Source organism: Aythya ferina (genome assembly GCF_964211825.1).
Source record: "Aythya ferina genome assembly, chromosome: 4".
Taxonomy (NCBI): domain Eukaryota; kingdom Metazoa; phylum Chordata; class Aves; order Anseriformes; family Anatidae; genus Aythya; species Aythya ferina.
Genome location: NC_140300.1, coordinates 19,538,959 through 19,591,520, shown reverse-complemented (window position 1 = coordinate 19,591,520; position 52,562 = coordinate 19,538,959). Strand labels below are relative to the sequence as shown.

Here is a 52,562-nt window from a genome sequence, read left to right as displayed (position 1 = left end):
GCTTGAAAGTTAGTACATACACCGTTGTGTGTGACTTCTTTTAAAGCCATGCTACTGAATATGGCCTCAGACAGTTTTTTTCCAACTTTGAGTGAACACGTAGGCTAACAACCAGCTTGAGAAGATTTGCAGTGTTTATCATGCCTGTAACTTCACTGCTTCTCTCTCTCTCTCCTCCTAATGGAAAACCTGACAGAAACGCAGAACATCCTTTCTCCACACAGTTTCTCCAAGTTTACATCCAGAAATGTGACACAGGATTATCAAGAAAACACCCTGGGCAGCAGCCCCTGCTGTTTCAGGATGACAGCACTGACAGGAAGGTCTTTGATGGATTTGACTTTCTAACATTTCAAACCTCTTGATCTTTATTAACCTAGATTGCTATAAAGCCCAAACATCTACTACTTTCATCTTCTCATGCTGTGTTTGCAGGTCTGAATACTGATTACCTGCCTAAATAAATACCTGCTGTAAAGCGACTCTCCAGTGTAATACTCACCCTTATCCATATCACCACCTAATGCAGGAATGGACTGATACCGAATCTTTAAAGTCTTTCCAGCATTTCTTCATAACTGATTAGAAATAATATCTTTCTAATGGAAAGATAAGTCCTAATCAGAAATGTGTGTTTTCTTTAAGCTGTAAAATGTAATTCACAGTGGCAAGAAAGCCAAACTATACAAAACTATGTAAGGATAATAAATGCCGTAAAAAGGAGAAGAGGAGGTAAAGCTCTAAATGGGAAAATATCAAGTGGTAAAAGTTTGAATTCCAAAATTTATACAAATATGTCAAAAATATATTTTCTCCTTCATATGATTCAACAACATTTACTCCAGCTTTTAAATTAAAAAAAAGAATTCAGGAACACCTTTTCACCTTTTTGTTGACATTCATGCTGCATGAAGATGCAATGTGAAGTCAGTAGAAGAAAGTGTACTTTGTTAAACGTACAAATCATGAATAGCCAGCCCCTTTCTGTGCTGCAGAGACATTCTACAAAGTTTGCGCACTTTTTTCCACAAGCCTTTCATTTCAAGAATCCCTTTCCACTGGTGTGATAGTGAAGCAGAAGTTGGAGACAGGCTCTCCTGCCTCAATGCTCAGGGTGAGGGCTGTTAATACCAATATTACTGCTTTCCCATGTCTGGCACTGGTACATCTTTGGAAACTGGTTATGGCAAGATGTGGTGATCAGAACATCTCCAGTGTATCACAAACTAAAATTAAATTTCTAAATATGTCCTTATGTTGGAAACTGTAGAGCAAACTTCACCACTAACATGAATGCTGAAAGCAACCGGAACTTCCTTCACAAGCTGTAACACTGCCAATTTTCCAGTCAGAGTTTGATGTCAGTGTTAATGAACCAGAATTGGGCTTCAAAGCAATGCCTGTGTTTTTGTAACCCAGAAGCACTAGAAAATAAAAAAAAAAAAAAAAAGAGAGAGAGAGAGAGAAAAGGGAAAATCTTGTGACACTAGACAAATAACCAAACAATTGTAGATCATAATTCTGAATACATAGAAAATTAAATACTATTGCTTTTTACAACATATATTTGTGGTGATTTCCTATTAATTACTGGACTCATTAACTGCATAACTTAACCCTAAATATTACTTTTCAGAAAAAAAATACAGAATGTATTATTCATTGAATAAACCATTGTTGAATAAAGTGAGCTATCAGATGCCTACTAGAATACATTAGGTGACTATAACGTATTTTGTCTTTGACAATCCAATTCCAATCTTTGTTGTTTAAAACACCACACAGAAATTGGTTGCATGCTTTGTCTTGCATAAACTGTGGGATTTAACTTCTTTGTTAAATATTCCGTTTATTTTGGTCATAATCCCAAAAGAAACAATTTGTTCAAACTGTTCAGCCAAACACAGTGTCACTTGGCAAAGCACCATGGTCGTCTATACAGCCAATTCTCCAGAGATAATTGCTAGCACATATCAGTAGCCTAACATCTAAAACAACACACTGATTTGGAAATATGGACAAATAGAGGCCCTGCTGCATCCTCCATCACGGAACCCAAAGCTCAGCTCCTGCAGGCAGTAACATAACATCTGATACAATGCAGAATCAGGTGCATCTCCTCGGGCTTGCGGACTCAAAAAAAAAAGAAAAAAAAAAAAAAGGTTTACCACAAAGCAGCATTACCCACCCTGTAATCATTTTAGGATTGGTCCCCAGTCGGTACTTAGCACAGCTGGATTGCATTACAGCAGTTTATGCACTGCAGTTTTGCAAAGCTCACCGAACCAAAGGCAAACATCATTTTCTAAGCATGCATTCGTCCTGTCCCCATTAACGTCTGCTGGATGCTGTTGCACTACCTGTCATCTGCAGCAGACATAAGCATCCTGAGACGCTTCCCAAAAACGTGATTGGTCTGTACGGTAGTCAGTTGGTATTAAATTATTCATTGGCTAATTAAAAAAATACGAAGACGAGACATTTTAACAGTTTTAAAGCAGAGCACAACCGCTCCATGGCTGGATCAAACTGATTTTCCCTCCTTCAATGTTTTTGTTAAGGTGTTGAAAAAGCTAAGCATGACGTGTGCAGGAAAAAAAATAAAATAAAATCTTTTGGTGCTTTCAGCAGACCTCAGAGCTCCCAGTTTCCGTGGCTGTTTACAGCAACAAACGGCTCCCACAGAACCGCTCACAGGCACGCAGCCCCTCAACAAGCGCGGCCTTGTGTGGAAAGCCCAAACCTCTGCAAGCCGCCACCAGAAAAAGGGTATTTTTTTTTTATCCCCTGTTATACCGGGTCCTAAAGCTCTAAAAATAATGGCACGGCTGTCCTTGAGACCCTCTTCTAAAGCCCAGGGTGGCTAACTCTCGAGGGGGAATTGGTCTCTGGGGCAGCTTCCCCACCTGTCCCAGCTTTGGCCCTGGCCCTGCTGCACCCGCGGCCCAGCCCCAGGCGGGTTTCTGGGGCCGGAGGAAGGAGGCCGTAGCCGGCCACACCAGATACAAAGCCCTGTTGATCTCAAACACTGGCTTCGGCTGATTGCCTTTCCTGTGTCCGCTTTGGGGATGAAAGCGGCCAGCGCAGCACCATCTGCCAGCGGCCAGGCGTGAACAGGAAAAGGCTGTAAGAAAGGAGGGAAAAGGAAGAGCCCAGCAGCTCCAGCCACTCCTGCATCCTCCCCTCCCTCCCCCGCTTCCTAACATGAAATGCTTGACAGAGGAGCTGAGAAGTATTTTTCCGATTTGTTAAAAAAGGTAGAAAAGCTCTTCTCCCCCCCAACCGAAAATACATTACCGCAGTCTCACGCTGTGTTTCAGTAGCTCTAAATGAATTCTTACTTAGGGTTAATAAGTCGCTCACTAAATGGCTTTCCCCTATTTGATGTTCACACAGCAATTTATTCAGCGAATTCCCTTTAGTCTTGTTGGAAGAACTGTGTAAAATTCATTGGATTTCTTTTTATTGGAAGAGAGTAAAAGAGAGACTTGGGCACCATTTTTTCTGCTGGTTTCTGGAAACACACAGAAATTTGTCCTGCAGTGATGACTTTCCAGCCTTTCCCTTTACTGGGATACCTAACTGTTTTACAACCTCTAAATTCCCTGCATTTCTCATAGTAAAATTTGTTACGATGAGCAAAAAAAATCCAGTAAAAAGTAGGAACTGTTCTAGTTATTAAACTGTTCTATTGCCAAGCCATCAAGACTAAAGTTTCAATATACTTTTTGGAGTACTGAAATAAGGTAACTTGGGTACATTTTTTGAAAAGGGTCTCTTTAACATTACACGAAACTTTTGACAGGTCATAGCCAGAATCCCAAACGTAAGCAGCAAAAATTGATCTTTCTCTAGAAATATGGAAACAATTGGTTCTTGAACTCAAACATTTGTTTGTATCGATTTCATACAGGGAGGAACAGACCAAGAAAAACAATTTGGCTAGACTGAGCCATTTAAGGTTCAGCTATATCTATTTAAATCAATATAAGCATCTTTATTTATGATTTTACTGTCAAAATTTGGCTGTGATTTATAACAGTATAAATGAAAGAGGAGTTTTACGATTTAGGAAGCCCGGTGATAGACTATGGCCTTTAACAGGTTTGAACTGCTCTCCAGAGCTGAAGAATTAACACTTAAGCAATTGTACAAGAGAAGTATCTAGCTGTGAGATAGAAACCAATCTGTTTAGTGAAAAGTGGAAGAATATTATTTAAACAAGAGATTAAAAATACACATATCAGCCAGAAACTGAAACACAATACTTTGTTGGAACCAAAATGAGAAACTGATGGGAACATGAAAACAATAAAACTTCAGTAAAAGCAATTTTATAAATAGATTTCAAAAAAGTTCCAACAGAGTATAATTGCAAGTCTAAGGAGAGGAGCCAGTTCATTTTTAATCTTATCTTAATCTTATTGTAAAGCAATTGTACTCATCATTCCTGTATGTGTATGTGTGTATCTTTCTGTGCCTCACAAAAGTCAACTTAAACATCTGACAAAAGTCAGCAGAGGCCTTCAGGAGATTCCCTGCTGCAGCTGGTCAATACAATGCCTGGTTCAAGGGCTGCATGTAGTCCCCGAAGCCTTTGTCTGGCCAACCCTGAAGCAAGAGGCACAGCATCACATCAGGCTGACAAAGCAGTCAGCACAAGTGGTCTGGCTAATGATGCACAATGGTCTACGCTAGCTGCTAGCATAAGGTCCCTTGTTCAACCAGCAGGAGAAATGTAGATAAAGGACAGATTAAGTACTCCAGCGGGGAAGGAAGAAAGACAGAGGAGAAGTGAGATGAGTAGAATGAATAATGAGATGCCAAGTCACAAGAAGACACACCACGTCTGTCATTCACAAAACGACTTGTTCAAACAATCACCCATCAGTCGTTATCTCTACCTATTGATACCCTTCTCAAAACTACTTAAAAAAAAAAGAAAAAAAAAGAAAAAAAAAAAAAGAGAGAGAGAGAGAGAAAATATCACTCAAAAATCCCATCAAGGAATGGGTTAGGGTAATGGTCAGATTCTGCACCATGTACCTACACAGAGCAGTGGGAAGAATTAGGGGGTCCAGCAGGGCTCTCAGGGATCTCATTCGCTATTTAGTAAATATTTTTAATTCCCTAAAAGCCATGGTAACCTTGTAATGAGCTTATTGAGCCACAGTCCTTGTGACTGCTTTGTAACATTATAATTTCTAAATTGGTACCCAGTCTTACGGATTTTAAAACTGCAAAATGCTCCATTTTCAGAAGTAGATGTGCATGATGTGCTGTCATGAAGATGAAGTAAGGTCTCATGGTTAATACATAAACCAAGCTTCCTGAAGTATAAACAGGAATTCAGGAGAGACTGCTCATCTCTTAGGAATTTACTCTGTAATCTTTAGCAAATCTCTTAATCTTTCTATGCCTTCATTCCCCCTATGTAAAATAGGGTAATACTTTCTGTAAAGATAAAAGCTGTCATGTGCGTCCTTTTTTAAAAAACTAGATGTCTAGAAAAGCCTCTAGTTAAAGTGTTAAAACCATTTCTGTCAAATATTAAAAGATCTATTTTCTTGGTTATCCAGAAGAAATTTTCCCAAAATATTATTCAATGTCATACCTATTAAGCAGTTTAGTTCTTCATGTAAGAAGTGATCATGCTGAAGCTAAAACTTTACTTTTTTTTTTTTTAAGTTAGCCTTATAAATTTAGTAACAATCTATACACGTTCAGTAAGTTTCTTACTATATTATCTAGACAGAAGCACACACATAAAGCTCATTACCCTATCTGAGATTTTGGCTTAGATCACTTTTTAGATATCTTTTGAGCAAATTATGGTTTGTATTTTATTGTCATACATACATAACGTATGTACACTCATGTATGACGACTACATATATATAACACACATGATGAAGATAAAAGTTCTACGGCAACCTCAGTGGCTATATTCCCCATTATATCCTTTTGACTTTGATCCTTTTCCAGGTATTAAGACACAAATCAAACCAGATTGGTGATTCCCACTTTGGTATTAAACAAGCCAGTGGAAAAAGCTGGAAGACCTCACAAAATAGTACTCGCTAACAGACAATGAGCCAGCCTGATAGCGTAGTGAAAATCCGTCACACATCGATACAAGTTTGGATTCTGAACTGAAGCCTGAGCTGTTGAATCACCAGGGCTGGAAAACTGGCAAAGGCACAACGCTGCTCTCTCAAAAAGGGTGTGGGGCACCGTGAAAGAACTCTTGGCATCATTCTCAGGGGAATATTTTGGCTCATGTGAGGACTGGCTTCAACAAGTTCAGAAGGAAGCTATGCTCAGGCCTTCTCTGCAGGGGAACATATTTTACAACATGGGACCTTTGATGAGACTCTGGGTAGGACTTTAGAAGACGCCTGAGAGGGCATGTCGGTGAATGAGGAAAGGGCGACTACAACTCTCTGTATGAAAAAATACACATAAGTAACTAATATGAGAAGACAGAGAAAACTTCTGTGGGAAGAATACGTAAAACAGAGATAGCAGAACTGATGTGTTGTCCATCTGCATTCTTAGAAAATCAGAAAAAAATATTGTAAGCTAAAGCATCTTTATTTTCTCCACTTACAGTATTCGAGTTGATATCCTCTGAGCTGTGAGTTTGAAAAAGTTATTTAATATGAAAAGTGTTCATAATTCTGAAACATTAACGTCACAACTCAGATGAAGAATCACATTACATTTATTTAATATTACATGCATTTTAGACACCGATTCATGCTTTGTTTTTGCACAAGTAGTCATTCTTAATGTACACGTACTAACCATTGTTACAGGGAAATTCAGTAGCATGCATTACACACATCTGTGCGCAAAGTTCCTGTTTTCAGTTACAAAATTTGATTAAGGTCATGATTTCTAAATGAATATTATACATACAGTTTAATTTTGGTTTTATGCAGACGTTGCATAGTTAATTATTAGCTTCTCATGAAAGACTGGAAGTGTGGTATCAGCATTGTTGAAGCAAATCAAGTGACAGTAGCAAACAAGAAGATTTGAAGAAGAGGCATAACCTTCAGGGTTGAAAGGTCAGCAAGTACAGCCTAGGATAAAAACCCAAAAAGCTTGTTAAACTTGACATTTGAATCAAATTTCTTTAAAGCAGCTAAAGAAGTCAGAAAAAGATTTGGTATTGACTAGTAACAATAGTTAGGTTCAGACCTGAATAGAAACAAATCACTGTTTTATGTTGTTGTGCAAAAGCGTCTCTTGCCTTTTTTTTTCATTCTAACACTTCAAAGAAAAAGCATATGTTTACATATAGAAAACCAAGTAACTTTATTTTAGCCTTTAGACTTACTTCAAATATACATGGCATCATGAGGGTATAAGAGGTCTAACATTTCAACTTGCTTCTAAAAATAATTGGGAATTAAGAATCCTTATCCTGTGGCTTGGCTAGTACTTGTGAAGTAAGTCCAATGTAATGACCGAAACAGTCAATGTCTTCTGATGAAGTATGTTTAAAAAAAAAAAAAAAGCCATCACAAGGTTTCAGTGTTTGAAAAAAATATGTCACCAGAGCTTTGAAAAAAAATATACATTTTACACAGTAGTAGAGATAAACAATAATAATCTTCATCGTAAAGATTTTTCTTCATTTCCTACCTGTAAAATGACAATACTTGCAGCAAAATTTCAGATTCAGAAAATGACAAAAGTAACTTTGTAAAATCTTTGTGATATCAAAAAGCACAAAAGCAGCAACATTAAAATATACTGAGAAAAAGGATAAACATCCATAATATTTTAAAAAAACTATATATCCTACAAACATAATTACATATTAAAATAGGAAAAAAATCTAATTATACAGCATAGTTTGATAACTCTTCATTTTTGTAACGAATATACTCTTTTACATAGTTATACTCCAGAAAAGCAGTATTATCTACTGCATGTTCACAATTAGTCTAGCTTTTATCTAAGGTAAGAATTTGGGCAGAAAGATTTGCACTATGTACCACGTGCCATGTGAAGCTTAAGTTACTGTTGTTGGCAAAGGATCAGAAACTATTTCAATCTCCCCTAACTGAAACGTATCCTTACTTCAGCTGCAGCCAGTGATGTCACCTCCATCAGGTTGACTGCTCGGAAAGCAAACACAGCAGCTGCCAGCACTGGAAAGAAAAAAAAAAAAAAAAGAAGAAGAAGAAGCCCAGTATTTAAGTTGTTGACTTGTTAATTAGTGATTAGAATTAATCTTGATTTAAAATAGCAATTTTCACTCCCCAGAGTAATTACATTGATTCTGAATAATAATATACAGTGGATGTCAGTATTTGAATTTCTTTGGCTATTCATTGAACTGATAGGACAAAGGCAACTTTATTTTAGAAAAGTTTGAGTGAAAATGCTTGCATTTAATGTGGCAAGCTTTTAATTACAAGACAAGGTAATTTACAAATAGTTAATTTCTACACCAAAAATTTGGATTTATTTAAATGGCAACATTTCAATTGTGAGCATTATGTAACATGAAAAAATAATTCGTAGTTATCTCTTATACAGTTATATATATATCTACCTAGCTGTCTTACATGTACAAATAGAACTAAAACCTTTCCTCTTCTGTTCATCTACTTTGCATTTAAAATGTGTTCCAACTGAAGATACTTATCTTCTTTAGAACACCCATCTTGAACCTTGCATAAATCTTTGGACAGAATTTCCTCTGTAAGTACAAAATTTTCAACATCTATTAAACGATGGGGCTTTGAGTAAAGATATACAGCAAACACAGGGTAATTCTCAGTTGTGCTAAGTGTTGAAGAAATACTTCCCATATGTGAATAAGACAAATCTTGTATTTTGTGAAAGGTGATGAACTCAAATCTTAATCATTACCAAATCAAATGGTACCACTGAAGCTGGGAGGATATCCTACGCTCTTTTTCAGAGAGTGCTTATTATCTCTGGAGCACTATCACAGCAAACAATGATAAAGAAGAAATATTGTTAAAAAAAAAAAAAAAAGTTACTTCACATTTGTGATAGAAATGCAGTGTTTATGCAATTCTATTTTTCTAAACGTTATTCTCTTTGACTTGTACGCAATCTACTTTCAGCATTCAAATAGCAACTAAGTTTTTTAAGTTTTCTAAGTTTTCTTCTTGTCACAAAATAGACTTGAGCTAACATGTATTTGCCTTACTACGACATGGACTGAACACGATTTGTAAAAATAATTCAATTACCAGCAAGAATTTCTAGAGAGTTGTATCCTAGGATTCTGTCCCACAGAAGCAAGAGCTGATCTGTAGCTAAATAACCAGAAAATGCTCGGACCATCCATTTAAATGAAATTCGTAGCCTGCAAACAAGCAATAAACAGTAGTAGTTACATTTTTCTCTCTCCTGTAATGATTACTCTGATGGTCTATAAATTCTTCTGCATTTCTCCTCCAGGAAGAATGGTCTTTTTCTCTTGCTGCATTAATAATCAATATTTTCCTTTGCAACAGCCATCAGAAAAATATTAAGCATCTTATTTGATAAACCACTAATATCATTACAATAGTCTGAGACCAAACAATTACATTACAGGGATCCTCAGCTTTTATCACCCCAAATGTTTCATCCATTTCTGCTACTATTATGAGTATCAGTTATAATACAGTAAGACTTTCAAGTTCTATTGCACTTGGTGCCATGAATACATTATTGAGAATGACAGTCTCCTGCTCTTTCCCCTTCCTCCAATGGCTCCTGCTGTAATGAACATACCACAGTGAAAAAAAGTCTTCTGTCCCCTAGGAAATAAATCATTTAGTTTCATCAGATCTAACCTGCTGCATTATTCAGCTAAATTTCAGTAATTCTTTTTCTCATATGAACACAAAGAGCAATTCAAACTGAATTTCAAGGAAAACTGGCACATTGATGGCTGCACTTTGGAATAATTTCTCATAGCTTTTTAATTTAAATACTACAGAATGGCCAGCATTTTCAGAGCAATTAATCCACAATATTTGTAGCAAGTCAGAAAGAAGTACTTACGGCTGCGCCCCAATTTCTCGAAGGTGATAAAAAAGCTGGGGCAGATGAGTTTGTAGAAGAGTCTCAAATAGCAAACACAATGACACAATGCCCTAATGAAACAAGATCATGTCCTGAATACTAACACTCATACTGTCAAATCTGAGAAAACAGCATCGGCATGTAAGTATTAATGAATTTTTAATTCAAGAAATAAAACACCATTAATGATGTAATATACAGCTCAGGTAAGCAGGGCACAAACATCTCTGATGCCTCCAGTCACTACAGCCTTGCTCCTACAATTCTGTGTATGTATTAGCAACATAATACGTTGTAATAGCCCCTTTCACCTCTAAGTTACTTAAAATATTTGCATGTCATGGTCTAAGTACTTAGTGTGTTATTACAGTATGACCTACTTGAAATATTTCCTCTTCAATGAAACAGACCCAGTTACACCATATATATACTAAAAAATGGAGGATGTGGGAAATAATCTGTCTGATAACTAGAAACAAACAGCAATAGGGATAACTATAAAGAAGTTAAATGTAAATACATTTTAAAATTTCTTTTTAAAATTACCATGAAAATGAATAGATTCCTGTCTGACCGGTTTCCCTGCTATTAATGACTGAAAGCACAATGCCCAGCCTTGAAACGGTATATTAAGGAAAGGATTTTTTTTAACCAGGAAATGTTTTCAAGATATAATACAGCTATTCAGCACTTTGTGAGGGAGAAAAGGAAAATATTTGCTATGCTCTGTTCTTCAAAAACCGAAGATAAGCAAAAACGTCTACAATTGTCTTACACTTGAGACAGCTGGCCATGAACATCACCAAGTTATTTAATTATACCTCCAGCATCTAGTAATGCCAAAAAGCATGTGCTGTCACACAAAGAGTGTCTCTTAATGAAAGAGACATTAACTTGATATCACTGAAAATACAGCTCTATATCTTTGACTATATTATAGTCCCTCTACCCCAGAAAACACTTTTGAGCAATTAGATGTCATCAATTAAAATGAGACTGAGTATGCATTTACATAACTGCTTGAATCAAGAAGCCTATTACATAAATACAAGATTACATAAAGTACATGACATTTTATAGCAGAGACTAATATTGAGGTAGAAAAAAATGTCCGATATCCTTTCCAAGTTTGCTGAAATATTTCATTATATTTAAAAGGATGTCTTTCAGTTGTCTACAAAATCATGTCACCATATATTATTGTTTCATAGCAAACAGAGTATTTAGTGAGTGGGTATTCATTCCTAATGAACTTACAGAGGGATGAGAAGAGATGGAATGGAGTCTGAAGAAAAAACGCACATACATCTCACGGAATATCTGATACAATTTGGAAGGTTCATGGTACAGAAAACAAAGTGGAGCAACTGAAAGGATAAAAGAATTATAATTGACTCAACACTGTAAACTGCTAAAAGAGTTCAATGATTAAGAGCATGAAGTATGGTGAAAAACAAGTAATTTATACTAGCACGATTTACAAAAATTATATTATATTATATAAATTATTCAGAAAGATTTTTATAATAGAATATACCATTAGAAGTAAAAAGTGAAGAAAGGGAGTACAATACATTCTAGCTTGCAGTTCTATACATTTCAAGAACCTAAACTGCTTAGAACCTGCTTTTCACAGTGCTGGCTTCCTAAGAATAAGAAATACACTTTAAAGACAGCTTCTTTGTGAGTTAGGTCAATGATATGCTGCATAGTGCAAGCTTTTGATTTAACCATCTGTAACTTCCAATGTGCTCTTCAGACATCGACCGTCTCCAAATTGGTTCCCCATTTTCAAGACAGGCATAATTTTACTATTTGAAGATAGGTGTTTTGAAAAGTGAAGTATTAAAAATAGCTCTTGGTTGCCATAATAACATCCCATAAGCATGACTGATCAGGAGAGACCTGTTTCTTTCTTGTAAGATCTGAAAAGCATGGCCATTTGGTAGTTTACTGTTTATAGTCCTTTTAATATACCTGATTTAAAATAAGAGTTGGCTACATTTGTAAAGCAGTGATTCTCAAACCTTTTTTTTTTTTTTTTCAGTCTGACATTGGTCTGGCATATAGATAGATCTGTTTCATGTATATTGTGCCTCAACATAATCAGATACCCCTGATTATATTATTATATAATTAATATATTATTATATTATATTATTAATACCCTCTATTCATTCAACGCACATTTCACAGACAGTTGTTCTGTATGCATTCGAGTAAAAAGCTTTTCTTTAATTTCTCCACTCACTCATCATCACTCAACTACTTCTTCTTTCTGGAGATGCATTCATGCAGCTTGCAGTTGAATACATTCATAATCTCTACATTCACCCTCCCCTCCACTTCTTTTCTACACAAGTGATACATGTCTGCATAAAAATCTATACATGTACATATATCTATGTGCATATTTATAGATATATGTGGATGTATGTGTGAATTCATTCACATATGTATATGTCTCAGGAAGGTGGCTTTATAGAAAATAATGGCACTTGTGTGTGAGAGGTGGGGCACTAAGGTTGGGCGAGATGTTCACAGAAATGTGTATTTATGTTGGGCTGAGAAAAGCAGAGGGTGTTACTAGTGTCTATGTGTAAGGATTGAAGATGGAGGTGGAAGAGCTGGCAGGGTGCGTATGTACATAAAGGCCAGGGAGATAACAGAACAGTGCCTGACAGCTGGCACTGCATGATCGTATGCATGCAAGCATGCAAAAATATATAGGATTTACATAAGGTCCCAGGTACTTCCTCCTAGAGCAGCACAGCATGCAAGACACAGGATGCTCTGCTTGGATTCTCACTAGTATTTCCACCACCTTGCTTTTCATCCTCCCTCTTTGTCACAGCTGGTCTGTTTTGTGCCCTTTCCAAGCAAAAGGGGAAAGGAGGGAGGGAAGCAGCTCCCACCCAGTTTGACAGCTGCTGTTCTAAAGGGCAGAGTCAAATCCAAACATTTTGAGAAGAATACATTTCACACAGAAATTGAAAGCCTTCTAGTGAACACTTAAGGAAGAGTTTGTAACTAAGCTATTCCTTACTTCAGAAGACTTAGATTCCCTACCTGGGTTCAAATTTCCATTTTACATTCATATTACATTTTATTTCTAAGAATCAGACATTTATTATTAGTAAAACATAGCATATAAAGTATAATCTTGAAATCTGCTTGCCCAAAAAATACCTTTGACAAATCAAAAGAAAAAAATGGAAACCTGTAACAAATATTCTTACATTATTTCAGCATCTCTCTGCACTAGCTGCTTTGTTACATCTGAGAACTGGGGAGATTTTTTTTTGCTCTCTTCCTAGAAATCTTGTTGATGTTTAAGCTTTCATCTATGCAGAGTAGTAGCAACCATTCTATCACTTAATACTCCTTTAACACCTACTTGAGGATGGATACAGAAACAGGCTTTTTACATAATTCATGTTTTTAAGATCTACAGCTAACTTGGTCTACCCAAAAGACACAAGAAACAAGCAGGCTGTCAATAAACTTCCTCCCTCTACTCATACACATTAAGATGCAGCCTCTGACCAGACCAGCTGCATGATGATTAGCTCTCAAAAGGTATATGATATAAAGTTGTGATGTGAGTAAATAGGAGCAGCTTGGAATTTTAAAAATTGTATAAAACAGCTTTCATGCACACAGAAATAGAACACACAGAAGTTTAAAATTTGCATAGTATATACAGCTTTTAACTACAATACAACAAAAAGAAATCCCAAACTGATAGAGTTTATGAGAGTCATACTTACCATACATAGAAAAGCCATGAAAAGGAATTACACCTACAAAACAAAGATTTAATTTTTTGTCATTTTTCTTTTATATTTATTTCTAGCCATGCAAGAAATGTATTCTTCCCCAAGTTTCTAAATGGAATTCTGCCTGCTACAGGAATAAAATATTTATATTTATTATTTATATATATATATATAAATATATTTATATTTGTATATAAATATATTTATATTGTTATAGCACCTGCAGTCTTAGATTTTAAGCTTGTAAATATTTAAGTACAGGAATTATATAATTTACTTCACTATGACCAATGGTGCACCGTAACATGTACTGTAATTCCTAGAAAGCCATGTAAAGCCCTGTTTCCATGAAGTATAAGCTTTGCTGAAATCAGAACCTAATTTCAGATAAATGACTACTGGTAAATGTCATGCACTAACAAGGAGGGAGCAGGAGAAAAAGGAGGCCAAGACCTCCAGTAACTCATGTAGTACTCAGACAAAACATTTAGAGGACTTGGCAGTGGTACCATGACAGTTGTCTCCTCTTTTCCAGCTGATCTCAGCTCCCATTCATTAATTTTCCTATAGGACCAATAAGAAGGAGCTGCTTTGGCAAAAGGTCATAAGGACAATGTTTCACGACTATAAAGCTGCAAATAAATGTGGAAGCAAAAATGGGAGAAGGGGAACAAACATATCTGCTATCACTGACACCACTGGAAAGGAGAAGGCACAAAACACAAGTTCAGAGATACAGATTTAAAATTGGTGACATGAGGCCCTGAAAGCAAGAGCAAAGAGCTTGAACTTTAACTAAAAATGGGGGGCAAAACCAGGGTAAGGATGCAATAGACAGGGATTTAAATGGTCAAAATATGAGCTAAAAAAAAAAAAGAATTTTAACAACTGAAGTAACAACAGGAGCGATATTTACTAAAAATTATATAGAATTTTTATAACTGAATTTCAAAAATGGACACATTTTGAAAGAAACGAGACTGTCAGGTGTGGTTTGTAGAGTTCTGAAAAGCTGGGGTCAGATGGTTTCAGCATGTAGCTTTCAGATCCTCTAAGTGGAGCATCCTGTCACTGGAGTAAAAGCTGATGCACCAGAAGTTGTTTTCCCTCTGCTTCCCACACACGTAGACAAACTCTGTATGTGACTATTAACACCAGGCTGAACATGGTTCTGCAGTAGCTTCAATCCATCTTACTCCTTTAAATTAATTATTTTGGCAGAATAACAGTAAAACACAGTTTGTAATAGAAAAAGAGGTTATCATGTATTCAGGAAAAAAAATCCTGTATCTTTCCAATCTACCACTAGAGGAGGCAACAGTATAACTCTTACCATTTGGTGGATAGAAAACAGCATATTCTTCTATTCCAAGTTTTCCTGTGAATCAAACCATAATTAAAATAATTAAACTAATAAAAGTTGTAAAGATAAAGTCTACATTTATAAATTATAAGTGATAATTAGAAAAAGAGTAACTACCAATATTATTGACCATTTAATATTGTCCGAAAGCATGTAAGCAATTCAGATACACTCTAAAATATAAAATAAAAATGCAGCACCAGCAAGGGAGGATGACAAACAGGAAAAAAAAAAAAAAAAAAAAAAAAAAGCATTTCAGCAATGCTATACCAATGAGATTTGATTTGGGTATATATTAGGAGCTCTAAAGGTGTCCTTGAAGACAGTGAAGCTCTCTGACGAGATAAGGTTAAAGGCATAAGTCTGTCATGCTGTGGCAGACTGACCTAGGGACAGGAAAGACATTTAAAAGGACAGAAGAACACTGGATAAAAAAAACATCCAAGGCTTCATTAAGCCTGCAACAGAGAGGAAGATAGATGGTACAGCTGTGATATAACAACAACAGAAATTAAGTAAACTATTGGAAACAAAAGGCTAATTAAGTAAAGACAAACTTTAACAGTATAAACTGAACATATAACTTTTTCTCTTCCTTGCAAACGAATGTTACATTAGTTAACAGTATCTTAACTATAGGACTTTCTCAATTAAAATCTTAACAATATAGCAATAAAAAAAGTTTTTAAGCACAACTATTTAAAAACTTTAAGTATTTCTCTGTTTTAATATGAGAAATTTAACTAGAAATTATAATAAATTATATGAAAATGTATAGATATGCAGAGATCCTCTAGACCTCTGTGCATTTTGTTTCTCCTATACATGAAAAATTAGCGCACACAGCTTTTGTCAAGTTTGGACTTAAATATTTTCCTGTGATATGAATCAATGGAATTAAATTCAAAGTTACTTTGTGAAGCTCTTGCCCACTACCTTATGAAAATAAAAAGCAGTATTTTTGAATAACAGAAGTCACCTGTTTCATTAAACTAAAGGAATAATTTTACGTTTCCTTTCAATTGTTTGCTTGCCATGCAGCGGGGAGTTGTGATCAGGAAGGACAGTATTTTTAGCATGAAGCATTTCTCTTGGCTAATTAGCCAAAAATAGGACCTACAAGCCTTTCGGATTTACACTGCACAGGTTCAGCAGAGACTTAGATTTCAGCAACTTCATTCCCCAGATTTGTTTCTGAATAAGTGGAATAGTCCTATAGATGTGTTTCTGGGCTGTCATGGCCTGAGGTGAGACCCAGGTCCCTTTCCTGTTCTGTCTTCAGGTGAGACCCTTGCTACTTTCAAACAGTAAGTAAAGAAAACTGCTTAATTCAGGTAAAGAGAGAGAAAAGACCTATGAGGCAATACAAAAGGAAGAAAGAAAGAAGAAACACAACTCCCTTTACCTCGTATGTATGATTTCGGTGGGGTTGCACTACTGTAAGTGAAGTGATCCAATACTGATGTATCTCGGGAGAAACAGAGTAATACCTGCAAAAGACAAAAATAAGCTGACAATCAACAAAGTAATGTCAAACAGAGATTTAAGCACCTGCCCTAATTAGCACCTATTAGACTCTCCTAAAGAGAGCTAATATGGTTGAAAGCTATTGACCGACTTAATTCACTTTCCTGTTAAAATTTCCAGGCTCACTTTGAACTTGTTATGATACCATCTTCACATTCATTCATTGTCAATAAAATATCCACACTCTCCAATCTTCCTCTTTGCCTCTAAGCATGAACCTACATCCTTCTGTCACGTCATATTGACCTACACCTGAATAATCAGCACATTGGAACATTTTGGAATGTTTGGTAAGTATTCTAAGTTTTTGCTTAGACATCTTAGTTTTAACAACTAAGTCTTTAACAGCTTGCTGTGTGCATGCAAGTCAATACTGTGATGCATATCAGTTCATTTTCCTAATCAGTTACTATGACTTGGGGAAGTCTTACTAAGTGAATAAGCAAATGAAACATTTACATTTTAACATGTGTGCATTTCCAGAAGACCGATCCTCATATTTCTCTCTCATTCTTAAAATCTTTGCAGAATGCTTACACTATGTTCAGTGCTTTCCAAACGAACAGATGAGAACGTTCACCTCATACCCATACTTTCTTAAATACATACTTTATTTTGTGAAATGTATCTGTAGTTTTTGTGCTAACATAAAGAAACAATCTAGAACAACTGAATATAAAATTAAATATTAAGAGCATTCATAGAAAAAATAATGAAGAAACTCATCCCACATACAGTTGTAAAAAATGTAATAATTATTATACTTGGAAATGTTCATGTTGTGGTGCAATGAAAGGCTGCACTATCAACAATGCACACAAGAGGGCAGAAGTAATACAGTCATCAATTGATGCTGATCTTTGCGTATCTTAAACATTCTCCTCTTACAGGTTTTATAAGTTTTTCTTCAAATTGTAGCCAAGATTTAAAATGTGGAGATGTTTTATATGGTGTTTTACTACATAATTTATTATAAATAAAATAAGTAGATTTTTCCTTCAACTAACTATTCCAAACATTTTCCAGATATCAGTATTTACCGAAAGGAAGCATGCAAAACTGTGACACCTGAACACCACTGCAATTTTTTTGAAAGTAGGTCATATTTTGAGATATTTCCCTCTTCTGAATCTTAAAATTACTTCTCAGATAACAAGCATCTTTTAAAAAATAAATAGTTTCTTTATCTTCAACAGTTGAAGCTAAATATTATTTTTGCGCAATACACAATCATTTTCATAGCTGCCAAAATACAACTGACAATAACAATACACAGGCAAATGTAATTCTGTGTATATGTTAACTGAGGTGAGAGAAGATGAACTAATCTGAAAAGGACATAAATTGTGTTCTCTCATAGGGGAAAGAATGTAACCTTAATTTGAGGCCTCCGACACCCACCACCTTTTTTCTTTCCTTTTTTTTTTTTTTTCTTTTTTTTTTTTTTTTGAACACAGCATCCAGTACCAGTATCTGGAAGTCTTTAAGACTGTGTGTCTTCAAATGAGGTAGACTCTCAAACCCAAGTTCTGACTACACCTGAAAGCTGCTGGGTGAGGTTCTTTGCATGTATTCATTATGCAGGATGTAAAACTACAGTATTAAAATTAAACATCTGACATTAAATCATGAATTTTGATTTATGTATTATTCTTCTCATTCACAAAAATGATACTGCTAAAGGAAAATAATACAAACCCTTTTAAAGTACAGAAATGTTTGATAAACCACTGGATATTTTTAGCAGCAATACAATCACAATCAGAAAACCATTGAATTCAAAGGAGTAAGAAAAAAAAAAAACAAAACAAAACAAAACACAAAGCTTTAATTAAAAAAAAAAGACTATACTGAATGTAACTGTACTCCATTTCAATAGTTATAAAGAATTAATAAACAAATGTTAACTTGGGATAAAGAAAGCACAGTAAAGCAAATACATTACATCATTTCGCAATGTTCTTTCTAGGAAGGAATGCATGCTATTAAAGAGGTACCAGCAATGCAACTGAACATCCTCATTATTTTATGCCCAGATGTTCTGGTTTTGATTGATACTTTTTCTGTTAAGCAATTCACAGACAAATGTCACACTATGCTCAAAGACTTGAAAAATTTCAAGGTGGTAATGAGCTACGAGAAAGCTAAAAGAGCAAGGCAAAAAATAAAAAATAAAAAATTAAAAAAAATCAAACAAACAACAATGCAAACATAGAAGTAATTTAACTGGTTTAAACTAAAGTTTTCATTATCTCCTTTACCTAGCCAATATTTAATTCCAGTTATCATATGAAATCAGTAAATAATATTCCATATCAGACAGATGCCAATACTGGAAAGTTTTTAGGTCCCACCGAATAAAATCATCTGACAGTAATGCATTTGCAAATTCATGATGCATTTGCAAAGCAGGTCGGAAGAGAAAATGATCAAGGAGAAAGGGTAACCTTCTACTAGAAAAAAACACTTAAGGAATGCCACAATATACCAAAGAAAATGAACAATAACTTAAGGTATTTTAAGGTATTTAGCTTAAGGTATTCTTTGCCTAAAAGCCTGGAAGTAAAATTAGCCTCTTAATTTTTCAAAGATTTTTGGTCGACTCTCCCTTCAAATTACTAAGGTTAGGTTGGGCTTTTTCATGATTTCCATTCTGTAATAATTCCTTTAGTCAATAGAGATATATACAAAAATAAAATTTTCAATTGTGCTTTATGTTGAGAACAATGAAAAAAAAAAACAAAACACCTATCTCTGAGAGTCTTAAAACAAAAGATTATACTGTATACTTGCTTAAATTCATTTACAGATTTGAATTCTGTGTCCATTGGAACTGTCAGCTAATGACTAGTTGTTGTGCCTTAGTTGCCTATACAATGAATGAAACGGAAAAAAGTGAGATTTTTACATCCCATGAAGTTTCCAGTATAACAACAAGAGGATTCATTTCTAGATTTAAGTGTCAAAGAAAAATCTACATGCAAACATTGCACTGAAAAAACACACTGTTGCTTGAGTTGTCATCATGTAGCCACTTTACAAATTTTAGTTTAGAAACAAATTCAGATACAGATCTTAATATCGTAAGTGTTTTAAGTTAAAAACAGGGTATATTTCCTTAAAGTTATCATTTTAAGTGTTAATGAAATCCTTACTATGCTAAAAATATAATGACATAATTGAATAGTATGTTTAAATACTAACACATTCTTAAACTTCTATGGGCTAAACAATGTTAAGGACAGCTCCTTCCTTTGTTTATTCTCCAGACTACTAGTAGTTTTATCATCAAGGAAAAACTTATTTCATTTCACATAGCTCTAAAACAAAAAATTAAGCCAGTCTAACCTAACAGGTGTGACTAATGAAATTGAAAGAACTGTGGGAATGGTAGGTTTGCTGCGTGTCATTTATGTTGACACTGCAATCAATCACAAATTAGGAAATTCATAAATGTAATCTCCTTCTATTTAAGGGCATCTGACAGGCAGCAATGAAGATAATTCTTTACAAATTAGATGGGTTCTCCATTGCTAGAAGCAGCTTTGGAATGGGAGCAATCTGAAAAGTAACCATACATATAGAGAATCAATGTCTTCAGTTTGAAAACACATCAATAAAATATCTTGATACTTATTTTAGTAGGTCACTGAAATAGCTCTAAAGCAATATTTTTGTTCTTAAACTGGAAATCCGAACATACTGGTCCTATCTTAATTTCTCTGTACTCCATAGCTCCTGTTTATCATTTCAATACTCCAAAGCTACAAAGAGGAAGAAAATGGCAGACTTCATATTTTCTGTATTGGAGAGACAATTTGTAGGGTCCTTGAGGAGTTTTTAAGAAGCCTGTCATGCTTCATCTATCTAAATGTACAAGATTAACTTAGAGTATTGATATTCCAAATGGACAATATATGTAATGCAGCACATGCATCTGGCTAGAGTCTCACTGCATTCTGTATCAGCAATATACTTTGCTAACTTTTCAAAGAAAAAAGATTAGTTACATACCTGATATAAATAATCCTCAAATACGAAATAGTAGTCATCATTGCTTGCTGTTAGCTTTACATCCTGAAATCAAAAAATATAGCACTTTGAAGATGGAAGACATCTTTTCAGACTCCCTACAGAAGCTAAGCTTAACAGAGTAGTAAGACACCATTTCACCATTTAATCATGAAAGAGTTGTAGTTAAGCACATATTCCATATTTTAAAATGCAAAAACATAATATTAACTTGATTATTAAAGTATTTAGAATTGAAACTTGGACTACTTGGATGCCAGTGCTTCCTTTCCTTCCAAAACCAGTTATTCCTTCAAATGAAGTTACCATTTCTTTACAACTGTTTAACATGTCAACTCAAACAAATATCTTACGCAAGAGCCAACACAGGCACAAAGAGATGGTTTACAATAATGAATCGACCCTAATTATTCTGACACTCCTTAAAATCAAACCATCTAACATTTTGTTTGTTAAAAAAAAAAAAAAGAAATAAAGATATTGGTGTGATGAGTATATAAATCACTTAATCACTGGTTAATGAATTACTTACTTTGTAAATCAGGCTGTCCACTAAAAGGTCGTACTGAATCACATTTGATTTGAGTTGTTCATAATACAAGATATCCTAAAATTAAAAAATATTATCACCATCAGTATGAGACAAAATTCAATCTATATTGTAATTACAGAAGCTAATTTTTAATAATAATAATAATAAAAAAAAAAGCGTTTATTAAACTCAAATACCCACTGCATAATTTAGGAAGTATTCCATCACTGCTTATTCTTTCTCAGAAATTAGGTAGATACTCAAGACTTTATAAAAATATCTCCCCTTTATATTTATTCATATATCAGGTAATTAATACAAGTGAGAATAAAGGAACTAATTCAAACCAAAGATTCTTATCTTCCAACCTTTGGGTTGGAAGTTTTTCCAGTCAAAAGTTTTTCAGTGCTCAAAATCATTACGACTTTCTTCTTTGTTATCCTCTACTTCCATGATCCTTTTCAGTAATGAGTTCTGACTTCTAGCATTAGTGAGCTGCTGCAAATATTTAATGTTAATACAATACAAACCTAAAAAAATGTTGAAAAGATGAAATGATATCAAAATGATGAAAAGATATCAAAAATCTGGTGGGGAATACAAAGAACTCAGACTTTTTTTTTTTTTTTTTAAACTTCAGTTACTTCCTGAGTGTCTAAAAAAGATACACAAAGGGGAAACAACTGGAAAGTAGCAGAACAAATGCTATTTTACTTTATTTTATGCCTTTCTTCTAAGAAAGACCTTGCAAAGGAATAAAAAAAATTACATGTTTCACTATCATCATGTAATTCCTAAATCCCCAAATACCTCTCTGCCATTATGCCTGCAATTGAATATTACTGTTTCAACTGTTTTAGATTGAATTGTTGTAATGTATACACTAAATCGTCAGTCCCAAGGCTCCCTCTCACTTTACTTTTTTTTTTTTATATTATTATTATTTCAGCATCTTTCCATACACCACACAAATGCTTGTATATTGCAAGCTTTACATAATATGTACTGCTGATTTCTCTGCAACAGATGTATACTTGGAGTAAAGATTTGACAAAATAATGGGAAAAAAGATGAAATTTCAAAAGAGCATTTTAAAGGGAGAGAATTGAAGTAAAAAAGACTAGGGAACACTGCAACTGTTCTTTGCATTGATCAAAAACTGAAAAGAAGTGAATAGCATACACTTAGAAATCTATTAGAACTAACAGATTATTAGACTTAAATTGAAAAGAGGACAAATGCAGAATTCCTTAAGTAACGCTAAGTACCACAGGAAAAATATTTTTCTTTCTGAGAAAAAAAAAAAAAAAAAAAAAGGAGGTATAACTAATCCACTAACACTTTACAAAGGTTGAGACAAAATTTACTAAATATAAACTAATAGCAGTCTGGATGGAGAACTGTTCTTAAAATCTACAGAAAATTACCTTAATATTCAAGTGAGAATTCTGAAGTATCAATACTGCAGTATTGTGCAGCACTGTCAAATGAATAATCTACAAAGGTGTTTGGTTGTTTTTTTTCCTATCTCAAATAACTGTACCTATTATGACAGGAACTAGCAAAACAAACAAACAAACAAACAAAAAAACTTCTTTTTTATGCTAGCCATATTGCATGATTAACTGTTTCTGTTGTATATGCATGCAAGATGCCTTAAAGGTATTGCCAATTCCACAAGTTCTAATACGGTTGATACATTACTTGACAGAGTCTACAATCAAGGCAGTGTGGGAATCCTTTGCCAAACAACTAGCCAATTCCTCACATATGCATAGCAAGATAAGAAAGACATTTTTAACTATGAGAAAATAGTAAGACAGAATGGGAAGAGGATGACAAGATTTTCTGTGAGTGACAACTTTCCTTTAAAATTCAGCAAGATTCCAAAATACAGGTCCTCAGGGCAGCAACCTGGTGAGCTCTGGAACTCCTAAGGATCAGTTCCAACACTGCCACATTAGAACAAAGTCTTCTGTCACATTACATAAGCTACTAATTTGTAAAACAGGGATAATGATGTTTTTCTACTATGCATAGATCTGTGAAGCTTCATGAATTTATGCTCATACATCAATCTGAGCTCTTAAATTATTTTTTTAAGGTAAGTCAAATACAGTACCAAATCTCTGCATTTTATGTTGCTACCACAACTCCCAATGCCAAAACAAAAATCAATTGTTTAGAAAACCAAAGCAGCAGAAAACATTAAGGACTCATTTTAAAAGGCGTTTGTATAGAACTAGGCTGCATTTTTTCTTGGTGCTTTTATTCTGTTAATGAAGAAAACAATGTTAAACCTTTCACTGAATGCATTGAAAAGAGTTAATTTAGCAATACCAGATGGATGGGTCAGTTTCTCAGGAAATAATAAACACGCAGCAGTAAGTGCAGACATCAAAACAAATGTAATGTTAAATCCACCTGAACTAGACTCTGCACAAGTGAAGGTTAGAGGTAATTTCATTCATAAGCAGAGCTTACACGGATGTCAAGAAAACACCAGAATAAATGTACACGTTGGCATTCAAATATGACTACAAGTAGCAATCACTGTATTCACTTTTGCATCAAAATCGAAGAATCAAATCATTCAACCCTTTTAGAAAAGAACAAAAAATATTTCTAAACTGAAAATTATGTATCTCACAAGATATTTATATATACAAACACTGTAGGCTTTGCTTACAGCATTTTAAAGAATGCTCTCAGCCTTCTATTTTATAATTAAGATATATTAAACTATCTATATTACTCTATAAAGTATGTTTAGAAAATTAAACAAAATAAAATGCAACCAAAAGCTAAATAAAAGAATGATACAGACACAATTTATTTGACTGAATTTGACTAGCTAATTTACTTCATGGTAACATTTGAACTGCAGAATAATATAGAGACAACATAATGCCCCAAATATAGCTGTTATCAGTGAAAAGTATATCAAAATCCATCTTATGTTATGTGCTAATTTATCTGCTACATTTCTAAAGAAAAATTTAAATTAATAATATAGATGATGCTGGTGAATATCCACGTGAACAGGTTTTACCTGGAGCATGTGTTTTGTTAAACTTTCAGTGAGAAGTGTCCCCACTCATTGATGAAAATATTTATCTTCCATTTCTAGGTATTCTCTGTTCATAAAAAAGCAAGGAGCATGAAGGGCACAAAACTCTATGCCTGAGAACAAATGTACTTTAGAAAGTGTTTTTCTAGCTATTCTGCTCAATGGAGGCAATCACAACCAAGCTCTGTAACAGATATGCTGTCCTTCAGCACTTCATACTGTGGGATGCAACCCAAATTGATGACAAAGGTAGGAGTTGTCCTTCATTACTGTTAGCAGTTTGTAACTAACCCATGAAAGTTGTCAGATGCCACTGAACTTGGATGGAAAAGATTCAGAATAGTCACATGCTTTTTCATGAAGCACACTCTTTCTGTTCTTTGGCGTGTTGGTGTTTTTTTGTTTGTTTGTTTGTTTTTTGGTTTTTTTTTGTTTTAACTGTTTTCCAGTCCTTTATTTCAATAATCTCAAACTGTTGACAAATTTGCAATTCAACATTATTTCATCCATCCTTACTTTTCTTTCAGGTTGTTGTTACCATTCTCTAGCCACTTACCTTTCTAGAGTTTTTTCATCTTCACCACAAAATACTGTCTCACTAATAATTTCCTGCATGCAGCCTAACAGTCTCCATCTCAAGGCTCTGAACCCCATGCAATATTTCCTAAAGCAGAAGGTCTACTGCACTGAATCAAAGAATACTTTATGTGTATGAAGTTGTTTTTTTCTACCTCCTCTATAGTTCATGAGCATCGTTTGCTAAGTGTGTGGAAAGTTAACACAAGGTAAATATTACGTCAGGGAGGGCACATTAGCTGTCCACATAAATGTCCACATGCATAAGTTGGAGATGCCTTACTAATTACTACAAAGTGAAAACACATCCATGAGTAGATGTAATCAAATACACTGCTCTCTAGCTTACCTAATGGTAGATCGAGTTAATACACTCAGAGCAGAAGCTAACCTTTGGACAATGTCTAAAATATTCATACTTCATGCATAATAGAAACACACATTAAAAACTACTAAAAACTAGAGTTAACTTTTAGAGGATGTAACAGTATGGCCAACAAATATATTAATAGACAGACACAGCTTGTGTTCCTCTTTAAAAAAGAAGTAGAAAAGATGTCCATGCCAATTTCATAAACTGAATTTTAGGAAATCTATTTCCATAATAGCTCATGCTTCACATAAAAGTAAAATGAAATATTTTATTATTTTTCTCATTTTCTTGACTTTCTGTCATCAAAACAAAATCCCTGGCTTCTTTATTCAACGTTTTCATTTTCTACATCAAGATAAAAAAGCTGTTAGAGATGTAGCATTTAACAGAATATAAGCAGACGCAGTGTAACCAACAACATTAATTTCATATCTATTAAACTCCCGGTCTCATAAAGAGCAAGACTTCTAAAGGTCAAGCTGGCCTAGTAATTTAAAAGAACTTAAATCTTGTGTTGAGCATCTTGATTAAGATTTACAATATTTCATTATTATTTCAACAGCTCTTTCTTCTACAGAGAGTTTCAACTTTTACTTATGAGAAACAAAAGCCTGCTCTATTTCTCAAAAAAATAAAAAGAATAAACTAAGTAATTCTAATTCCAGACCAAATAACTTTATTAAAAATTTGTTTTAGTATGAGTACTCCTTAGGTAAGCTGCCAATGAACAAGATTCACACTTATTTTTATGGATAAGATCTTATCATCCTACTATATAGTCACCAATAAATGCTGCAGTGTTATGAGAAAATGACTACATCCTCAAAGGACATGAAATACAGTAAAATCTATACAAGGCTTTTATTGAAATAAAAATAGCCTTCATACATGTAAATTCGGTCATAAATGTAACAAAGTACTGACAATTCTCCAAAGACTTACCTATGGATTTTAATTGCTATGGTATGAATATATTAGATATATTGACAGTTATATGTCTTCTGATACTGCAGAAGAGTTCATTGTTGATGACTTGAGTAAAATAGTAAAAGTGTTTGTACACATGCCTTTGTATTTTCATAGAATGACTCAGGTTTGAAGGGACCTTAAAGATCCTCTAGGTCCAACCCCCTGGTCATAGGTAGGGACACTACCCACTAGATCAGGTTGCTCAGGGCCTCATCCAACCTGGTCTTGAACACCTCCAGGGATGGGGCATCCACAACCTCTCTGGGCAGCCCGATCCAGCACCTCGCCACCCTCTGAGTGAAGAATTTCCTCCTAATCTCTAACCTAAATCTCCCCTCTTTAAGTTTAAAATCATTCCCCCTGATCCTGTCATTATCTGACTCAGAAAAAAGTCGCTCTCCATCTTTTTTATAAGCCCCCTTTAAGTACTGAAAAGCTGCAATAAGGACACCCTGGAGCCTTCTCTTCTAATGCCTAAAGGCTGAACGGCCTCAGCTATCTCAGCCTTTCTTAATAGAAGAGGTGCTCCAGCCCTCTGATCAACTTCCTCTGGACCTGTTCTAACATATTAACATCCTACTTGTGCTGATTTTACTCTCACTTTGCTCCTTACCTCTGGCTGATTAGAAATATTCAGAATGAGGGCCCACAGATCAGCTCGGAGTGCCGTTGGGCATCCCTGACGGACATACTGTTGAGCAGCAGCACTATCTTGCTCTGCTAAAACTGCAAGAAAAAAAGCAAGTAATAAACTGATGTAGTTTAAGATGTCCAAAGTTTACCAAACTTCAAGTACTTCAATTTTTTATTTTTTTTTTCTGAGTAGTGAAAATTGAGACACACTACACAGCCTATGACAGTAAAAGAGTTCTGCAATATTTGCATATATTTGAAGTGGATATTAGTCTGTTAGACCAATAAAAAAAAGTAATAAAAGACCGTATTACCAAGAAATTTTGTATTACACTGGAATTTGATGCACTTCTTTACTCTTCTATTGAGCTTATTACAGTTTTGTGTGCAAGCAATGGTTCTGAAAGATTTATTTTCGGTGCTGTTTGTTATACAGAGAGAATTCAAGCATTTATTTTGGCAAATAAAACACATGTGCAGGCAACAAAGAAAGCAAGAGAATGAGGTTAGTCCGTTACCTATCTGACTGATAGCTGGAGTGTTGCTTAGCTTTACATGCACGTAATATGAAGATTCAGGAACAGGGCTTACAATCTGCTTTACCAGCAAGCATTAGCTAAAGGGAAAATATCTAAAAGGTTTGGAAGGATGAGGTTTGGAATTATAAACCTACTGAATTATCTTTTTCTCTCACTTCTGAAGTACTGAATAACTGGTCTACAAATTTTCTGTTTAACGAGCAGAGCTCTTAACACAGATGGCGTGTCATCTTTTTTCCCCCCTAAAGAACGGGGTAAAAAGAAAAAAAAAACTGTTTACCTTTCTGTTTCTTACTGAGACACAAAGTATGAAAAAGTAGTTTTGCTACATACAAGATTAAGTTTTACAATACAATAAAGGAATTACAAATTAGATTATAATAAAATGTAGCTCCTCAGACGAGGTAGTATGTATTGCATAAAAGAAAATCAATGCACCCATGGCAACCAAGGACATAAAGAACACTTTATGTTCTAAAATCCAATAGAGTATGCAAAAGAAATCCCACTGAATGAACTTAAATATTCATGGTCAACACTCTAGCTTACGCTTTTACAAGTTTCCGTGTCTTTGCACATACAAAAAGTTAAGACCAACTGTGTAATAGAGGCTGCTCTAAAGAGACGAGATGAGGACTAAAAGTTACATTGTGGATTTAAATGAATGGCTCAGTAAGTTTGGGTGGAGAATTGATTTGGAGAAAAAAGAAAAGAACAGGGAGATGGACAGTACCCTAATGAGTTGCACTTGGATCAGAGAACAGACAATGAACAGAAGGACCACAAAAGGAGAAGACAAAGAAAGGTCATTGTTTTGTTACTACAACAACAAAAAAGGGATGGAGGACTTTTGAGATGGTATCCACCCCACTTTTTTCCTTTGATAATATTTTGCACAAATCACAAGAAACTGTAAGTTGCGTATATTTCAAACATTCCCTGCATGTACACTCCTATAAGTGAACTGGAACTAATAAATGTTTTTTTTTCCTTTCTGGATCAAGTCTCAGCCATCACGGAAACTCCTAACCTTTTTCAGAAAAAGCTGTATACCTGGTAACTAAGTATTGCAATATTTAGCAAGTTCTGCAACTGCAAATTAAAAAGACGTTGTTCTGATGCACTGGCGTAAAACCCATTTCATTATTGAGAACTGTGTGTGCAGGGAAGGGAGTCCAGAGTCTTGTGATTTTAAAATGAAATTCAGTAGCAGCATAAGTTAAGTCATCACCAGAAAGTTATGTGTCTATGCTTCCTATTTCATTTTAATGAAATATTTGTGGAGTTTTTTATCTGATAGCTACTGGTAGACTGCAATGCTTGCTTTTCTGCCCTTGTCTAAATTACAATGGTATTACTGCCTATGTTTTGTTCGTCTGCCCAGCTTGTTAAAATTCTAAAGGAATATGAGATATGAAAGTACAAACTGTATTCATAATACTCATAGGTTTCTGTTGTTGGTGTTTTTTTTAAACAAATGAAAACATATCCGTACCTTTTTGTCCAACACGTACATGTTCATTTTCAAAGAACTCTAGGAAATAAAGAAATACAAATGAACTACAAAAAACAAATTAGAAAAAATGACACTCAACCCAGTAAAGTATTCTGTATTTTTACTACACATCACTAGCAGTAAAAATTAGCTGAATGCAAAGTCACTAAAAACTAACCTGCATCAGCATCAATGTCTTTTTCCAAGAAATATGAAGAAATAATACCAAAGAATTTCTTCTCATATGAAGGACACAAATACAAAAGTAGCACTACACTGCAAAAGCCAAGACTTCGAATAGGTAAGTTTCCATTTAAAAAGTAAAATAACTTCAGTGTTTTCCATTTTTACATGGAGAGGCCATTTTAAGACCTGTTCACATAGGAATAATTGTATACCAGAAAAAATAACAGAAGATGTTTCTGTTATATGTATCCATTAGTGGTGTCACACTGCAGGGTTGACTTAAGATTTACCAGTATTTTCTGCAGTTTTGGAGACAGAAAAGTTTGTCCTCCAGACTTGATCCTGAAGTGTTCAAACACCTGAAATTAACATATTTTCAAGCTGTAAATATGCTAATTTTAAATCTTCAAATCCGACCCTTCGTATTTTTGATGTTGCTTATTATTAGCTGTATTTTACCAATAAAATCATTAAATTCATAGGTGCAGAATAAATATTTATGGTTCATTATGGAAAAAATACACAAGCTGCTTGATATTTGCACTGTATTCTATGCATTAGTTCTCTAAGTAAATGACTAAAACACAGCATTTGCTAACCAGGAGGCACTTGTGCTGAATCATCAATACCCAGCTGTCCTGTATTTAAGCCTAGTTCACTGAAATCTTCTTTCTGAAAACAAACAAACAAACAAAACAAAACCATAACAAAGTAATTAGTAGTGTTTAATTCTCTAAATCATGAGATTTCTTCTGAAAGGTTTAATGCAAATATTTTCTAAACCAAACACAGTTCTTTTAAATCCATATATATGAAACACAATCCCAGGTTTTTAAAAGAGAAAAATCTCACATCAATACTTAGTCTAGTGTCATTTTTCATGTTGACTATGAAATATGCCTGTATGTAATAAAGTAGGAAATGAGAGATCAGGTTAAGGATAGCATAAACTCCTCAGGAACCTTCTCAGTGGAGCCTTAAGAAAAGCTCTCTTATCCTCCAATGATAACAGTTGTATTCAAGCACTTCCTTCCATTTACAGTCTGACAGTATAACAAGATTTAAAATTACTTTAAGAGAATATCAGACACTGATTGTCATCTTACTTGATCATGTGCAAGCTCAAATAAAACGACAGAATTCATTACAATAAAATGCGTCTTTAGAGTTTATTTTCACACCAAAAAAAATGAAGAAAATATACATATTTTTGTCACAAATCAACAGTGGTGTGGCACAAAATGGAAATTTCCCAAGTGACAATTTATTTTTTATATTTCATTTTCCATTAAAAACTACTTTTAAAAAGACTTTTCTATGCTGTGTTTTAACTGTTGACCCACTACATGTTCATACTGATTTTCAGTTTCAAAAGGAGAAATTTAACTCAATTTTAATGTTATTATTGTTTAGAATCTTGTTCATTAGCAAGGCAAACTAATTTTTATAGAAACCTCTTGTAAGAAAGACTATACTTACCAATTCTGGAATATCTTTAACTTTTAGAGGAACCTGAATTAGCCCCAGATGATTTCTGAAACTAGGTTGTTCTCCATTTTCATAATTTGGGTTTCGAAGGTTCATCAGTACCTTAAAAATGGTAGTTCTGTCATTCCTTGCACATTTTCAGAAATTTACATTCAGAAATTTTCTCAAAATCATCTGTATTGTAAACAGTACATTTGGCATAAGACCATTTCCTGAAACTATCATATGTACAGGCCCAAATTACATCAGACCATATATCAACTTTTCAAAATCACAAAGGAGCCAAATTTTTCAGGATGCAAACATATTCTACTTTGAAAACTAAGTCCAAATTATGAAATAAAAAAACAGAAATCATTTTTCATATGAGATTAAGTGCTGGTTACATAGTGAAGTCTTAAAAAAAAAAAATCAGCTTCTTCATCAAAGCTATTTGAACACTTAAGAATATCCTCCTGATGGCTAAAATATCTAGAATATTCTATAACACTACTTTTTTTTTTCTGAAAGAATTTTTATTCGTGTTCTTACATTGGCAACCCTATGTAGCATTCAATCAAAGCACTATACAATTTGCTACTACAATAATTTCTTACTAAATAACAATAACTCTAAGCACTTCCTTCTATTTGACTTTTTTTTTTTTTTAAACAAATTTAAAAATCTAAAGTAAGGGTAAAATTTAAGAGACAAGGACTCAATGTCAAGATAAATAACTGGACTATATAAAAGAATTTCGTCTGTTACATACTCTAATTCCATGGGTATATATTTTGATATTATAATATTAAGCTGACAAGGTTACTTTCTAAGATAAGTTTCTTGCTCTTATAAAATTCTACAACAATCTATCTCTGTAATTCTCAGTCTTCTAAGTATTCTAATATCACATAAACTCATCATCAGACTTGTAAATTAAAAGATTAACGTAATAAACTCTGGAAAGAAAATATTTTTTAAAAAACGGTCACTGGATAAGTCCAAAATGAAAATGGATTCATCTGCAAACATCTGTAAGCTCAAGATTAAATACATAACTTGATTGTTAGGACAGTGATGGAAAACGAAAATTAAAATTTGTTTAATTAAAAATTTCAGATATTCCTAATTGGACAAGAAGCACTCTAGAAATGTAACACAATGGACAGAAAGTTTATTGTTGGATTCAGAAATGTACTGGCAATTCATAACCATGAAACATTTCATACGTAAATCAGAAATATGATACATTTTCTCTACCACTACAAAAGACATTCCATTAGACTTGTACTAAATCACATCAAACATTAAAATACATTGACTCTGACTGATGATTCACTATTAGACATCTACATTTTATTCTGCAAATGAGGAGGCCATCTTAACTCTATAAATCTATACTGTTATGTTCTTGATGATTTGGTTCCTGTATAACTGACAAAATATACAGATGCAGTTTTTTTAAATTTTATTTTCAATCTCATTTTAACCCCAAACCTCCTACTGCGTCATCATTAAGTTCACTGTCATCAACAAGGCTTATTACTCCATTGTTAGTTCCTATTCTAAGCATAGCTGGTAAAGCAAGTTCTGTTTTATTAAGACATTTCGTGCTTGAACCATGCAAAATGATGAGTAATACTGTCATTTTGGACTTTAAAGATTCAGCAATCACATAATCTCATTTTTGTAATGATATCATTTGGTTATAGATAAAAGAGTTCAAATTCCACAGAGTTCTGTTACGTTTGACTTTTCACATTCGTCATACATGACCTAAAATTTCAACCAACCTTTAGACTGATTGAAATCAGTCTATCAGCTTCACACATTGCAATTTATTTTATTTATTGCTTAATGTATTGCCGTTTAAAATCTAAAATGAATTAAATAAGATGGAGCTACTCTTATAGAAGATATTAACCTTAACTAATGATCCAATCAGACACTGGTGCTCTTAAAAAGAGAAAAGACCCTGAATAAGCTGCAAAAGCTAACGTGAATGAAAGAAGGACCCTTTAGTAGCAAAAGGTTTGCAAACTGTAACACAGTAGGGCAATTGTATGGGTAGGTCTCACACTTCGTTCTAGGAGTACTAGGCAGTACTATTACTAGTTTTTGTCTCAGTGTAAATATGCATATGGACAATTGCCAAAAAAAAAAAAAAAAAAAAAGATACTGCAAATCCTTTTTATGAGCTTTCTATTATATCACTCAATGTACAATCATCCCCATCATACCAATCATGCTTTTTTGGAATAATAGCAAATTGTATTGCTTACCAGTCTTCTTGAGACTTAAAAATTACCTTTCCCACCTCACATAAAAGACTATAATGGATGCAATTCAATCACTGAGTTTTTTCATGATACTTACTTCAAGAAAATCTTTAGGTGCATAAACAGGCCGGAAAAGACTTAGATCTGAAATAAGATTTCAATGATTACATGTTAAAACCGAAAGAGATTAAAAATGCATGCAATGTTCCCATAGCTGTAACACAATTTAGCAATTTCAATAACGCATTACAGCAAAGATTAAAATAACATCATGACAAATATCAGAGTTACAACTACAACACACTCTCCAAGATTATGCTACTATTAGTCAGTGCCTTGGTTTTCCTTGGTATTTAAGTGAAGAGCCCTAGAAAGCCTTTTATCGATTCCATGCAAGTTTTTAGATTGAACCACTTTCAGACACGGGAGTGATATAATATTCAAAATAGGTGTTGTTTTTTTTGTTTGTTTGTTTGTTTGTTTAAAAATAGTGAAGATTGCTGAATGAAATATGCTATAGTCAAATAAAAAATAGGGACTTGTCATCAGCAATCCATGAAAGGTATTGGTCACTGTGTAGGTGGTACTCCGTGGGATACAAACTATTACTCTAGCAAAATCATTTCTTTTGAGAACTTGGGAATTAACTAACTGTATTTAGCTTTGCTCTCCCAGCCGATATGATCGATTATTCTGTGCAAGTGTTATTTTTATATTTTGTTAATAAAATGTCTGAGCTTAATCATCCATACTTCTGAACATTTTCTTTCTATTAGCTTGAGTTTACACTAGAAGGGGTACTCCTTTGCTGTATAAATCTCTACAGCATCATAATGAGTATTATGCCATAACCTTTAAGTGCTGACTCAGAGTTAGCTCAGTAACTTGAAACAAAATCACAATGAAGTGAATGTTTATGCATAATAAAACATAACAAATCAGAAAAAAAAGACTGAAATCAGTTTACTTTGCATTTATTACATTAATCTTTGACCGATAAATAAGATACATATGGCATTTTTCTATGTACAAATATTTAATGCATGTAATTTTAGTTGATCTTACCTGGTTCATCAGTTCCCATTTCATTCCATTTATTAAGCAGTTCTTTCTGCTCACTTGCAGGCCTCTGAAAGACACAAGAAAGTAACTCTTCTTTTTTAAGAGAATGAGTAAAAAAAATATGTAAATTAATGTAACACTTTTAAAAACAGATTGCACTGGCAGCACAAACTTACTTTGCTAAAATCCAGTTCCAAGCCTGAAGTTACCTTTTTCTGCAGAAAGTCCCAGGTTCCAATTAAAGGTTGAAAAGGTGGCAATTTAATAGTTTTATGAGTATGCTAATGAATTTGAGGCTATTTGATAGTCGGTTTCAGGATTTACCTCCTTTACTGAGGATTTACTGCTTATTCGCTAGAGCTGCTAGACTTTGTCCTCAAATTCCCATCCATGAAAAGTAAAACCAGCTGCACCCTGTATCTCTTATAACGAACTATAGAGGTTTTGCTACATAGTGTAGAGAAAAATTGTACATATTGCAACAGGAGCAAAGAACAAAACATTCTGACATTACAATCCAGTTCTGTAATATTTAAATTTAAAGCTTCTAAATGAAGAAATGCAGAATGCAGACAAATAAAACCAATAATGATGTGTCGGTACTAGCAGTTTGCTGCTTTGCTGGCCAGTAAACAAAGTATATCCATATTGCACACAGGCTATGCAGCTCTAAGTTATACAGCTGAGCCTGCACACAGGAATGCTCTGCTAAAAGCCAATTAGCTCTCCAACATGCTGCTCCCTCAAGAGGCTAATTTGTGCAACAGCAGAGGAAGATCTGACTATAGACTTCTCTCAAGTTCAGCTCAAGCAAACACTGCCACAATCTCTGAAATTTATTCTGTACTAAAATAACTTGGATACCAGTCTTGCAGCTCTTGATAACCGTGTGCAAAATGAACAATGAACACAAGCTTACAAGACCAGGTTTAACTTCCAGAAAAACACCGTTTGACAACAGAAAGTTGGGAATACATTACCTTCTGTGCTAGTGGGATACTGAGTTCAGTGCACATGCTATTTAGACTTTTTAGAATTCGCTTCTCCCAGCTTCCCTGAAATTCATAAAAAAAAAATAAATAAAAAAAAATACATAAGATTTCTTTTTTTCCCCCTCCAATTTTACCATGACTGACAATATGCAGTTTTATAAAGTCATATATAAGAAAGGATGGCAAGAGTCACTGATTCATGTTAGCAAAAACATTTACATGGTTGTTTAAATGGAAACAACAGAGCAAACAGATTTTATCATCTACATCACAATATAGAACCAGTTAAGTGAGTTATTCAAATTTCAAAACTCAAAAAGCACACATTCCACAATTACTGATTTTTGACATATGCCTAATGTTCAAGCTTCCTTCCACATCTAACAAATTCCTCAAGAATAAAAAATGATTATGAGCAGGACAATGAACTACGCATGAAGTACGCCTCCTCCGCTTTGTGACCTGAACAGAAAGCAAGTCTTTCTCTACAAAAGATATTTGAGATGATAATGATTCTCAGAAGTTTAAAAAGTTAGAAATTTGGTGTTCTGTAATGGTGAAAGAGTAGTAGTTCTACAATAACGCTCAGGAAATAGTTCACATATCAAAGAGAAAAACAGAAGTAGAAAATACTTCAGTAGCAAGTGGACAGCTTAAAGAGCAATCAGATTCTTCTGACTACTGCATTAGACTTTGAGCCTACCATATGGTGCCTGATCTGTGGATAATTCCTCTGAAGTTAATGCCAGCTAGTACTGACTTCCTAGTCAGCTGACTTAAGATTTTGCTTCTGTGACTACAACAGCACTGGTGGGGTTTATATTTAATTTAGTTTTCTGTGGATGATGAGTCAAGCCCCAACCAAGCAAATGCAAAGACTCCTGTTAATTTCATTTAACTCTATTTATTATTTGTAATTATCTCTAGACACAAATTCTACAACAGTTAGATACCATCTAACCACATGCTCCTCAAGCTTAAAGTTCTCTCCAAAATGGGCTGCAGTTTATTAGACAGGAAGCAAACGAAGGGAAGGGCAGATGTTCAAATGTTCTGGTTTTTGTTTAAAAAAAAGAAAGAAAGAAAAGATTACATCTTATCTATAATTGCTTTGCTTTAGCTTCCGTTTACATGATCCTCTTATGACATTTTCCATCAAATGCAATAGCTATCTATTACCAGTGATTTTTTTCTCACAATCAAGTAATCCTTTTACCTTCTCTTGCATAAACAAAACAGACCAAGTATTGACTGTAACAAATGTTTTCCAGATCACCATAAATTTTATAATATTCTATATCATATTTTTATTTCACTGCATTACTGTACTTAAATGCCTTCCAAATGCTACAATTACACAACAGCACGACACAAACTGTTTATTCTCTCATGGATGGAATGAAGCATTTATGGAACCCTGCTTTGCTGCAGAGCATTGACATGCCAAATTATAAAAAATACAAAAGAAGCACAGAGGTGGATGATAGCAGCTTTGCAAGACTGAGCACCAGCTCACACCAAGGAGGAATGGAGGCTGATACCCTCGGTATGACTGACCAGAGATTAGTTGGGTTATTGCATCAAACATGTAACACATTAGTAATAAATATTATCTGGACACTTCAAGCCTTCAGGATTCTGCCCAGTAAAAGATATTCAAACAAAAGCGACCAAATCCAAATAAAAGTGAGGGTCACACAACCCCTCCAGAAAAGACCTCCTCCTCTCTCCCAAGTGCCACAGGCCAGTGGAATTTCCTGCACTGAGTAGAAACAAAATGCAGTATGCCAAGGGGCTAAAGTAAAAGCCAGAGATCATCAATTCATTTCACTGATAGGGAATTACATATATATTTTAAAGATGATTCCTATAATTTTATAAATAAATTTAACACCAAGAAAACACATTGCTGGAATCGCTATGGCTACAAACGATGTATCTTAATACTATAGTAAGGTCATTTATGAACTAAGTTAAATGAAACTGGGTAGACAACAAATAAACTAAAAAGAAATACATCTGAACTGCATGAACTAACTAGTATTGCTTACATTTTTTTCCCTACTATTATGAATCCCAAAATTCTTTCTTCTAGAAGACTAGATAGCAATGTAATTCTTTCAGAGTACCCAACAAGAACTAGAAGCAAGTAGAATTCAAGGTATCTGGCCACAGATATCATTGGCTACATTTTCTCTAATCCAAACCTGAAGATTTCTAAAAGAGGAGATATGCTAGCAAATATCTTAGTATTGCTCTAGTTCTGATGCTCATGAACTCTACTTTCTCAAAGAGATTTAGAAACTAAGGAAGATGTATTGATTACTGAAGGAAAATGTTTTAAGTGGATCTTTAGCAGTCACAACATTAAAATTTAATACGTAGTATTGTCATTTAAAAATTTTTCAGAGTCAGTCAGTCTGTTTCAAGAAAGAAAATACCCTATGGATTTCTTATCTCTTCTGGGAGAAATCAGAATATGGATGGTTGCATCTCTATCAGACTTTAGAAAGTTCCTGGTACCCATGCTTTTATTGAAATCAATGGTAGTATTACTCACATTTTAAACAAGGCTGGAGAGTGCTCTATATTGTAAATCTAAACATACAGGTGAGAAAGCTTTTTTGAAAGTATTTCTGCATAGCATGTACAACATGGGGAATCTGGTCTTAGTCAGGCAAAAAACCTACCAGAATATCAATACTGAATATAGTAATGGACTCCAAGGTAATTTTCTAATCAAGTTTATTGTTTATATATTGACTTTCTTCAACATACAAGACCTGAAAATGAGCAAAGAGTGACAGAGGCAAATGCGAGCAGCAGTAGGGGAGGATTTGTTTTAGCAAGGCTCAGTAAGGTCTTCACAGATTTGGCTGGAAGCGTGGAGGTAAAGAATCCATTGGAGCAAGGAACAAACTGGTTAGCATATAAGCAATTATAGTCTTCTGTTTTCCTCGAAGTCCAAAGCGCAGGCCACTGGAAGACAACTTATCCTTTCAGTTCCCTGTATTTTTAGCTACGTAGCTGATGCTACTCAAGTGGAAAACACTGAGTTACCCTTAAGATTTCCTTACGTAGTTCATTAGAATTCTTGTTTTTGTGAATGCACTCCAATACCCTAGGTTTAAGAACTGCCACACCTTCAAGAAGGAACACTGTACTGCAAAAGATCCCCCAGAGTTACGTTTCTTGCTGCACAAATGTCAGACAAAAAATATCATTTTTTTCACTAGAGATAGATTTTGAAATAACAGAAGAAAACCTCGAGGAATGGTGAACAAAAATAAGCACCTAACAACATGGGCTCTCCAGAGCCAGTACAGTATCTCAGCTTCCTTTGAGGATGGCTAGTTGATTTAATGTTGCCTGAATCTGGAAAGCAACACCTTTCAAGCAACAGGGTAGGAAGACCTACTCCAACACAGAATGGGCTTCTCCTTTCCTGTTTTCTTGCTCTTTATTCTCTGTTAGTGGATGCTGGGACATCATTTATTATCTAGCAATCTATCTCCTCTTCACATTTACTTGATTTACTTTTCTGTCAGAATACAACCTGAAACATCAAGCTCCTGGCTTACAGCTAAAAAAACAGGAAAAAGGAACTGTATGGATTAAAACACAGTATTGCAAATTTATGAGTTATGTATTTATGGGACTTTCATGATAAGAGTTCCTGTTGAGATTTATAGTGTTTGGCTCATTGTGAACTTTGTAAGATCTATATACGACACAATCAGAACATAGCTGCATGGGAGGTGTTAGACTCGAAACACTTCCTAACATTTCTTTGCACTCAGCTTCTTATTCTTTAGCTCTGTTTATTCTTATCTTTACGTTGTCCACTTCATTTCTATGTTGTTGTTTGCAGCAGTTTTCCTAAATCAATCAAAGGCTTTCCTAGTGATCCCCAAGAGTGAAACAAATACCTGATAAGGCTTGCAATCATTTCACCTCATCAAAATACAGATAAAAAACAGTAAATATAGGAGTCTAATGGATTTGAGAACTTTTCAACTCACACCAGTCTCTGCTGGGCAGATAAAGCAAGTTAGCCAAGTCCATATTTTTTAATCCTAGAATTTAGTGCTAACACCTAGTATGCATTAAGATGTCTAAGTTTTAAGAAATAATTCTGCTGTTTAACAAGGTGGGAAGAGGTTTGTTTAATGTTCTATCATTTTCAGGAAAGCTGTTTTTCTTTTGATATAATGAAAAGAATACAGTATATAAACTTCAGGTTACCGGAAAAGAATCAGAAAACCAATCAGATAACCAATTTGAAAAGCAGAAGGGTTAATTATGAACATTTTAATATCTACTGTTAAAAAAAAAAAAAAAAAAAAAAAAAAAGTAAATAGTTTTAATTACTGATTCATTCAAAATAATTTCAATAAATTACATCAAAATAAGATGCTTTTCAGCCAGTATTACCCTTCTTTCCAGAATACTGAGGTAGGCCAAAATTAATTAAGATAGAAAAGGATAAAGAAAATGCCAGCAAACTGATAACAATAGAAATAGCACTTTAAACAGTGCCTGTGAATAACAAAAATCAAATATGACGTACATGGAAAACATTTTTCTGCTAGGACAAGTTTTGTGGATAGCATCAAAATATTCAACTGTTGGGATTTTACAGACAAGTAAAATGAACAAAATCTACCTACAAATAAAACAAAACCAGTCTTCTACCTTCAAAACATTAATTAGATTTCTGATACCTAGTGGAAATAAATGAGTAAATTTCTATTTTTAGTTTACCCCCAGAGGTATCAGCAATCTGTATAATTGCATTTTTGCTACTTCCAAATATTTTAAGTAAACAAAAACAAAGTCAAGGAAATTGACTTCAAAAACATTTTATATTGTTCGCTGTTCTTTATTCAAACAAGTAACAAAATAAAATTTAGTTATGATTCTACTGCTCTGATCATCCTTGGTTTTTTATAGGCCTACTACTTACAGTGATAAATGAGTGCATCTTGAAAATCAAATTCTCACATATAAATTGGTGTTCTTAGAAAACATCATGTAAATTCCCTAACCATGTATTTATGCAACTTTGCAACTGTTACCATTTATCAGTATTTTCCTATGAAAAGGATTTGTATGTTTTTATTGAAGAGTTGTATTTCAGGAAAGGGTTTAGAAGCAGATAGGGATGCCTAATACTCTGAAATAGATCTATGAAACTTTGAAACAAGTAAACAAAGGACTTCTTTTCATTCCTAAATTATCAGAAGAACTGCTGTTTCCACACAGTGCTAAAAATATTGTGCAATTTAAGTATTATATACACCTTATAAAATAATAACCAACAAAACTTGCTCAGACAAACATATAAATATATATGTTTTATATATAAACACATATATAAACACTACTGTGCTTTTTGCATTAGTAAATTGATACGAATGATTATTTTGGGGAAGTAAATTGTGGCATCGCATTCCACATCACAGAAGAAAATTTGTTTAATACAATCTTTGTCCCCAAATGCTACAGACTGAAAACCCAGGGCAGCAAGATAAGACTTACTGGAATAAGCAACAAGATGATTGAAAAAAGTAACACAATTTGTTGAATAACTTATAAGAGAATACTGCAATATATTTCTAGGCACGGCTGAGTTAAATACAATTTTATCCTCACCACAAATATTCTGGTTAGATCGTACTCTTGAATATGGAAAGAAAAAAAAAGCTTTATGTGGAATTTTTATTTATTTGAAATGGCATGTAAAAAAAAATCCAATGAAGTAAAAATATTATTTTCCTGACATCCAATATCTTTGCTCAATCTTTTACAGTCTTGTTTCTCTTATTTTCCTTCAACAGTTCTTAACCTCCTTATCTCTATAGTTTTCACCTTCCTTTCACATTTCTAAGTACTGAAGGTATCTCTTCCTGAAGATCTCATGATCTGCACAGCCTGTTGACTTTCATTGCAAAACTGCCTACCTGTATCTTTTCAAAATAGTATTTTTGTAAGTCTAAGTAAAATGACCAATATCTACACTTCTTTTTCTCAACAGAATCAAACTCTCCTTGTTATGTTTTACATGGTCTCTATTCTGTAACATTCAGCTACCTGCCAATATATCCTACTTCGTTCATGGTTGGAGAATTACTTGAGCATTTTTGCTATGTATATAAAATATCAAATATACAATGTCATTATTAACTTTAACACACATACAATTACATATTTTTTGTAAGGTACAAATGCTAGAAATTGTACAATAATGTTAGAATTGAAATAAATGTCAAATAGCCTAACCAAAGATCTAGTAAGAACCGTAAAATTGGTAACAACCAACCTGTGCTTTCCTCATATAAGCTAATGGTTCTTTCATATGCTCAGGAGGTGCTGCAGGATGACAGGGTGAAGGAAACCTTGAAGAAAGCATAGTACATTTTAAATGTTCAGATCTTTATTTTGCTTAATTAATTACTTGTAAACTTAAACATATATTTTTTTATGAGAACACTAGTAAAAACACTGTGTATGGTGATCAAAACTAAAAATAAGCATTATGTTAAAAATTATTTCTTCAGAATTTCCTATGGACACAGAGAATGTAATACTATTAGTAACATTACAACATGAGTTCTTCTGGTACTAAAACCAGTGACTTGTTGCCAAACATTTCCTCTGGCTTACTTTTAACTATCTCAAACATCTTTCAGGAAATAAAATTTACCAAAAGCATTTGTCATAGCCTGAATTTTCATTTATTTAAATGCATTCAATCAGTCCCCATCATAAGATTTTGGGAAAGCCTCCCAAAGTGTCCCCCAAGTTTTAGCTGGTAAGGTCACTCTTGCACTTGCAGTATAAATAACAAAAAAATAACTGTACATTTGAGTCCAGTATTTTCACTAGGATGAATAAGAAAATAATGGTCCTTTAAAATAGAAATGAGGTTGGCACCCTTAGTATGACAGATCTTGCAGATAATAACAACATATCAGCGTAACAACATAAAGGAATTAAATCACATAAATGGAACTTATTAAATAAAAACACTAAATAAACTCACACGTTGAGTTCACTATAAACAGCATTCTGAAGCTTCTTTTCCCAACCTGTTAAAATGAAATAAAAAACAAGAAGACAACTTTATGAATTAATACTAATGGAACATGAATCAGAGGTTGCTTTAGAATCATTAGAGTTTTCTGTCCTGTCTCAATTCACGTCTACCTACCAGACAGACAGGAAGAGATGAAGACAGGAAGAGATGAACCTAATTAAGGTAGGAACAACTACAAGTTCAAGTCTGTATAAAGGTTGAATATCTTTTATTTTCATCTGCTATTCAAATAATTATAATACAGCTTTGGTTAAATAACTATTTTGTAGTTTTTCAAAAACATATTGTTAAAACAACTATAAATATTAATAGACACAGCATTCCTGGTGATTACAGATCTTGTATCACTTACCAAATCTTCACATTATAGTTACATAGCCTACAGCTTCCAAAGGAAGTTGGAAATTTACCTAGGGGTAAACTTTTCAAGAGTACCTCCATGAATGCTGTTTTCATTTTTATAAAGTGACTGAACTCTTGTATCATTCATAACTTAAAAAAAATTACCAGTATCTTGTAAAGTGATAAAATTACTTCTTTGCATGGCTCATTCAAAATGTTGCTGTAATCCAAGAAATTCTTCCCTCTTGATTTGCTCTATCCTGTTTAATAATCTGATAAAAGTTCTCACAAATCCTGTTGCATTTGTCTATATTTTAGCAATGCCTCACACAATCCAGAATTAACACAATCTCCATGTTGAAGTGCTAACAACTTCAAAGACAACTTCAAATTTTAAACTACATGTATCACAACACACCTAAAGTAAAAACAACTATTTTTTGTTATGAGTTCCATACACAAAGATGTGTCTTGCTGAAATAAGGGCTAGGTCTCAGTCATGCTTAAACCTACTGTAAATTTTAATTATTTCATTCCATTGGATTTACTGAACACTGCAACCTACAATCTTTCTTCTATTGACTACGTCTTATTTATAAAAACACAGCTAACAATTAATTGATACATAAGCTAATTCAGACAGAAAATTATAAAAAGTTCAACAGTCTTACAAGACTCCATCTTCTTCCTTTTCATAGAATCATGGAATGGTTTGGGTTGGAAGGGACCTTAAAGGTCATCTAGTTGAATGTTAGTAAAAAGAATGAAGTATTACAAACCTGATGTCTTCAGAAAATCTTTAATATCTTCTTTCAGTGATTCCAATTTAATTTCAGGTTTGTGTAGGCTAATCTAATGTGAAAAAATCATAAAGGAATAAATTAATAAGCATCAAACATTCAACTAAAAGAATCTGTGTATTTTAAGTTATGAATTAAGAAATATGCATGCTTAGTGTTACACAGCAAACTGCCTCCTACTAACTTGAAGGTGGTAGCTACAGTCAAAAATGTCAGCCAACTTTTTCCTAAATCAATCTTTGTTTTTACATCAGTGATAAAAGCTGTACATTGGTAAAAGGAGAGGGACTACCAGTGGCACACAGGCTTGACATTCTGAGGAATCACCCTACATAGCACAAATGCCAGTTTCTACACAATAAAGGATTGGTCACTGACATGAAAGGATCAAACTGAGAATATTCCACAACTTCTCGCTTATCTTGGCAGATAACAAGTGCCATCTTCAAACTTCAGCTAAAAGCTGTGGACCAAACATTCTCCTCTGCAGCTCTGATTATAAGGTATATACAGTCCCTTGTAACGAAATGCACTTGACACAAGCCAACAACCAGCTCCACAGCCCTACCATGAAGATGTTGCTGCAGATTTTTCAGCAGCAGCAGGAACAGCTGCTATAGCATCTCTTCCTGTAGACAGACCAAGAAGAGAAGAAAAACAGACCAAAAAGCTCCAAAAGGACATCAGTCAGAAACCCAGGAATTTCTTGAAGTGACTGTAACGCGTAGTTTCCTAAACATGAAGTGCAGCCATAACCAATTGGCACTGAAGGATAAATCTAGAGGGTTGGAAAAGAAGAGCAAGCCTGTCTGCAGACTTGAAAATATCACTGGGAGCTCCGTGTGAAACTTACATGCCTTGCTCTGGTAGTGCTGGGGAGTTCGAAGCATATGGCCACATCAGCTACCTAGAAATCTGAGATACCGCTTACCAAAAGCTACTCAGCAGTGTTGCAGCCATATCAGCTGCTGATTCTATTATGATAAATCATGCTGCTTATAAACACTGCCAGCTCCTCAGCAGTGTGCCAGCACTAACAGCACTGCTGACAGCACGACAAGCTTTCGCTCCTTCATACAGCCAGCTGAAAAGGGGAAGGGATTAAAACACAGAGACTGAGCATCAACATTTTGCCTTTTTAGGCCACCCTGCTATTACAGGTAATGAAGGTTTTTGGATTGGGTGCATTGACTGCAACAGCAAAGAGGCTGCAAGCATGCTTTTGGAGATGGAAAGGTCATTGTAAGGACAAACCATAAGATGCAGGGAGTTGCTTGATTCTCACATCAAATGACAAACATGTTCTGTTCAGCACCACAGCAAATGCTGGCAAAGGACCATCACTAAAAGCAGGCTTGGTGCCTCCCCTGTATGTATTCGAAATATAATAACATACTTCAACCCAGGCACCTTGTGCCTTACTTCAGAGTTCTTTCTGAATATTTTGGTAAATTTTGTCTCCTGGGCTAAGTATTGCCAATTTTAATGCCACAGTCCACAGGGCATTTATCTGTGGGTCCTGTAGTATACACACGCTTCAATAATCACTTCCAGATATGCAAAAACCCCCTCAGAAATTCATTGACAGACGATGAATCACAACGAGAAAGCTGTACAATGTACTAACAAGTTTGTTGATTGCCCTGAAAGTGTAACAGTGCACCAAGTGACGAATGTGCAGACAAGAGAACAATATTTCAATTCCCTGTTGTACATGAAGCTGCAAAATTGGGGCTTTTGGCTCATTAAGGAGATTGTCAGTATCGATGTCAGACCCCTTTTGTGTGTGTGTGTGTGTGTGTGGATTCCTGGAAATTGACACGGGATATTGTGAGAGGGGAAAAGGGAGCTCAGCCTCTATGGAAAGCTTCCCATTTTCCCTGTCAGGCCACACAGTATCACCAAGGTACACTGCAGCTCCAGAGCAGTAGAAGAGATAAAACCAAAGCAGGGAACCCTTCACATGCTGTAGGGTGGCAGTCAGGAAAGAAGCAGGACAGCTCTTTGGGGAAAACCTCCATGGTTTATGCCAGCAATTCACATCCACCTGTTACCTTCGCTGCTTCATGCCCCTTTGTTCAGTCAGTTCCTATTTCACAGCTAGCTCTGCTTGCAGCAAACATGCTGCAGAGAATATTTATTACAACTTTTATATTTTAGTCCATTTCTTGTGTCCTTTTCTTTCTCTTGAATGCAAAACACCCTACTGAGCCAAATTTTTGTATAAGAAACATGAAAATTTCCCCCCAAATTATGTTCATTTCCGCAGAGGGCACTTCTGTCCCACTCTTCTCATTTCAGGATGTGATCCCTTGAGCCTCTTCCCATTTCCCAAGCCCCCTTTCTACCTTTCCTCTTGTTCCTTCTGATTACAATCAATGGACCCCTACAGTGCCAGACGGAGCCACAGAGCCATGCCAGCTGCTGCTGCTATGGGCTCGTTGCGTACTGCATTGCTGATCGATGTGATACCCGAAATGTGAGTACCTGGCAGCCAGGCCAGCTCGGGACTGCGACAGCTGTAACACAGAAGAACACATCCCAGGTCTGCGTAACATAGCCAAATGCAAAAATACTGGAATTAGACGGTCTTTTTAATGTCCCTTCCAACCTGAGCCATTCCATGATTTCAACTTATTCCTATTAGTTAATTTTCCTAATAGTTGTCAGTATTATGTTGCAAACACCATTTTAGTATTTTGGTAGGTTTTGTTTGCGTGTAAACTGCTCATTACAACGTACTGCTGAGATACTGTTTGCATTTTCACCCACTATGGCTTTTTGGTAGCATGAAAAACACATTAACAAAATTTTCTTCTATAGAAAACATTACTGTGATTTATGCTGATAAAAATGCCTGCCTACAGTTTATTGGGGGAAAAAACACCTTGAGGTGATGTACTGATGAATTGAATTAATTTCCTGCATGACCAAAATGCAGGGTACACACAAGCAGAGTCTCCAATTTCAATACACACATCTTGATAAAAGATTAAAAAAAAAAAGAAAAGATAATCTTTCAGGAGTCTATCAAAGGCAGGGTAAAGGAGCCGGAGCAATAGAAGTCAAAAACCTGTGAGGGCAAAAAACAACAGCCAGACCAGGGAAGAAGTGATGCTATCCAGTGGCTCAACCAGGCCAAGACAGAGTTCTAAAAGGAGAAAGAGATGCGTGGAGCACATTTGAGCAAACAGTAACAAAGTATTTCTAAAAAAGGTTAATGTCTACTGCTTTTCTTTCCAGTCTAAGGCCGTATAGGATTTGGCACTGTACATATTCTTATGGTTTGGACACCACAGTTCAAGGGCTGGGTGTCCACCTTCATCCGCAGTCTTGGTCCAGACCTTACAAATCAAGGAGCAACTGGCTGTTGGGCATTTCTTCCTAAGCCATCCTTATGACATTTCTTGGCACTCTAATCCTTCAGCTGTACAGCAGAGAAAGTAGTTTTGAACTTCAGCAATTTGCCAAAAGTTCTTCAAAGTGGATAAGGTACCACTAGCAATCCTTTGTATTTACATTCTGCACACAGCTCTGATTTTGGTAAGGTATCCTGTTGAAATCCAGGCAGTCACCATCATAAGTGATACTCTAAATGCATTACAGATTCTGCACTTGCATGTCAGCAAGGAAGAAAATCCAGAGATTCAACACTGAAACAAAAGGATAGCATTTCCTAGTTGGAAAATGGTGTAGAAAATTGATTTGTAGAGCAAGCAAACACAAAGGGACAAATTGAGTTGCAAATTAACATCTAAACTTGGAAATAGCATTCAGCCATCAGGATCGAAGCAGCATCGATCATGCAAGAAGACAGATGAGCCCCTAAGGCACAGCACTCAAAGCAGTGTAAGAAAGTGGCCAGAGGATCAGCAACACACTACATAGAGGAAGTTCAACAAAATAAAGCATCACAGCATAACACCAGTGTTAAGCTATTTTTTTTCCCCCAAAATAATCACTACAGACAATTGGTCCAACTATACTGAATTGTAGAATTGTATCAGGTGAACGCTTTTTTTGTTTTTCTCTGATGCAACCAGTTCTGCAACTAACTTTACACACTAAATATTTTTACTGGCTATCCACCATCATCCCTTTTCAACACCTTTCTGTTTTAGACAAGTATGCACACCAACAGTGCATTTATTAGTCTTCACTATGACTTTGCACAAGCGATCAATGTTTTTAGCTTTCATAGCTATTATTTCCCAAATTACAATAATGCACACTATCCCAAGTGTAGTCCAACTTTAACAGACTGAAATCAAATGAAGGCTAAAAAAATAATTCCCTTTTCCATATACTCAATTTGGCCATAACTAGATTTTATCAGAATCAAGCTGACTTGTTCAAAACCACTTCAAGTATTACGACAATTTCAGTGTAAACACTCTAAACACCTAAAAATCCTAGAAATTTAAGGGAGCGATTTGTATTTATTTTATATATTTCTGTATGCAAAAGACAAATACTTCTGAGCATAACTAGACCTTCAGGAAGTAGAGAACCCTGAACACACTGACGTTTTTCCAGTACTTGCACATTCCTACAGTAATTACACTAAGGGTGAAAGTGTTGTGAACTCTCCCATACAAGTAGAAACAAGTTTAAAAAAATCTAGTAGTTGAAACAGAGTTTCGAATAGCCTCATACATAATCAACAGCTTCAAACGTTAAGTTCTCCCACAAGATGTACAGGATGCATTTTTAATAATGCAATTTTGATGTTTTAATTAATTTTCTAGGTTTTATTTAAATACAAGATTAGCGCTGCAAACAAAATGCAAGGAGAAACATATACAATCCACATTACTAAGAAAAATAAATCTGCAAATCAAGCTTGCATTGTTTGTGAACTCCATAATCTGTTCAAAGTATTCATAATTGCATTCAATTTAAAATTCATTACACTGCAGATGTAACTGCTGAGCCATTTGGACCAGAGCACGAGCTCTATCAGAAGGGGATAGCAAGCTCTTTGTTAAATGCGATGCACGAAAAGGAATCATTAATTATCTCTGATGACTCATGAGCCTGTGTTTACTTGCTAAGTTTTATTAAATAAATGCTACATTTCACAGAAACATTCTCTTTCTTAATTTGATCTTTTACTTAAGTAGAAATCTGTATCAACTTTTTTTTTGTAACTGTTGGGAAAAAGTGCCATGAAAACCATACCTGCAGGTATCTCGCAGATCATTCACTCGACGTGAAGCTCCCTGAAATGTTCACCTGCACTCCCTCTAGAAGCACACACAGAGGCAGCTTCAACAAGCATCATTCCTGGTGCTCCTCTCTTTCTTTGCCCCAGCTGAAGTCTTGTGAAGTCCCTTACCTCTCACTTGGGTTGATAATTTAGGTCTTTAGACCTCACATTTCCACTTTTAGCCTCCTCAGCCAGCCATTACCTTGTTCTGCTATGGCTTCTCCTTAAAGCACTCCTGCCACAAGCATCTTACGAGAAACAGATCTGAAAGTGTCCACGCACAAAACGCCCGGAGGGATTCCTTGTACTGACTGTGGCTATTTCTTGCTTGATTTCAAATATAATTTAGAACCTTTACCCTTCATTTTATTCTCATCTCCTGTTTTAGGGAAGTTCTTTAGGCTTTTTTATTACTATTTTTTCATTTAATTTTTCTTTAAAACCTTAACTTGTTATTTGCCCCTGGCCATTAGAAGTTCCAGGCAACTTGGGCAGATTCCTATTAGGGCTCTGGAGAGAGCAAAGATTTTTGATGTTCTGTTAAATATCTCTGTTAAAAGGTGACACTTTTTTCAGATCTCTCAATTGTTCCAGTTTTATTCTCACTTCACTGATGAAGATTCTGCCCTCCCCCCAACATAGAACAGCAAGGTTTTACACGAAATTTTGATTTCAAACTCCATTTTCTGTCTGAAGATTTCACATTTCTCTAACCACCTCTAATTTTTACCTTAAAACATTTCAGAAAGGGAAGAATGAAGACAAAACCAAACAAATCTGGTTACAGTCTCACACTCTGAAAGTTGTGCCTGAGAAATTGCAATCAGATTTCTCTTCAGAAACTCCAATGGCCCCAGCAGCACTCCTACCCGTTGAAAAGCTATTAGCTAATAGTTCTGTACTTTATCACTGTTATTATTTCCTTTCAAACACGACCCAAAATAAAAACTATACTCACTCTTTCCTGCATTAATCTCTTGGTATTAAGTGCAGGCACATCATCAATATATTGAAACTCAACCTAAGAAATCAACCTAGCATTTCTTTTCCCAATCTCCTCTAGCTAGCATATGACCCTACCTCTATTTCACTCCTTGGGACAAAAATGTGATTATCTGATACCCACAGAGCCAGAGCTGTGACAGCAAATCATTTGGTGCCCACACCAAACTAATTTTAAAGAGATTGCACATCACAGTCCTTGACACAGGCGCGGGCTCCCAGTGTCAGTCCAACGCAGCGCTGGCACGATCAGTTCATAACCGCAGGACTACTCCATCATCTCTCACAAATAATGTCAGGAAGTTGTGTTTTCCCACAGATTCTATTAACTGGTGAAAGAAACTGTTCATTCTCAGCTCTCCTTCCTAGACTTTAAAGAAGAGATAAGTTTACAAAACAGTTGTTGCTGAAAGTTAAAATAACATTGGCGAGACTACACGACACCTTAAAAGTATCAGGCAATATTATACCAGATTTTATGATGCATTCCAACTCTCATGTTTCTACACTGACATATAAACATCAATTACTGTAAAGGTAAAATATAACTGTAGCAATAATATCCAAAACAATAAGTTTTACTCTGACACACTGCCTCAATGCATTTCTCAAAATACAGCATGGCTTTCAAAAAGTAACTTAATTTTAACTAAAAAAGGGACCGCCGATAGCTCAGCACTGTAAGCAGTGGAGACTAAGCATTGTTCAGAAACTGAAAGGTAACCAGCCAACAAAGAAATCCTCCATGCCCTACTGACCAACTGGAGTTCGGGTGCGATGCACAGCAACGGTGAAGATTTTGAATTTGATAATGCAACTTCAGAAGCACTCCAATGGGAGGCAATGGGAGAGAAATCAAGCATTAATTTAATACGGAGAGTGGCAAAAGTCAGAAACCTTCAAAATTCCATATAGCTAAATAGGGATGGAGCAAAGATAAGGAACGCGCAGATAGGGCCTTTGCAATTGCACAGCACAGAGATAATACGATGAGCAATATAGATAGAACAAGTCTATATTGTACAAGAAAAAACATAAATGCATGCAAGGTCTATAAAAAATGAAGATCAAGCAGAACATAGAGATTCCTGACAAAGGGGATGTACTTTTGGCCCTATTAACTTAAAGTGCAGGCTCTGAAAGATGACTTTTAACGTTGCAAAATTGTTTATTGGTATATCTAAAGACCTTCCAGTCTTTCAGATGACTATGCTGAGTTATAGCTCTTACTTAATCTTCTACTACAAATTCTTCAAACACCTACTATAAGAATCAGCCTGAACATTTGCCTCCTCCTCTTTGCCCTTCGTCCACACGTGCACCAAGTTCTTCTCTTCTGTTCTGTGAAGCTATCAGGACAGATTTAACAGTGACCATTACACTGGGATTTATTCACTCCACAGGTTACCCTCATGCTGTTAGATTACGCAGTTTCAGCTTGTATCGAGTCAGTGCCAACCTGCTATAGAATCAGGGAGGGATGCAGATATTTAAGGGCCATTTCAGACATCAGATTGCAGAGGGGCACTGCTAAGGTCCTCAGACTGCCCACCTGGTGCTCAGAAAAATAGCCATCCACCAGCAGCACATAAATACCTCCCTGTGTATTAAAAAAAACATGCTAGGTACCAGATGGCTGTGAAATGAGGCCTTGTGGCAGACAGAGAAGAGAGAATAAAAGCAGAGATGGGCACAAACATTACATTATAATCAGTAACGGAGTTGTTAAACAAGAGCTCTGTTCTGAAAACCCATCGCTGCCTTTACCAAGGACAAGGTCTTGAATTTAACTCTCCACACATCACGACAGGCCATCTATTTGGGATGCTGAATTCCCCAGAACGTAGCAGGAACCCAACACCTAGGTTGTTTTATAAATCTAGCCTCCTTAAAGTCATGCATGTTTGCTTACTCGCATTTTTTTGAGAGCAGTCAGTCAACAAGAGCCAGGCAGATAGACATATATTTAAAAAAGCATTTGGAGAGCCAACCAGCAGGTGTTTCAAACAAAAAGAAACCCCCCAAAAAAGACACACAGCAATGCCTCTTGCTAGGGAAGCCTTTAGGAATGCTGAGAGAAGAAAATCTCATTTCATTTAAAAACCCAGCAGAACTAAGGCAGATAATGGGCATCCTATCCTAAAACAAATCTGCACAACTTTAAGCACTGTTTGCAAAATGTTAAATAAACCCCAAGATTATATAAAATGAAACCCAAAGGATTTCAGTGCATGCATTGATAGCTATAGCAGCACTACTGTGTTGTCATGGTCATGAAATCTAAAATAAAATATATCTGAAAGGGAGTTCACCTGAAATATAAAAATATGGTTTCAAACGCAGACAAGTTACCACAGACAAACTGCTTTCCCAGCTACCATAACGCACTTTCAGTGAGTTTTTCGCTTATTTTTAGCTCTTTACAGCAACCCCTCATTTCCCAGGGGGCTCTCTATGGTAAGGGGGCACTTCAAGCCTTGAAAATCTCAGACAAAAGCCAAACCCGGTCACTTTCGGACCGGCCGAGGTTTGAAGGGGGCAGCCCCAAGATTCGCCCCGAAACCCTTCAGCCTCACAGGGACAAAGCGAGCCCCGGGAGCGGCCGGGGAAGGGGAGGGAGGGGAGGGCAGGGCAGGCCCCGGGCCGCGCCCCACAAAGCGCTGGGCCGGGGGGCAGGGAGCCGGGCCTGGGGCCGGGCCGGGGCTCACCCGGGCCTGTCGCTCGAGCTGGGAGTGGAGGCTGGAGCCCTGCAGGCGCTGCACGATCCGCGCTATGGTGAGGGACAGCCCGCTGTCCGGGTCCAGCATCGCGCCGGGGGCCGGCCCGGAGCGCTTTGGCCGCCGCACCGCCGCCCGTGGGGACGTTACCAGGCAACGCAGGGAGCGGGGCGCGCCGCCGCCGCGGGGGCCGGGTGGAAAATGGTTCCCGGCTGAAGAGTTCCGCGGTGCCAAAGTTTTTTTTATTTTTTTATTTTATTATTTTATTTTTATTATTTTTTTTTTATGCCCCCCAGCACGGATAGGCAGTGCCCTGTCCATGGGCTGCAGCTGGACAGGCTGTCCTGGGGGCTGCCAGCTCTCCACGGGGCACTGGCAGCCTCCTTCCAGCCCGTGGGCGGCGGTTCGAACATAACTCTGGTGAAAAAAACCACACTGCTCCCGTTTCCTAAAT

At 35.4% G+C, this 52,562-nt stretch overlaps 1 protein-coding gene across 3 annotated transcripts; it reads right to left on the bottom strand.

The window, feature by feature from the left end:
- Positions 1-6,706: 6,706 nt before the first annotated feature.
- On the bottom strand, positions 6,707-52,262 carry TBC1D19 (TBC1 domain family member 19). 3 transcript variants are annotated; one of them, XM_084516688.1, is made up of 21 exons: positions 52,100-52,262; positions 43,160-43,232; positions 41,985-42,030; positions 41,262-41,337; positions 34,928-35,002; positions 33,951-34,014; positions 32,983-33,029; positions 30,619-30,729; positions 29,739-29,811; positions 28,954-28,992; positions 26,900-27,012; positions 21,299-21,373; positions 20,749-20,811; positions 16,613-16,697; positions 15,178-15,222; positions 13,836-13,868; positions 11,323-11,432; positions 10,045-10,136; positions 9,243-9,358; positions 8,095-8,165; positions 6,707-7,088 (listed from the first exon to the last, which is right to left on the bottom strand). In XM_084516688.1, exons 1-21 carry the CDS (start codon positions 52,196-52,198, stop codon positions 7,014-7,016), a joined length of 1,581 nt encoding a protein of 526 aa, XP_084372814.1. In that variant the 5' UTR covers positions 52,199-52,262; the 3' UTR covers positions 6,707-7,013. The 3 variants fall into 3 exon arrangements, 2 of the variants coding, with proteins under 2 accessions (XP_084372814.1, XP_084372815.1); XM_084516689.1 differs by lacking the exon at positions 13,836-13,868 and having other exon boundaries at positions 15,148-15,222; XR_014692214.1 differs by lacking the exons at positions 13,836-13,868; positions 15,178-15,222 and having other exon boundaries at positions 11,323-11,476; positions 16,601-16,697.
- Positions 52,263-52,562: the final 300 nt, after the last annotated feature.

Coding starts and splice junctions, on each gene's coding strand:
- TBC1D19 (XM_084516688.1), bottom strand. CDS start 52,198: ATGCTGGACCCGGACAGCGGGCTGTCCCTCACCATAGCGCGGATCGTG. Junction 11,433..13,835: donor TCATGGCTTTTCTATGTATG/GTAAGTATGACT, acceptor TTATCCTTTCAG/TTGCTCCACTTTGTTTTCTG. Junction 9,359..10,044: donor CGAGAAATTGGGGCGCAGCC/GTAAGTACTTCT, acceptor GCTTGTTTGCAG/GCTACGAATTTCATTTAAAT.